This window comes from Eleutherodactylus coqui, chromosome 1 (genome assembly GCF_035609145.1).
Source record: "Eleutherodactylus coqui strain aEleCoq1 chromosome 1, aEleCoq1.hap1, whole genome shotgun sequence".
Taxonomy (NCBI): domain Eukaryota; kingdom Metazoa; phylum Chordata; class Amphibia; order Anura; family Eleutherodactylidae; genus Eleutherodactylus; species Eleutherodactylus coqui.
In genome coordinates, this window is record NC_089837.1 from 425,564,852 (window position 1) to 425,636,940 (window position 72,089).

Sequence of the window (72,089 nt, forward strand, 5' to 3'; positions counted from 1 at the left end):
AGACTATAGCGGGTCCTGGTCATGGTGTCTTGGCCTTGTAATGCCACCTCCTCCTCCTTTGGGGTCAGGGGATCAGCAATGCGCATCATGTATTTTCTCTCGTGTTACCACAGTCATCGGAGAAACTTGTTTGGGCCAAAGGAGAGGAGCGTAACTGCATTAATGTTACAGGGGTCTGCCTATACTTCAGCTGCAGAAATGTTACAGGGGTCTGCCAATACTGCTGCTACATAAATGTTTCTGGGGTCTGCGTATACTTCTGCAACTAAAATGTTACTGGGGTCTGTCTATACTGTTACTACTAAAATGTTACTAATACTGGGCTCTGCCTTTACTGCTGCTACTGAAATGTTACTGGGGTCTGTCTATACTGTTACTACTGAAATGTTTCTAATACAGTGCTATGTCTATACTGCTGCAACTGAAATGTTACTGGGGTCTGTCTATACTGTTACTACTGAAATGTGACTGGGCTCTACCTTTACTGCTACAACTGAAATGTTACTGGGGTCGGTCTATACTGTTACTACTGAAATGTTGCTAATACTGGGCTCTGCCTATACTGCTGCTACTAAAATGTTACAGGGCTCTGCCTATACTGCAGCTGCAGAAATGTTACTGGGGTTTGTCTATACTGTAACTACAGAAATGTTACTGGGGTCTCCCTAGACTTCTGCAACAGAACTGTAAGTGGGGTCAGCTTATACCTTTGCTACAGGAATATTACAGGGGTCTGTGCATAGTAAGGGTGCACTAAGAATTCCCATCGCAGTGTTCCACGTATATCGTCTAAAAAAAACCCCAGACTGACTAAGGCATGCGGTGTGGGCCGAAGCCCACCTGTATTTTGTCTGACGTTAGCTCAGCTGTCCGGGGCACTGCAATGGGATTTATTTATGTACCGCCGGTGGGTTCCAAGGAGCCACCCATGCTGTGGGTGCACACAGACTTCCCATCAGGGGGTTGTACCTGCCTGTGACTATGAAAAAAGGCCAGACTGACTAGGGCATGCAGTGTGGGCCGAAGCCAGCCGGTGTTTTATCTCACGTTAGCTCAGCTATCCGGGGCACTGCAATGGGATTTATTAATGTACTGTCGGTGGCTTCCTGGGACCCACCTATGCTGTGGGTCCACACAGACTTCCCAGAGCGGAGTTGTACCTGCCTGTGACTATTAATATAAAAAAAACAGTCTGATTAGGGCATGCAGTGTTGGCCGAAGCCAACCGGTGTTTTATCTCACGTTACCTCAGCTGTCCGAGGCACAGCAATGGGATTTATTATTGTACCGTCGGTGGCTTCCTGAGACCCACCCATGCTGTGGGTCCACACAGACTTCCAAGAGCGGAGATGTACCTGCCTGTGACTATTAATGAAAAAAACCCAGTCGGACTCAGGCATGCAGTGTGGGCCGAAGCCCACCTGTATTTTATCTGACGTTAGCTCAGCTGTCCGGGGCACTGCAATGGGATTTATTATAGTACTGCCGGTGGGTTCCAGGGACCCACCCATGCTGTGGGTGCACACCGACTTCCCATTGCAGAGTTGTACCTGCCTGTGACTATGAAAAAAGGCCAGACTGACTGGCATGCAGTGTGGGCCGAAGCCAACCTGTATTTTATCTAACGTTACCTCAGCTGTCCGGGGCACTGCAATGGGATTTATTAATGTACCGTCGGTGGCATCCTGGGACCCACCCATGCTGTGGGTCCACACAGACTTCCCAGAGCGGAGTTGTATCTGCCTGTGACTATTAATTAAAAAAACCCAGTCTGACTCGGGCATGCAGTGTGGGCCGAAGCCCACTTGTGTTTTATCTGACGTTAGCTCAGCTGTCCGCGGCACTGCAATGGGATTTATTAATGTACCGTCGGTGGGTTTCAGGGAGCCACCCATGCTATGGGTGCACACAGACTTCCCAGAGCGGAGTTGTGCCTGCCTGTGACTATTAATAAAAAAAAAACAGTCTGACTAGGGAATGCAGTGTTGGCCGAAGCCCACCTGTACTTTATCTCACGTTAGCTCAGCTATCCGGGGGACTGCAATGGGATTTATTATAGTACTGCCGGTGGGTTCCAGGGACCCACCCATGCTGTGGGTGCACACCGACTTCCCATTGCAGAGTTGTACCTGCCTGTGACTATGAAAAAAGGCCAGACTGACTGGCATGCAGTGTGGGCCGAAGCCAACCTGTACTTTATCTCATGTTAGCTCAGCTATCCGGGGGACTGCAATGGGATTTATTAATGTACCGTCGGTTGCTTCCTGGGACCCACCCATGCTGTGGTTCCACACAGACTTCCCAGAGCGGAGTTGTACCTGCCTGTGACTATTAATTAAAAAACCCCAGTCTGACTTGGGCATGCAGTGTGGGCCGAAGCCCACCTGTATTTTATCTGACGTTAGCTCAGCTATCCGGGGCACTGCAATGGGATTTATTTATGTACCGCCGGTAGGTTCCAGGGAGCCACCCATGCTGTGGGTGCACACAGACTTCCCATTGCAGAGTTGTACCTGCCTGTGACTATGAAAAAAGGCCAGACTGAATCTGGCATGCAGTGTGGGCCGAAGCCAACCGGTGTTTTATTTCACGTTACCTCAGCTGTCCGGGGCACTGCAATGGGATTTATTAATGTACCGTCAGTGGGTTCCAGGGAGCCACCCATGCTGTGGGTGCACACAGACTTCCCAGAGCAGGGTTGTACCTGCCTGTGACTATTAATTAAAAAAACCCTGTCTGACTCTGGCATGCAGTGTGGGCCAAAGCCCACCTGTATTTTCTCTGACGTTAGCTCAGCTATCCGGGGCACTGCAATGGGATTTATTAATGTACTGTCGGTGGCGTCCTGGGAGCCACCCATGCTGTGGGTCCACACAGACTTCCCAGAGAGGAGTTGTACCTGCCTGTGACTATTAATTAAAAAATCCCAGTCTGACTCGGACATGCAGTGTGGGCCGAAGCCCACCTGTATTTTATCTGACGTTAGCTCAGCTGTCCGGGGCACTGCAATGGCATTTATTTATGTACCGCCGGTAGGTTCCAGGGAGCCACCCATGCTGTGGGTGCACACAGACTTCCCAGAGCGGAGTTATACCTGCCTGTGACTATTAATAAAAAAAGTACAGTCTGACTTGGGCATACAGTGTGGGCCGAAGCCCACTTGTGTTATATCTGACGTTAGCTCAGCTGTCCGCGGCACTGCAATGGGATTTATTAATGTACCGTCGGTGGGTTTCAGGGAGCCACCCATGCTATGGGTGCACACAGACTTCCCTGAGCGGAATTGTGCCTGCCTGTGACTATTAATTTAAAAAAAACAGTCTGACTAGGGAATGCAGTGTTGGCCGAAGCCCACCTGTACTTTATCTCACATTAGCTCAGCTATCCGGGGGACTGCAATGGGATTTATTAATGTACCGTCGGTTGCTTCCTGGGACCCACCCATGCTGTGGTTCCACACAGACTTCCCGGAGCAGAGTTGTACTTGCCTGTGACTATTAATTAAAAAACCCCAGTCTGACTCGGGCATGCAGTGTGGGCCGAAGCCCACTTGTGTTTTATCTGACGTTAGCTCAGCTGTCCGCGGCACTGCAATGGGATTTATTAATGTACCGTCGGTGGGTTTCAGGGAGCCACCCATGCTATGGGTGCAGACAGACTTCCCAGATCGGAGTTGTGCCTGCCTGTGACTATTAATAAAAAAAAAAAACAGTCTGACTAGGGAATGCAGTGTTGGCCGAAGCCCACCTGTACTTAATCTCACGTTAGCTCAGCTATCCGGGGGACTGCAATGGGATTTATTAATGTACCGTCGGTTGCTTCCTGGGACCCACTCATGCTGTGGTTCCACACAGACTTCCCAGAGCGGAGTTGTACCTGCCTGTGACTATTAATTAAAAAACCCCAGTCTGACTCGGGCATGCAGTGTGGGCCGAAGCCCACCTGTATTTTATCTGACGTTAGCTCAGCTGTCCGGGGCACTGCAATGGGATTTATTTATGTACCGCCGGTAGGTTCCAGGGAGCCACCCACGCTGTGGGTGCACACAGACTTCCCATTGCAGAGTTGTACCTGCCTGTGACTATGAAAAAAGGTCAGACTGACTCTGGCATGCAGTGTGGGCCGAAGCCAACCTGTATTTTATCTGACGTTACCTCAGCTGTCCGGGGCACTGCAATGGGATTTATTAATGTACCGTCAGTGGGTTCCAGGGAGCCACCCATGCTGTGGGTGCACACAGACTTCCCAGAGCAGGGTTGTACCTGCCTGTGACTATTAATTAAAAAATCCCAGTCTGACTCGGGCATGCAGTGTGGGCCGAAGCCCACCTGTATTTTATCTGACGTTAGCTCAGCTGTCCGGGGCACTGCAATGGCATTTAGTTATGTACCTCCGGTAGGTTCCAGGGAGCCACCCATGCTGTGGGTGCACACAGACTTCCCAGAGCGGAGTTATACCTGCCTGTGACTATTAATAAAAAAAGTACAGTCTGACTTGGGCATACAGTGTGGGCTGAAGCCCACTTGTGTTATATCTGACGTTAGCTCAGCTGTCCGCGGCACTGCAATGGGATTTATTAATGTACCGTCGGTGGGTTTCAGAGAGCCACCCATGCTATGGGTGCACACAGACTTCCCTGAGCGGAGTTGTGCCTGCCTGTGACTATTAATTAAAAAAAAACAGTCTGACTCGGGCATGCAGTGTGGGCCGAAGCCCACCTGTATTTTATCTGACGTTAGCTCAGCTGTCCGGGGCACTGCAATGGGATTTATTTATGTACCGCCGGTAGTTTCCAGGGAGCCACCCATGCTGTGGGTGCACACAGACTTCCCATTGCAGAGTTGTACCTGCCTGTGACTATGAAAAAAGGCCAGACTGACTCTGGCATGCAGTGTGGGCCGAAGCCAACCTGTATTTTATCTAACGTTACCTCAGCTGTCCGGGGCACTGCAATGGGATTTATTAATGTACCGTCGGTGGCTTCCTGGGACCCACCCATGCTGTGGGTCCACACAGACTTCCCAGAGCGGAGTTGTACCTGCCTGTGACTATTAATGAAAAAAACCCAGTCTGACTCGGGCATGCAGTGTGGGCCGAAGCCCACTTGTGTTTTATCTGACGTTAGCTCAGCTGTCCGCGGCACTGCAATGGGATTTATTAATGTACCGTCGGTGGGTTTCAGGGAGCCACCCATGCTATGGGTGCAGACAGACTTCCCAGAGCGGAGTTGTGCCTGCCTGTGACTATTAATAAAAAAAAAAAAACAGTCTGACTAGGGAATGCAGTGTTGGCCGAAGCCCACCTGTACTTTATCTCACGTTAGCTCAGCTATCCGGGGGACTGCAATGGGATTTATTAATGTACCGTCGGTTGCTTCCTGGGACCCACCCATGCTGTGGCTCCAAACAGACTTCCCAGAGCGGAGTTGTACCTGCCTGTGACTATTAATTAAAAAACCCCAGTCTGACTCGGGCATGCAGTGTGGGCCGAAGCCCACCTGTATTTTATCTGACGTTAGCTCAGCTGTCCGGGGCACTGCAATGGGATTTATTTATGTACCGCCGGTAGGTTCCAGGGAGCCACCCACGCTGTGGGTGCACACAGACTTCCCATTGCAGAGTTGTACCTGCCTGTGACTATGAAAAAAGGCCAGACTGACTCTGGCATGCAGTGTGGGCCGAAGCCAACCTGTATTTTATCTGACGTTACCTCAGCTGTCCGGGGCACTGCAATGGGATTTATTAATGTACCGTCAGTGGGTTCCAGGGAGCCACCCATGCTGTGGGTGCACACAGACTTCCCAGAGCAGGGTTGTACCTGCCTGTGACTATTAATTAAAAAATCCCAGTCTGACTCGGGCATGCAGTGTGGGCCGAAGCCCACCTGTATTTTATCTGACGTTAGCTCAGCTGTCCGGGGCACTGCAATGGCATTTATTTATGTACCGCCGGTAGGTTCCAGGGAGCCACCCATGCTGTGGGTGCACACAGACTTCCCAGAGCGGAGTTATACCTGCCTGTGACTATTAATAAAAAAAGCACAGTCTGACTTAGGCATACAGTGTGGGTCTAAGCCCACTTGTGTTATATCTGACGTTAGCTCAGCTGTCCGCGGCACTGCAATGGGATTTATTAATGTACCGTCGGTGGGTTTCAGGGAGCCACCCATGCTATTGGTGCACACAGACTTCCCTGAGCGGAGTTGTGCCTGCCTGTGACTATTAATTAAAAAAAAACAGTCTGACTAGGGAATGCAGTGTTGGCCGAAGCCCACCTGTACTTTATCTCACATTAGCTCAGCTATCCGGGGGACTGCAATGGGATTTATTAATGTACCGTCGGTTGCTTCCTGGGACCCACCCATGCTGTGGTTCCACACAGACTTCCCAGAGCGGAGTTGTACTTGCCTGTGACTATTAATTAAAAAACCCCAGTCTGACTCGGGCATGCAGTGTGGGCCGAAGCCCACCTGTATTTTATCTGACGTTAGCTCAGCTGTCCGGGGCACTGCAATGGGATTTATTTATGTACCGCCGGTAGGTTCCAGGGAGCCACCCACGCTGTGGGTGCACACAGACTTCCCATTGCAGAGTTGTACCTGCCTGTGACTATGAAAAAAGGCCAGACTGACTCTGGCATGCAGTGTGGGCCGAAGCCAACCTGTATTTTATCTGACGTTACCTCAGCTGTCCGGGGCACTGCAATGGGATTTATTAATGTACCGTCAGTGGGTTCCAGGGAGCCACCCATGCTGTGGGTGCACACAGACTTCCCAGAGCAGGGTTGTACCTGCCTGTGACTATTAATTAAAAAATCCCAGTCTGACTCGGGCATGCAGTGTGGGCCGAAGCCCACCTGTATTTTATCTGACGTTAGCTCAGCTATCCGGGGCACTGCAATGGCATTTATTTATATACCGCCGGTAGGTTCCAGGGAGCCACCCATGCTGTGGGTACACACAGACTTCCCAGAGCGGAGTTATACCTACCTGTGACTATTAATAAAAAAAGCACAGTCTGACTAAGGCATACAGTGTGGGCCTAAGCCCACTTGTGTTATATCTGACGTTAGCTCAGCTGTCCGCGGCACTGCAATGGGATTTATTAATGTACCGTCGGTGGGTTTCAGGGAGCCACCCATGCTATTGGTGCACACAGACTTCCCTGAGCGGAGTTGTGCCTGCCTGTGACTATTAATTAAAAAAAAACAGTCTGACTAGGGAATGCAGTGTTGGCCGAAGCCCACCTGTACTTTATCTCACATTAGCTCAGCTATCCGGGGGACTGCAATGGGATTTATTAATGTACCGTCGGTTGCTTCCTGGGACCCACCCATGCTGTGGTTCCACACAGACTTCCCAGAGCGGAGTTGTACTTGCCTGTGACTATTAATTAAAAAACCCCAGTCTGACTCGGGCATGCAGTGTGGGCCGAAGCCCACCTGTATTTTATCTGACGTTAGCTCAGCTGTCCGGGGCACTGCAATGGGATTTATTTATGTACCGCCGGTAGGTTCCAGGGAGCCACCCATGCTGTGGGTGCACACAGACTTCCCATTGCAGAGTTGTACCTGCCTGTGACTATGAAAAAAGGCCAGACTGACTCTGGCATGCAGTGTGGGCCGAAGCCAACCTGTATTTTATCTAACGTTACCTCAGCTGTCCGGGGCACTGCAATGGGATTTATTAATGTACCGGCGGTGGCTTCCTGGGACCCACCCATGCTGTGGGTCCACACAGACTTCCCAGAGCGGAGTTGTACCTGCCTGTGACTATTAATGAAAAAGACCCAGTCTGACTCGGGCATGCAGTGTGGGCCGAAGCCCACTTGTGTTTTATCTGACGTTAGCTCAGCTGTCCGGGGCACTGCAATGGGATTTATTAATGTACCGTCGGTGAGTTTTAGGGAGCCACCCATGCTATGGGTGCACACAGACTTCCCTGAGCGGAGTTGTGCCTGCCTATTAATTTAAAAAAAACAGTCTGACTAGGGAATGCAGTGTTGGCCGAAGCCCACCTGTACTTTATCTCACGTTAGCTCAGCTATCCGGGGGACTGCAATGGGATTTATTAATGTACCGTCAGTTGCTTCCTGGGACCCACCCATGCTGTGGTTCCACACAGACTTCCCAGAGCGGAGTTGTACCTGCCTGTGACTATTAATTAAAAAACCCCAGTCTGACTCGGGCATGCAGTGTGGGCCGAAGCCCACCTGTATTTTATCTGACGTTAGCTCAGCTGTCCGGGGCACTGCAATGGGATTTATTTATGTACCGCCGGTAGGTTCCAGGGAGCCACCCATGCTGTGGGTGCACACAGACTTCCCATTGCAGAGTTGTACCTGCCTGTGACTATGAAAAAAGCCTAGACTGACTCTGGCATGCAGTGTGGGCCGAAGCCAACCTGTATTTTATCTGACGTTACCTCAGCTGTCCGGGGCACTGCAATGGGATTTATTAATGTACCGTCAGTGGGTTCCAGGGAGCCACCCATGCTGTGGGTGCACACAGACTTCCCAGAGCAGGGTTGTACCTGCCTGTGACTATTAATTAAAAAAACCCTGTCTGACTCAGGCATGCAGTGTGGGCCAAAGCCCACCTGTATTTTCTCTGACGTTAGCTCAGCTATCCGGGGCACTGCAATGGGATTTATTAATGTACTGTCGGTGGCTTCCTGGGACCCACCCATGCTGTCGGTCCACACAGACTTCCCTGAGCGGAGTTGTACCTGCCTGTGACTATTAATTAAAAAATCCCAGTCTGACTCGGGCATGCAGTGTGGGCCGAAGCCCACCTGTATTTTATCTGACGTTAGCTCAGCTGTCCGGGGCACTGCAATGGCATTTATTTATGTACCGCCGGTAGGTTCCAGGGAGCCACCCATGCTGTGGGTGCACACAGACTTCCCAGAGCGGAGTTATACCTGCCTGTGACTATTAATAAAAAAAGCACAGTCTGACTTGGGCATGCAGTGTGGGCCGAAGCCAACCTGTATTTTATCTGTTGTTAGCTCAGCTGTCCGGGGCACTGCAATGGGATTTATTTATGTACCGTCGGTGGCTTCCTGGGACCCACCCATGCTGTGGGTCCACACAGACTTCCCAGAGCGGAGTTGTACCTGCCTGTGACTATTAATGAAAAAAACCCAGTCTGACTAGGGCATGCAGTGTGGGCCGAAGCCCACCTGTATTTTATCTGACGTTAGCTCAGCTGTCCGCGGCACTGCGATTGGATTTATTTATGTACCGCCGGTGGGTTCCAGGGAGCCACCCATGCTATAGGTGCACACAGACTTCCCATAGCGGAGTTGTACCTGCCTGTGACTATTAATAAAAAAAAAACAGTCTGACTAGCGCATGCAGTGTTGGCTGAAGCCCACCTGTACTTTATCTCACGTTAGCTCAGCTATCCGGGGGACTGCAATGGGATTTATTAATGTACCGTCGTTGCCTTCCTGGGATCCACCCATGCTGTGGGTCCACACAGACTTCCCAGAGCGGAGTTGTACCTGCCTGTGACTATGAAAAAAGGCCAGACTGACTAGGGCATGGAGTGTGGGCCGAAGCCAACCTGTATTTTTTCTCACGTTAGCTCAGCTGTCCGGGGCACTGCATTGGGACAAACAAGAGGAGCGATACAGCGCTAATGAGACGTTCACAGCTACGCTAGCATTGGAGTCCGCCTATGTCGTCGGCGCGGTGCAAGTCTGCCATGTTTGGCCGCTCTGATTTATTTATTGTTCATGTCTTGGGTTGCCTAGGATCCACCTATGCTGTTGGTGCACACTTAGTTCCCATCGCAGTGTTTGACCTGTCTGGCACAAAGACACTGACTGACTTGGGTAGGGGGCAGAGTGCAGATGGCTTTCCCCTTGCGGTGTTGATTGAGCTATGCGACACCTAGACAGAATGAATACTGTGTGGGCACATGGATTCCCCATAGCTATGTAACTCATGCCCACGTTTGCAGCTCCTGGCGGAGGTGGCACAGGATTGGAATGAAGATCGAATGCAGTGTGTGCCTCCGGTTCCTCCTCATCGCAGACGCACTTATAAATAGACATGAGGGTGGTGTGGCTATGAAGTGAGCGTGTGGCATGTGGGCAGCTGAAGGCTGCGCAGGGACACTTTTGTGTGCGCTGCGGACGCAGGGTCACGTGGGGGGGGGGGGGTTGGGCAGCATGTAACCCAGGAGAAGAGGCAGCGGTGTGTCCCGCAGGCAGTGCTTGTGCTTGGTTGGAGGTAGTGTGGTGCTTAGCTAAGGTGTGCCTTGCTAATGAGGGTTTGTCCGAAGTAAAAATTGTTGGGGGGGGCTCACTTTTGCCGCTATAGTGGCTTAATAGTGGGACCTGGAAGCCTGAGATGCAGCCCAGCATGTTGCCCCTCGCCTGCCCTATCCGTTTCTGTGTCGTTTCCATCACTTTCGTAGGTTTTGACGATTTGCACAAATGAAAACCTTAGCGAGCATCGGCGATATACAAAAATGCTCAGGTCGCCCATTGACTTCAATGGGGTTCGTTATTTGAAACAAACCCTCGAGCATCGCGGAAAGCTCGACTCGAGCAACGAGCACCCGAGCATTTTGGTGCTCGCTCATCTCTAATGTCTGTGAATATGTCTCTTGGGGGAAGGGATGTAGCCACAGCATGGATAAGATATATAAGGAGTTAATGAAACATGTGTTGAAACATGTGTTTTTAATTAGTTTTAATGAGTTCACTATTTAAATGAACAGGAAATAAGGATACGTTGAGAAGTGATCAAGATTCTGTGAATCGAAACGCGTCTTTTCTTGCTGTTTAAAGGGCACAACAATTTAATAAAGCAGTCAAAGTTTATACTCATTATACGTCCTTTTTCCTCCACATCAATTTCTCACACCAATCAACCATTGATGATTCTAAAGGTCATCAATTTTGAACAACCCCTTAAAAAATGTATTTTTACTTTTGCATAATTGTAAGGACCTCTCCTCTTTTGGTGGATGGTGAATATTTAGTTAATGAGTTTTATGGTTAAATTGGGTAAATTTATGTAAATTGCTTGTAATAAAATGGTTGCTGTGGCCAGATTATCCAAAATTATTAAGTGTATATCATTATTTAAGATGTAGTGGATGTGGGGTTAATAATTGGAAGAATTTGGTCAGCTGTTATTTCCTCTGTTTACGTTATCTGCCTAAAACTAAAACTTACACATTACGCATTACAATATTCAGTATCTCTGATCCTAGAAATATATATAAATTGTGCTTTAGTTAAAAGAAAAAATAGTGCATAGCATTGGAAGAAATTTATCTTCATTATCTTTCTTGTTTTGTCAACTTTCATTTGTTTAAAATGTGCACATTAACCAAAATGCCTCTTGCAGAAATCCCAGTCTGATATAATTATTGTGAATTATTGCGAAGGTTAATGTGTAACTGATCTTTAGCATGCTAAGTACTTTCTGAACTTGAGTATTATGCAGGGTTATATGAGTTCAGTTAAAAGCCAACTGGATACATAGAAATTTGTATGTACCTATATTTTTCATTAAATTTGACAATGATTTAGACAAATACAGGAATATGCATAGATAAAATAGGAAGTAAATATCCTTCTTTAAAAATTGAGGTAGCAAAGCATAATGCAAAAATTAAGACCATGCAAAACAACTATACGATATAAGTCAAACTTTTGGACACATAGGGATATTTTGGTCGGCATTTTAAATCATTATTTGTAATCCAAAATCATATTTTGGTCGGAGAAAATTGAATAGATGCAAATATTTCTATTATACTTTTTTCTGATGTTATTCAACTCTGGGTTTTGGCTTACAGATACTAAAATAATGAGGAAATATGACTACGAAAAATGCGCACAAACAAATGTAACAAGAAAAATGTTCAGTGTAGATCAATAGTAAAATCAAAACCATACAATACCAATAGAATTCTGTAGTTACTAAGAACTATTGAACAAAATAAATCAATCCTGTAAAGTGTCTTCCCATTGCACTGATAGCAACTTCCAACACTCTTGACATTCTCTGTACACCAGGAACTAGTTTCTGACAGTTTAGGAGGAGTTTACATATGTGTGTGTTCCCAAATGTGCTGATCACTTATTGGCAGCTTTTCCTTTGCTTTCTGATTCAACTCACACCAGTCTAGATTAAGACAGTTTAGACAGGGATCCAACTCACAAGTGAGAGGGATCCATGGGTCAGCATGTGTAGCACTTCATCACCCTTTTTTCTTTTAAATATTGGTTGATAATATACAAATATGTTATTTGAAACTGCTGAGTCACAATGCAAAAGCTAATAAGGGAGGTGGAACAATACCTCTGCAGCATCACCGATTGAAAAGCAGCATTCCTGCCAGTCAATGTTAGACTCTTTATACAAGTCTTGTAATAATGACTGGGAATTAAAAGCCAAGCCAGAATCCATACACAGACAACTGTTTTGGAGTGTTTGCCCCTCATCAGTGTACAGTAGGTTTCTGGCTTGGCTAGCCAGAGGCCTGTGATGTTAGTCAGAAACACAATCTTTTCTCCTTAGGGAGAGCACCAAGAAAGTGAGTGAGTGACGAGACTTATTACCCAGAGGAGCATGAATGGCCTTATTAGTCTCCTCACTCCCCTTCTAGGTGTACTCCCTAAGGAGAAAAGATTTCTGAGCAAAAGCTGTAACAGGGCTTCCCAGCTACCATGTGCTGTTTATAATGCTACTGTCTTCAAATGTCACAGGGAAACCAAGAAAAAAAAATTGGGATATTGGGAGAGAGTGGGCCCTATAACTAGGATGAAATTTGGCTTGGTATTTGATTATCTCAATGGTCTTTCCATTACCATTAGGCCAGTTCTTCTAAATAGTGAGTTCTATATATAGTTAGTTGCCATCCCATAGTAAAGTAGATAAGACCAGACAGGACTCAACCTCCTCTCCCTAATGTTCCTATAACGGGTGCAAAATGTGCCTCTACAGTATGTGCCTCCTTGTAGACAAATATTAGCATGTTACAATTATTTTAAAACTTTTCTTGCATCATTTAAACCTATTGACTTCTACATAGATGCTCAATCTGTATGACTAGTAATGGTAGAAGATGTAATTTCCTTCCTGATTCCATATCAACATATACTGCTATTTTTGAAAATATACAAATATTTTAAATTATATCCTCTCACTTTGCCTCTTCAAACATTTCAAATGTCTTCTCATATAAATATCTTATTACATTCAAATGTAATATTGCTTGGATTTAGCATTTCAAGTTGATTATTTGTCCCAAGGTCAGGAAGGGTATAGTTTCTTTTTAGGGTGAGCACCTAGAAGGTATAATGAGACTTAACTAGAGATGAGCGAACGTACTCGTCCGAGCTTGATGCTCGGGCGAATATTAGGGTGTTCGGGATGTTCGTTATTCGTAACGAACACCACACGATGTTCGGATGTTCGGGTTACTTTAACTTTCTTCCCTGAGAAATCATTTCTATATGCGCTCAATGGGGCCGGCGGCAGCAGCGCCAACCCCATTGAGAACATATAGAAGACAAATCCTTCTTCTCTGCCACAGCTGTAACAGCTGTGACAGAGAAGAACGATGTTTGCCCATTGAATTCAATGGAACCGGCAATACAGCCGACTCCACTGAATGCAATGGGCTGCCGGCGATCGCGGGATGAATTGTCGGAAAGGGGTTAAATATATAAGCCCTTTCCTGCAATTCATCCAGAAATGTGTAAAAATAAAAAATATATATATACTCACCTGGTGCCGACAGACGGAGTTCAGCGCGGCAGGCTGCAGTTCTCCTGAACTGCTCTGAACAGCTGTTAGTAGTATTCAGCAGCCGGGGATTTAAAATCCCCGCCTGCTGAATAAGATGCCTCTGAATGGTCACAGCCTGACCAATCAGAGGCCAGCCCTCACTCACACCCATTCATGAATTCATGAATGGGTGAGTGAGGGCTGCCTCTGATTGGCTCAGGGGCAGCTCTCCTGCCCCTGAGCCAATCAGAGGCAGCCCTCACTCACCCATTCATGAATTCATGAATGGGTGTGAGTGAGGGCTGGCCTCTGATTGGTCAGGCTGTGACCATTCAGAGGCATCTTATTCAGCAGGCGGGGATTTTAAATCCCCGGCTGCTGAATACTACTAACAGCTGTTCAGAGCAGTTCAGGAGAACTGCAGCCTGCCGCGCTGAACTCCGTCTGTCGGCACCAGGTGAGTATATATATATTTTTTATTTTTACACATTTCTGGATGAATTGCAGGAAAGGGCTTATATATTTAACCCCTTTCCGACAATTCATCCCGCGATCGCCGGCAGCCCATTGCATTCAGTGGAGTCGGCTGTATTGACGGCTCCATTGAATTCAATGGGCTAACATCGTTCTTCTCTGCCACAGCTGTTACAGCTGTGGCAGAGGAGAACTTGCTGTGTCGTTCCCATCATTTTCTTGAATTGCCAAGATTTTCACACATGAAAACCTTAGCGAGCATCGGCGAAATACAAAAATGTTCCGGTCGCCCATTGACTTCAATGGGGTTCGTTATTCGAAACGAACACCCGAACATCGCGGGAAGTTCGTTTCGAATAACGCGAACCCGAACATTTTGGTGTTCGCTCATCTTTAGACTTAACCCTTTCCAATCTACTGTTAGACGTCTTCCTATATAGTCACTGAAGCCTGTACGGTTCCAGTGTTGGAATATACTTGCACTATTCTACCGGCCACTCCACTGCTCATGCTGTTTGGACACATTCCATCATGAAGTTACTGGCTTTAGCCAGCAGATGTCACAGTTGTATAACGGCAGAAACAGTAAGCCATCTGGGAAGCTCTCAATCCAAAAATGGATTGAAAGAGTTAAAAGGCCATGTATACTCTGGGAAATATGCACACGGGAAGATGGAACAATGCCTGTAAATCACTACATGCTTTGTAAGTGAGACTGTGAATTTAAGCCAAAGCCAAAGTCTTAAAGTTACACCGATATAGAATTATAAAAAGTTCTGGCTCTTGGAATGTGCAAATGCAAAAAAAATTTAAGCTTAAGGGCTCCCACACACTTGCGTTTTTTTTAATGCTGCGTTTTTTTTTTTAATGTAAATGTCAATGGGACTTTCTAATGTTAGAAAAACATTGCATTTTTAGCATTAGAAAGCTCCATTGACATTAGTGTTAAACAAACGCAACGGTAACACAGCATCAAAAAAACACAAGTGTGTGTGAGCCCTTAAAGGGTTATTCACATCTTAGCCAATGATTGCTGAGATGGGAATACCCCATCTTTTTTCTGCAGCCACAGATGGCTGAAGCTGGATGTTCTTTGCTGTTTAAGCGTGAAGAAGAACATTGTGTTGGTTCGGAAGCTTGCATTAACACCATGCATTTTTGTCAACCATTAAAAGGTACCATTTCTACAAGATTATGTGGTTTCTCTTGCTGGGAACATTCACGTTTTGCTCTACTGGCTAACATGTTTTCATTATGCTGTTTCTGTAACTTCAACTCACTGCTATGGGAGTTACAGAAATAGCATAGCACAAGTTTAAGATGCTAAAATAAATAAATTTAGATGACATATCTGATACAGTTTAAAATCATTACAAAATTTATATGTGAACACAATTTTTTCTATGCTAATAATTTGCATTTCTAGAGTTTAATGTACTGTATTGATAATAGTTTAACCCCTTTTTTCCACTTTTGTTTTTTCCTACTCCCTTTAAAAAAAATCTTAATCTTTTTTATTTAACAAACGACCTGGGTGTCTAAGGGCTTGTTTTTTTGCAGGACAAGTTGTATTTTTCAATGGTACTATTTAATCTACCATATAATGCACTGAATACTTTTAAAAAAGTAGAGTAAAATTGGAAAAAAACTAAATACCGCCATCTTTGGATGCGCCTTGTTTCTACGGCTTACACACTACGACAAAAATTACTTTATTCAATGGTTCAGTATGATTACTTCAATACCAGATGTATACAGTTTTTGCTATACTAGTTTTATTTTTTCCAAAAATATTCAATTTTGAAATTTTTTTTATTACTTTCTGCTGCCATCTTCTGACTGCCATAACTTCTTTATATTTCTGTCAACATAGTTGTGCAGGACATCCTGCAGTTTCAATTGGTATCAATTTGAAGTACATATAACTTTTTGATTGCTTTTTATTACATTTTTTCTTGGGTAAACAAAAAAAATGCAATTCTGGTATTCTTTTTTTTTTTTTTTGACCATGTTCATTGTGCAGGGCAAATGTGTTACTTTGATAGATCGGACTTTTACGGATGCAGCAATATCAAATATGTTTGGGGGTTTTATCATCTAAATTCGTTTATTATAAATATGACAAATGATTTTTTTTTAACTTTTATTAACTATTATTTTTTAAATAATTAATAAAAAATGTTAATACATTTTTTACATTTATTTTGTTTCCATAGGGGACAGTAATTTTCTGGTGGTTTAATTGCTCCTAGCGTATGGTGAGGGTCGAAGGTAATATTCTAAGATAGCTCTTCCTTTGATTCTGAAGACAGAATGGTACATCAGACAAAAATAACTGGTTGTTGACATGATAAAGCTCAGTCATTTATTAGTATTCATCATTGACATCAAAATTGGAAATAAAATTGAAAATTATATCAATTTTATTTGATCAGATCGCAATGAGTGCCAATTTTTCTCTTAACCTTTGGGTCTTGACTAGAGATGAGCGACTGCTGCCTCTGATTGGCTCAGCGGGACCAATCAGATGAGAGGCAGCAGTCACTCACCCATTCATAAATACATGAATGGGCGTGTGAGTGGAATCTGCCTCTAATTGGTCAGGCTGTGACCAATTAGAGGCAGCTCATTTAGCAGGCGGGGATTTTAAATCCCCGGCTGCTGAATACTACTCACAGCTGTTCAGAGCAGTTCAGGAGGACTGCCGCTGGCCGCGCTGAACTCCGTCTGCCGGGACCAGGTGAGTATATATATATATTTTATTTTTACACATTTCTGGATGAATTGCAGGGAAAGGCTTATATATTTAACCCCTTCCCGACAATTCATCCCGCGATCGCCGGCAGCCCATTGCTTCCAATGGAGCCAGCCATCCAATGGGCTAACATCATTCTTCTCTGCCACAGCTGTTACAGCTGTGGCAGAGGAGAACGATCTTTATGCTGACAGTGCGGGGGGGGGGGGTCTCACTCTTGCCACTATTGTGGCTTAATAGTGGGACCTGGGAACTTGAGATGCAGCCCAACATGTAGCCCCTCGCCTGCCCTATCCGTTTTTGTGTCGTTCCCATCACTTTCTTGAATTTCCCAGGTTTTCACAAATGAAAACCTTAGCGAGCATCGGCGATATGCAAAAATGCTCGAGTCGCCCATTAACTTCAATGGGGTTCGTTACTCGAAACGAACTCTCGAGCGTCACTGAAAGTTCGACTCGAGTAACGAGCACCCGAGCATTTTGGTGCTCGCTCATTTCTAGTCTTGACATAAAAAATGTAAAATGAATCAACATCTGATATGTTAAGTGACATTTTTATAAATGCTTGATTTCCATCTCATATTATCTCTCCTTAGCCTACATTTTTGCTATATATTTCACAAAAAGTAATAAGATTAAATATTTATTGTATCAATATGACAGTGAAATTAAAAACTAACCCTGTGTTTGTGTGTACATAACAACTAAAATTTAAAAATGACTCAAAAAGTGTTTAAAGGGCTTTATTTGAAAATATATTATTTAATTGATTAACATTTTGATATACATTTGATAATTCATGTCAAATGTAGAATTCTTAAAATTCACAAAGTAAGGGATAAGTGTCTGATTGGTGAGGTCATTTTCTTTGTACCGCTAGAGATAACTGAGTACAAGCGCCTATCTATGTCAGTCCCATTAAAATGTATATTGCAGCAGTGCTCTTGCTTCACCTCCAACTAGAGATGAGTGAGCATACTTGCTAAGGACAATTGCTCGATCGAGCATTGACCTTGGCGAGTATCTCCCCGCTCGGGAGCAAAGGTTCGGCTGCTGGCGCGGGTGACAGGTGAGTTGCGGCCCTGAGCAGGGGGGAGAGAGCGATCTCCTCTCCGTTCCTCCCCGCTCTCCCCCGCCACTGCCCACCCGCCGCCGGCAGCCGAATCTTTGCTCCCGATCGAGCAATTGCCCTTAGCGAGTATGCTCGCTCATCTCTACCTCCAACCCATTCATTCAGTGTGGCTACATAGCACCCCCATTCTTAAAATTCATGGTGGTCTCAGTGATTGAACCCTAGCCATTCACTTGTCCCTTATTCTGTGAATAGGATATAATTGCAAGGGCCCATTCATACAGGGTGAGTATTAAATGTGAGTTTTGCCCAAGTTGGTAACTTAGCAAACGCAAATGGACAAAGACCTGTTAAAGTCAAAGGGTCTTTTCAGACAAGCTTTTTTCACAGATCAATGGTCTGTGTAAAAAAAAAAACACAATTCATGCATGAGAGTAGGACATGGAATGTCCACTCTCAAGCACAAGCACAGAGATGAGATCAAATTGTGTATTAGTATTATTTTTTTTAGATAGTTTGTCAAAAATGTACTGGGGCACTGCACTAAGCCTTTGTCCCAGGTTAAGTAAAGCCTAGCTCCACCTATGTTCAGATATGTGTGTCATGAGATGACCAAACACTTTATGGATCAGCCCTCTCCACACAGGTCTGTTTTATACTGCTTCTTTCAGTTCAAACATTTACATGTTGGTGTCAGCTTTCATAGCATCAGGACAGGGAGTTCTTTGGCAGCCAGGTCTTCTTATGCCGCTAACCACTCCAAGCATTGTTGATGTTTCTAATGAATTAGCTCACATTACGTGGCCAAAGTATGAAAGTTTGTGTTTCATAATTTTGCCCTCCAGTGAAAACTGTTTTGGCGGTCCAAGACCAACTCCAGCACCAAAGTTCAATCTTCCTCTGGTCCATTTTCTTCAATGCCCAACTTTTGCAGCCGTAAGTTATAATTGGTAAAATGATTGTGTTGACTATCTGGAATTTCATTGCAATGCTTATGTCTTTGTTTTTTTAGATTTTATCCATGGATAAGATGTCTATCCTACATAGATCTATTGTGGCCACATAGTCATTGTGATGTGAGTTGCAATTCAAGGGCTTTGCTAACATATTACAGTATTGAATTGAACTGGTTTTATGACAAATTGTAGTCCTTAATACTATCTATCTATCTATCTATCTATCTATCTATCTATCTATCTATCTATCTATCTATCTATGCACCATTAGTTGTTCTTTAATTGTATTAACTTATGAAATTTGTTATACCAATTCAACACAATCTCACACTACCCAGTAAAAAAAAGTATAGGATATATGTATGATATTCTGTTGCTACTTGGAATCTGTCAACAAGTAGACTAGCTGCTGCTTACTTATTCTAGCTTTATTCTTAATTATGATCTCTGTTCCTATGAAGGACAGACCAGGTCACTAATAAATGCATAGCTGATTAAATGATCATCCACACAGTGTAATTAATGTACAGATACCCCATACTTGCATTTGTTATTCATGTGTAAATAAGCTCAGTTTCTGCTGTATTAATGAACCAATTAGTCCCACAGCCAGTCAAAGCTGTAAATCTTTGTGCGTTAAAAGTAATAGAGACTAGATATCTGCAAATCTTTAAAAAATTTGATTTTCCAAAATAAAAATTACTATAATTTGCTACAAATCTCAAACGAAGTGAATTAATTCTACCACTACTAATAGAAACACATAATAGTATTAACAGACACGTCAACAGCAGCTTGTGGACAGTTTTCAGGTAAGAACAGGATATTGTGTTTTATCATTTTTACTGAAGTTTTGAAACTGCAGGAAAACCTTTTCAGAACAATATATTATAACAAGAGAAAACAATTTCAACCAAAACCCTTAAAAATAGAGATAAAAGCCCAGAATATACACATAACTGTTTTAGAGAGTTGTACAATGCTGTGATGATTACAAGGTGTAATATTCTACATTAAAGGAGATGTCTCGAGGAAGCAGTGAATTTTTTTTTTTGCCCAGTCCCCCTAATTAAACATACATTACTAATTACCCCTGTAAATAACTTTCCTAGCTGGTTTCTACTTACCGTTCCAGCAAAATTTTCCCAAGATGGCCGCCGGCTCTTTTCCCATCGCTTGCTGTAGCCCGACGTGCGCGCTCCCGAGACGCTACCAGCTGTGTCTCCATGGCAACCAGATGCCCCGCAGCCGCCGACCGGACCCCTGGAGTGAACACGGCCGACCAGTCACCCACCGCCAGGCAGAAGGTAACCGGCGCAGCCCCCCCCATCACAGCGGCAGCCCCCCCCCGGCCCAGCGACAGCCCCCCCCCCCGGCCCAGCGCTAGTTCCCCCGGCCTAGCGACAGCCCCCCCCGGCCTAGCGACAGTTCCCCCGGCCTAGCGACAGCCCCCCCGGCCCAGCGCTAGTTCCCCCGGCCTAGCGACAGCCCCCCCCCCCCGGCCCAGCGACAGTTCCCCCGGCCTAGCGACAGCCCCCCCGGCCCAGCGCTAGTTCCCCCGGCCTAGCGACAGCCCCCCCCCGGCCCAGCGACAGCCCCCCCCCCCCCCGGCCCAGCGACAGTTCCCCCGGCCCATCACTTACCTGGACGGCTGGGCGGCTTCTCTGCTGGGCTGCTGGGCTGGGCTGGGCTTCTCGGCTGGGCGGCTCTGCACCTTCCTCTAACAGAGGATGGTACAGAATGGCCGCTCCAGCGCGCTCCCGAGCAGTGACAGCTCGTCTGCGCATGCGCAGAAGAGCTGTAGCGGGGAGCACACTGAAGCGGCTCGTGCTGAAAGGAGAAGACCGGACTACGCAAGCGCGTCTAAAAAAGCAAGCTGCCAGCGAATTTAGACGGAACCATGGAGACGAGGACGCTAGCAACGGAACAGGTAAGTGGAATAACTTCTGTATGGCTCATATTTAATGCACGATGTATATTACAAAGTGCATTAATATGGCCATACAGAAGTGTATAACCCCACTTGATTTCGCGAGACAACCCCTTTAAGCAACAGTAAACAATAATAGATTATTATTACCGTTCACCATGATCGGCTGGGTAGTAAAATTGTGCTGATGTTTGCAAAATCGCATTGGGACATCACGACCTGATTTTTATAGTTCTAAATGTTTATATTAAGGTTGCATATCCAGTAAACATAAATGTACAATGCAGGTTTGTTATTTAAAGCATTAATTTAACCAAGCTACTGCATTCATGCAGTAACGATAACAATAGTCAGCATGTTGGACTTCCTGTGGTACTGCACATGAGTCTCCTGCTTCTACCAAACAGTTGGTATACTGACTTTAACAACCGTTATAAAAATTAATGATCAGGGTAATAGGGAGAAAGGGGGAGGGCAAAGAAGAGTAGCAGGATGAAAGTAAGAAGACTTTAAGAAAAAAACAGAGAAAGAAAAAAAAGAGAGAACGAGAATGTCTGTATGATAAGTGTGGAGGGAGAGAGAGTCCCAGCAAAGTTTTGAGGCTCTAAGGAGCCATGTGTTCAGGCTTGGGGAAGCACAGAATGATATCCAGGGAGCCCAAATAGACCTAAAGCTGGAGAATTTATTGTCATTCGCACTGAGTTTTTCCATGTATAATATATGACCCAGGGCCTCCAACCACATTAATTTCATGGGTGGCAATGGGGACCTCCATATTCTGGGGATAATCTGATGCATAGCTAAAAATAAGAATCTAAATATACCCTTTTAACTTTAGAGCAGTGTTTCCCAAACTCCAGTCATCATGGTCCCCCACAGGTCATGTTTTCAAAATATTCTATAGTAAGAACACCTGTAGCAATGTCTGAGACACGGACAATAATGACATCACCTGTGCAATACTAAGAAAATCCAGAAAACATAACCTGTAGGGATGCATGATGACTGGAGTTTGGGAAACACTGAATTAGAGATAGATCCTGCTACCATATTTAAAAGGGCTGATTTTGGTGAGAGAGAGAGAGACTGTCCCCCTGTATAATGAACTTTTATATAGCATATTAACCTCTTGCCAAAGGGTGGAGACCAAGGGACAGGACCACCAAATACAGAGGAGGGTACCACCATTTGAGAAACATCTCCAGCACTTGTTTGGCATCCGGGGATGTATTTTAGCAAACCACAAAGGCATTCTGCACCATCGGGATAGTAGCTTATAATTGAGCTCTTGACATTTGTTTGAGATTGAGGACTTGTGTGTTAAAGCAATAGATTTGTCCCATGTGTCTTTTCGGAAAGGTCTTCTAGCTTTTTGTTCCATCCTCTTATGAAGGGCAGTGCAATGTCCTGAGTTGCCTCTGCCAACAAAATATGGTAAACCTTTGAGATCCCTGCCAACGTAGGTGCAGAAGAGATGCAGAGCTCTGCAAACTGGTATACTCGGGTGATTAATTGTGATTTATGCCCAAGGGATGGATTGTAGTGACAGATTTGTAAGTACTGGAACCATGCCCTGTGAAATTGGCCCCCGTCCCCCAGTATCTCCTACATATACCTGAACTGGTTAGAAGGTCTCTTACATGTGATAATGGTGACTCTAGTCTAGACAGAAGTGGAGAGACATTGAACACATTTGGCGGACGAGGGTGTTATCAGACCCATATGTGTTGCAAATCCATCTCAAATATGAAGTCTGTTCATGAAAGGCGAAAATTCTAGTCCCATCGTCCTACCTCACCGTAGGAGCAAAAAAATTCCTCTCATAACTTGGAAGACTAGTTGGGGAAATAATGTAATATACATCTACACAGCCGCTTTGTAGTATAGGGAGAAGTTTGGGAGACCCATTCGCCCACTCTCTTTATGACGTATTAGTGTATTGAATTTTAAACGTGATTTGGACTGTTTCCAGACAAAGTCCACCAAAATTCTATGAAAACAAGACAGGTAGGCCCTAGGTAATATGATAAGGAGAGTTTGGAAGAGGTAGAGGAATTTAGGGAGGGGGTCCATTTTCAAGATGTTAATTCTGCCAAACCAGGAGAGGATAAGAGGTCACCATCTCTTTAAGGCCTTAGTCAGACGGGCGTTTTTTGCAGCGATTTGCGGATCGCATGACGGATGCGCATCCGCAAATCGCGTGACCGGTGCGCGCAAGTCGCCCGCAAATCGCCCGAAAATCTGCTCCTAGCCGCGTTTCATTAGAAACGGGCCGGAGCTGTCCAGCGCATTGCATTCAATGGAGACGGCAATACAGCCGTCTCCATTGAAAGCAATGCGCTGCGGGCAAGCCCGGGATGAATTTTCGGTAAGGGCTTAAATATATAAGCCCTTACCTGCAATCCATCCTAAAATGTGTTAAAATAAAAAAAAATTGCATTCTCACCTTCTGCCTGCAGCTCCGGGCAGCCGTCCTGCAGTGGGTGTGAAGGGGGTGTGAGTCAGACCTGCCCCCTGATTGGCTCAGCGCTGAGCCAATCAGAGGCATGCCTCACTCACACCCATTCATGAATTCATGAATGGATGTGAGTCAGACCTGCCCCTGATTGGCTCAGCGCTGAGAGGCAGCAGTCACTCACCCATTCATGAATTCATGAATGGGTGTGTGAGTGAAACCGGCCTCTGATTGGTCAGGCTGTGACCAATCAGAGCAGATCATTCAGCAGGCGGGGATTTTAAAGCCCCGCCGGCTGAATAGTGCCGAGAAGCAGTTCAGGAGAACTGACAGCGGCCGCGACTGGACTCCGGCTGCAGCGGAAAGGTGAGTATACAATTTTTTTTTATTTTAACACATTTTAGCATGAATTGCAGGGAAGGGTTTATATATTTAACCCCTTCCCGACAATTAACCCCGCGCACGCCGGCAGCCCATTGCTTTCAATGGAGCGGCTGTATTGCCGCTCCATTGAATTCAATGGGCAAACATCATTCTTCTCTGCCACAGCTGTTACAGCTGTGGCAGAGAAGAATGATTTGTCTTCTTTATGTTCTCAATGGGGTCGGCGCTGCTGCCGCCGGCCCCATTGAGCGCATATACAGAAGCGAACAGGAATCGCAGATCGCAGATAGGTGCGATCTGCGATTTTTTGTTCTATAATTTTTCGGACGAGCGCATAAAAAGCGCTCATGTGTCCGATACCATTGCGAAGCAATGGTTTTAAAAAATCGCCGGACGCATGCGCATGCGCAAATCGCGGCAAAAAACGCCCGTCTGACTAAGCCCTAAATCTGCTTCAAGCAAGGACAGCATGGGTTTGCAGTTTAAGTCAAATAGTTGGTCTGGGTTGGCTGTCAGGAGAACCCCCAAATATCTGATATGGTCATCTCTCCAACAAATTGCAAAAGAAATGTTCAGATTTGAAACCTCAGTTGTTGGGATGTTTATATTGAGGATCTCGGAATTATGATCATTGATCTTAAAGTTACTAACTCTTCTGAATTTTTTGAATTCTTTTAAGATAACAAGTAAGGCTATTTTAGGATTCTTTATATAGATTAAAAGATCATCTGCAAATAATGTTAATGTGTGCTCATATGACCCCAACTCAAATCCTTGAATATCTGAGTTTTTGCTGAAGGAATTTGCCAAGGACTCCAGGACATACAAGAAATGTTATAGGGGGCAGCTGTGTCTTATGCCATTTCTGATTATTATGGGTGAGGAGATTACTCCATTCACCTGAAGGCACACCGTTGGCTTATGGTAGAGGACCAATATCCAACCCAGGATACCGGAACCCAGACCAATCTTTTGCAAGGTCGTCTCGAGAAACCACAGTGCACAAATCCATTTTTAGAAGTGTGGAATCATTTTTTTAAACTGAGTTAAGGCATAGGGGTTGTTTAATAGGTTGTCATTTAACCACCAACTATAGTTTCCTTCCCTTTTTGAGAGGTTCTGGAGAACTCCACACATGATACAACCATAGGAAGGCATCTATTGAACAGGTGGGGCAAAGTCTTTCCTATTGTGGGATATGAATAAATAATCTAGATGCTGTAGCTATTGTGAGCCAGGGAATGATGAATAAAGTCTTTGATCTCAGGATGCAAGACTCTCCAGAGGTCAACAAGTTTTGGGTATATGAGAGATCTATCCAGTTTGTGCACTGCGGCTAAGGACACCCTAGACCTACCAATAGAAGAATCCATCAACAGATCAAAGCAGAGGTTGAAATCTCCTCCAAGTATAATGCTCAAGCTTGCAGCAAATCTTGATAGCCTCCCCAACATCCTGCATCCAAAAGGCACCTGTGGCTTATTCAGAAAGTAGGCATTAGCTAAGATTATAAAGTTGGAACCTTTAGCTATTTAAAGAAATATATATTGCCCCCGGGGTCTATTTCAGAGGATATAGTTTGGTGTTTGAATTGTTTGCGGATGGTAATGGAGACTCCATTGTTTTTGTTTTTTTTACTGACGTAAGGGCTTTGATGCCATGTTGTATAGAAACATGAGGTTCATTTAGGTACTTTATTGACTTGAAAGTCAGTCTCTTGCAATAGGGCCATTGTTACCCCCTTTTTATTAAGGTGGGTTAAAATCTGCTTTCTCTTTGCTCGGTTGTTTAGGCCCCTGGCGTTGTACATACAAAAAGTTAGGTTGGCCATATCATCAGTCCTGACCACTGAGCCTATGCTACCACACATAGAAGAATAAGAAGAGGGGGAGAAAGATAGGGGAAAAGGGTAATTAGGGTATATGTAGCCTGGATAAATCTCATTGTATTTACATTCGCTACTAACCGTCAGCTAATTCTCAGACAACCCATGATGTTGTCAAACCCAAACTGGGAGGAAGAGGAGGGAAACGGTAAATGAGCATCCCATACAGCCCCAATCTATGAACTGAAACCTATAGGGTTATGATTTAAACATCAGGCAATATTGAGAAGTAATAGCATTAACTGAATGGCTCAAAATTACTAATGGTAGAGAAACTGGCAGAATGGAAACTATAAATTACAGATTTTACTCAAGTTAGTGATATTTTTAATTGAATTATGATATGTGACAGTATGGCCATATGTTATACTGAGATCTTAGGTAGAGCATTCCCAGAGCCACCTCCGGCTCAGTCAGTGGCTGGCATAATGGAGATCTTCATTTAGGCTGGTTGATTTTAAGGGCGCCGATGTTCTATTTTGATGTCCTGGGCCATAAAAATGCCAGAGTTCACTAGGAGCGTGGACTGGAAGTGATGGGAGAGTTGGCCAATCTAGCAGAGAGATCAGAGATAGTTCAAAAGTCACTAGGAAGTTCTGTAGATTGTCCAAGGAACAAAAGACAGCTGACTTTCCTTCCTTTCACACTGGAAGCTGGAAAGGGTACCTAGTCTGTAGGGGATGTCCCTCTCATGCAGAGTGTCCAGCAGGGGCTTTTGGGCTCTGCAAAGTTGAAGGGTATCTCTGGCTAGGTCAGGCATGATTGCAATTGGGGTGTCTCAAGTCAGATTATCCGAATCCCTGGCACCTTTTAGGATGGGTTCCTTTTCTTTATAAAAAGGAATGCAACATATTACATCTCTAGGTTGCTTTGGATCAGACAATATAGGGCCTATGGCTCTATGGATATGGTCTATGATAATGGGTTTCTAGACTGATTGTTGTGTGGGGGAACTATAGAAGTCTTGGGCCCAAGATTCCAGTTGTATATTTGGGATATTAACAGGACACTCTCGTATATGAAGGTTGTTCCTCCGATGTCTATTTTCCAAGTCGTCAATGTGGTTTAAAATGTTGGTAATTTGAACAGACTGAGCTTAATTTACTTGCCTATGTAGAGTTCACTATGTTTCCCATCTGCCAAACAAAGCAGGGACATGGAGGGTCTCCTATCAAGGAAATCTTCAGTTGCACCCTGAGTCTGACTAGTACGTTGGTCCACCGGCCCTCCTTGCCACCAGGCAATACACAGAAACTGAGGAGCCACGTGGCAATGCCATTTTGGATTTCTGGCTCACAGAGGAAATAGCGCCGAGAAACCTATCCATGCTGCGGGGATTCCCTTACATCACTACCTAGGGTCTGGACTGTCCCTTCCTTTTTCCATTGATGCTAAGGTGGGTGTAGGTACTAAAATGTCACCTGAAAGCATTTAGTTACAATGGAGATGTTAGAAACTCGGTCAGTGAGCCACACCCCACTATCTGATTTTTAGCGAAAATCATTTTACAAATAAAACGTGCGTGCATGGATATTGTGTGTTGATTGGGTGATCTAATCAAATTTTTTCCTTCCATGGATGGGCATCTCCTTTGAACTGAGTGTGTGATTTCTATTGATCTCTGTGATTTCAGATGCTATTATTGGCTGTAGGGACATTGATCCCAGTAATGTGCCTTATATTGCCTGTCTATCCGTCGGCTCCTCACATATAGCCCTAATTCTCCCCTGAAGATGTCTATGAAGGCAAAACATGTCAGGGAACTATTGTGTCTTGTTTTTTAGCTTTAGGTTGGGCATTGACTCCTATACTTTACCTAGGGATCCTGTCTGCACCTCGTTCCCCTAGTGCTGAATGTGCGCTGTGCATTTAGGGACATTCTGAGACCTTTGTCTAAAACACATATGCCTGTGTGGCTCTAATTTATGGTACTTTTGACGAGCATCCCTACTGTATGTTTTAAACAAGTATTGGTGCTTTAGGTAATTTGAAATAAAGATATTTTTTTTACTACACCTTCTCATAGGATTATGATCATAGGCTAATTTATAGGGCAACAGCTATATGCCTTTGTATGTTCTTTGTGTTTATTTTTGTTTTTTCCTCCTCTGGGGTAGATCAGCCAAGTGTGGTGGCTCAGTTGTTAGCACTGCTGCTTTGCAGTCCTATAGTTGTATGTTCAAATCTGACTAAGAGCAGCATCTAGATGGAGTTTTTCAAAATCCATGCAAATGTTATTTTTGATAGGACTTGAAGCAATAAAAGGCAACAATGTTAATAAACGAGACCCACTTTGAAGAATATGTTAGTAAAGCTGATTTTTTCTCTCATTGATTTCAATGGGAGTTGGAATTGGCTGTTTTGATTTACAATAATTTTATTAAAAATGAGTTGGGCAGTCATGACCTCAATACTTTACTAATCATTCAACACTGTTGATAAGAAACTTGTCTGTGTAAACTTGAATTCAATGTATTGCTGAGCACTGCCTCTGATTGGCTGAGCGATGTGACCAATCACAGGCAGCACTTAGCTGTCATTCAATGAATTGCTGAGAGCTGCCTGTGACTGGCTGAGCGCTCAGCCAATCAGACCAGCACTTTCAAGAAGCGGGGATTTTTAAATCCCCGCTTCTTGAAATGACTTTAGATTAGTGCCGGGATTGCAGAGAAAAGACGCCCTGGACAGAACTGCTAGGTGAGTAATGTTTTTTTTTTTCTACACCTAGGTATGATTTTCAGGGAAGAGCGTAAATTTAAAGCCCTTCCCCAAAAATCTTTATTTTTTACGCGCAGCATGGACTTTCTCTGCGCACAGACGTCCTATCTTTTGCAGGTGCGAGTATTTTGCACCTGTAAAAGACAGACATATGAACACACCATAGGAGACCAATGGTTCTATCAGACACGCTTTTTTGTGGGCTCATAGGTGCGCACAAAAAACTGCTCATCTGACTTCGCCCTCAAAGGGCCTTTATACAAACTTGTAAACATTTCCCCTGTTTTTTACTGGCAGTATGGGTGTATTTGCCTCTAACTTATGGTAAATAATGATTCCTGAAGTTAGAAATGCCAGAATTAGTGGCCTAATTCCATCTTCATGCATTAGCAGCCTGATTCCCTTTTCCTGCTGTCTCGATAGCAGGTATTGGGGGATTTTGAGGAGTTTCTAACTTAGGTTTGAGAAGTTAATTCACAACATCAATACTAACAGTGGCCAAAAGTCCAGTCAGTAAGATCTTCAGGTACTGTGTCTGGTATTACGTCAAAGGTGTTGACTGTCATTAGGAGTAAGGAAACAGCTGACTGGTTGAAATCCTCAAACTCCTCTGCATGTTACTGGGGAATTTTAATCTGCATATGCTCCGGTGTGAAGATATCTGATAATTAAGTATGCAAAGGAGATATCTTCCTAGTAAAGTGTTTGGAACAGAATCACTAGTATCACTAAGGAGAAAGGCTATCTGTGTGCTTATGAGACCATTTTGTACAGGCACCGTCTTTATTTCTGCAAAAAAATTTACCCTGCCATCAAAGTCAACCTGAAGCAATTGTGTATATGTTATTGGCAGAATGGAGGCTAGGCTACTTTACAAAGTCTATTCACCCATGCTCTGCCCTGGAAAGAGATGTCTTGGTTTAGAGGATGCTGCAAGTCACTGGGCGGTGCCTACAGCTGAAGTGTTACTAGCACTCCCCAGGTCATTCCCTCCTTTCTGCTGTCTGGGTTTCTTAGGGGTTTTACAGTAATGTCAAAATGGCCAGGACAACAACATCTAAAGCAGCCCTTTCCCTTCCCTTCCCTTCCTTCTTATTCAGATGTTTGTATTACCAGTGCCCTTTTACTTACAGGTTCTGTGGCATTGGTAATAAATTATAGTGTTATTTGGTCCCATCCTTTTCCTCTTTGGTATCACTATCTGCTTTTTTCTTGCCTATTTTTTCTGTATGAACAGATAAAGTCTACAGCTACCTCCCTCATGTTGGCATCTGAGATAGTAGTTCAGGATTTAATCTCAGACTCACTCTATTCATTTTGTTTGACATAAGTTTTCAATGCAGTCTTTTCATGTGCACACAACCAAGAATGAGGCAAGGATTTCTCCACTGCTTGTTGAGTCCCATCCCTTGCATGATTAAAACCAAATAGATGAGGGATTATTTGCAAAGAGAACCAACGTGGCTGTATATGCCTACCATTCAACAGCTAATATGGAAATTTATCTAACAAAGTCTCTTGCCTCACAATGAAGAATATAAACAAAAACAATTATTTAGTATGATATTTACAAATAAATGTATTAAAGAGAGAAAAAGTAAGTAGTAAGAAGAATACGTGGCCACAAAGATTTCTGCAGAGGTTACAAGAAATATTTCTGTCACCACATATCAGAGGGAGGCTGGGTTAAAATTCTAGTCACCAACATGAGTCAATATATTATTTTTTTGGTAAGAATTGGACATGCAGACTTTTGACAAAAACCTTGAATCGTGCATGCAAAGACAGAAAAATATTCAAAGCTGAGTGTTCCAGCACAATGCATTTGCATATTTGACATGAAATTTAAGGGGTTTTGCCACTACTTAAAATTGCTTCTCAATTACTATTTCCTTTCTGGTTTGCTGCTGACCATAACCTTTGACCTAGGATTGCTGCAGCTAATCACTGGCTACAGCAGTGACAGTCTATAACCAGTGATTGTCTGCAGCAGTCAATTTTGTTAACATAATATTGTTTTAGTTAGACTTGGACACTCTTACTTTCATGCTGGGCAAAAATCTTGGGTTGTGCACATAGAGAAAGAACATTTCTCAAGCCCATGATTCAAGAGAAATTTCATTTCATTAAAATTACTCAAATAACATTTTTTTTTACTATAAGTAGTACAGAAATGGCATATACAGTACATATTAGTGATACTGGTAATCTATTGCCAACAAAAGCTATGAAAATGATAATTTCCCTATCATATGTATACTTAAATCCCGGTAGAATAGTTTTTCTAATCTATATCTGGTTTCCTTTCTTGTGTCATTGCAATAAAAGTTAAATCATGCAGTGGGATCGTGTTAGTAGCAATATTCTAAGTGTGATTGGCTGTTATAATCAACACATCAAGCTCTTGTATCTTTCATATGTCAGAGTCATTAGGATTTTAAGAAAATAAGTACAGTATACTTTAGTAGAGAGTTATTTGATAATTTCATACCACTATTAGAATTTCACTGATTTTCCTGACTGACAACAAAACAACTAATACATTATATACTGTGCAAAGAAAAATAAGTACTGCATTTTTCTTTCCTAATTTGATTGACTCGGTATAGTTATAGGATTAAATAGACTTTTGATTTGTGGGAAAATCAGCATGAAATTACAGTTTATTTTAAATCAAATATATGTCTTTTAAAAATAATACAGGAAACCATATTCTGTCAATCAGCACAAGCTTATAAAGTAAGTCTGAGAACATTCATACTGTTATTGGTATAGAATAAATATAACAGAATATAGTAAGAAGTAAGAGAGATCTGAAAAAATCCAAATACAAAAAAATTATTATTATTAAGTTTATATTTATTACTGTATGCCAACTACCCCATGAGTAATAGATCCTACATAAAGTGCCCGTAGCTCTATTAATTAAAACTATATTACCTTCTCAAACTATATTTGGAGGCAACCTATTACATCCAAATTGAAGTTTCCTAAACACAATAGGATGTAATAGTACATCCTTATGATTCTGGGCTGCTGTTTTAACCCCTTAGTAACCAAGCCTCCTTGTGCCTTTAGTTTTTTTATGATTTTTTTTTTTAATTGAGGAGGGAAAAAGAAAAAAAAGAAAAATAGGGATGCGTCCTTAATGACCAAGCCAAATTTTGGAAATCTAACATGTGTCAATCAAACATTAAATAACTCTGTAAAGGTTTTGCATATCTAAGTAATTCTGACATTGTTTTTTTCACCACATATTGTAGTTCATTTAGGTGGGAAAAATAGACCAATATAATTTGCGCCAAGATTGGGAAAGATTTGAAAACATGGTCATTTTTTCACATTTTCAACTGCAATGTCTCAAGTATGTGCAAACATACTGTACAAATTTTTGATGAGGTATATTTCCATCTGTTTACTTTATTCTGGAAGCACATTGAAAAAGCTTTAGTGGTTTTTTTTAATGATTTTGATGACATACAAATTTAACATTAATATTAATATTTTGAGGAACATTTTGTTTTCCTACACCAAGCCAAGAATGCAAAGGCTCATGGGTCTCAAAATGATAGATACCGCCACAAGTGGTCCCAACTTAAAAAACACACATCTTAAAATATTCACTGAGGGGTACAATGAGTATTTTGACCCCACAGTTTCAGGAGTTAATGCAATTTAGAGGAGAAAAAATAAAATTTCATAATCTTGCAAACATGTCATTTTAAAGACAGTTTTTTTCTATAGTACACCTGAAAATGAGGATTTACACCCCAAAATGAATACCCCTATTTTTCCTGTGTTCAGAAACATACCCATTATAGCTATTATCTTCTGTCTGTATGCACAACGAGACATAAACTGAAAGGAGGGGCTGGTGACTTTCAGAATAGATATTATGCTTGAGGCCTTAGTCACACGGGCGTAAATACGCGCGTGTATACGCACATAAAAACCCACGGGCGTTTTTACGCGCGTATATACGAGCGTAAAAACGCACCTACAAAAGATAGAACATATTGGTGGCAATGGACATGGTCACACGTTTTTTTACGTGCGTATATACGCGCGCATTTACGCCCGTGTGACTAAGGCCTGAAGGTGATTTAGGCACCATTGCCCACTTGAAGAGCCCTTGAGTGGTCAAATTGATAGAGAACCCCCACAAATGACCCCATTTAAAAAAACTAGACCCCTTAATGAATTCATCTATTGGTGTACTGCATATTTTGCCCTATAGTTTTTGAATGAATCTAAGCAAAGCAGAAGGAATAAATTACGATTTTCATTTTTTGGCAATTGTGTCATTTTAAAAATAGTTTTTTTTTTGTGCAACACACATATGAATGAAGACTTTTACCCCAAAATGGATACACCTGTTTGTCCTGTGTTCAGAAACATATCCATTTTGGCCCAAATCTTCAGTCTTTATGTACAATGGGACCCAAACTGAAAGGAGCAGCCGGTGGCATTCAGAACAGAAATTTTGCTTGACTGTACTTTAGGCCCCATAGCACACTTGTAGAGGCCTTGAGCAGCCAAAACGATGGATAACCCCCCACAAATGACCCTATTTTGAAAACTAGACCCTTTAATGAATTCATCTGGGGGGGGGGGGGGGGTAGGAGTGAATTTAAGCAAAGCACTTGTCAGGCCTCACATGGAATACTGCGTACAATTCTGGACACCGGTGCTCAGGAGGGATGTTGCGGTACTGGAGGGGGTTCAAAGAAGGGCAACTAAACTAATACATGGAATGACGGGACTGGAATACCCAGAGAGGCTATCAAAATTGGGTCTATTTACTCTAGAAAAAAGAAGGTTAAGAGGGGACCAAATAACTATGTATAAGTACATGAGGGGACAACACATGGATCTCTCCCGCGATCTGTTTACACCCAGGACCACGACGGTAACAAGAGGACATCCGCTACGATTAGAGGAAAGTAGGTTTCATCACCAACATAGAAGGGGATTCTTTACTGTAAGAGCAGTGAGACTATGGAACTCTCTACCGGAGGAAGTGGTGATGGCAAAATCCACAGAGGCGTTTAAAAGGGGACTTGATGTCTTTCTGGAGAAGAAGGATATTACAGGATATAAATATTAGGTGAAGTGTCAATAGGCAGGTAGGAACTATTAGGGGTTGATCCAGGGAACAGTCTGATTGCCATTAGGGAGTCGGGAAGGAATTTTTTCCCCGAAAGGGCTAATTGGTTTCTGGCCTCGGGGTTTTTTGCCTTCCTCTGGATCAACAAAATATGATAGACAGGCTGGACTAGATGGACAATGTCTTCATTCAGCCTTACATACTATGTTACTATGTATGTTACAAGGAAAAATTGCGATTTTCATTTTTTTGGCAATTGTGTCCTTTTAAAAACTTTTTTTGTGCAACACACATATGAATGAAGATGTTCACCCAAAAATGGATATCCCTGTTTGTCTTGTGTTCAGAAACAAACTTATTTTACACTTTATTTTACTTTACATGATTGCCGTTATCCATTGGATAACGGCAATCATGTGACCGGGGACTGCATACCCGATGACAATTCCCTGCTCTTAGTTTCTCTTGCTAGCCGGGAGCTGGCAAGTGTGCCCTGTGGATTAAAGCCCAGCAAGCCAGAACATAAAAACACTATAGGCCGGTCACTATGGGGTTAAAGGCTACAATCAGATAAGCCTCTGATCCTGGCTATATAATAAGTGAAATGATCAGTAGTGACCTCAGCATATAACGGAATTGATAGAGGATGTTAAGTGGTCAAAACAGTTTAACTTTATTTTGGGTCAAACTTTGACAATAGTTTGGTTCAGCACAAACCTAAACCTCAGGTAGTTTTTTTCCCCAAAACTAATTAAAAGAGAGGCAAAATTGGCTTATTATCGAGAGAAACTATGCAGCCAGCTTGCCATGATTTTCAAATAGTAGATACCGGCCACTCTCGACCCCACACTAAGTTAACACTCCATTTTATATGCCAGAGTTACTGCTCTAACATATAGCAGTAGTCAATTCAATTTGAAGAACATGATGGCAAAGTTTTTACATGCAATATGCTGATCTGACACATCATTACCAAAGGGATGTTCACCACCATCATCTGAGCAACCAGGATCAGTCAATAATGTCTTCCAAAATCTTGAAAAATGTTTGGAAAAATTAATCAGGGTGGATCAGTGAGGTTTTTAAAACCCTTGTGCCTAATGCCACTGATTAGATCAGTCATTGCTGCTGTCAACTCACTACTACTACCATCATCACCCCTGCTGTCTAATCACTACTATTACCAGCCCACCAAACCTGTAGCCACCGACTACTACTACGTCCACACAACTACAAATCTCCTGTTCTGTTTCTTGTTTATTTCTGTGCCGCTATTGATGCAGCTACTTCTAGCACCATCACAGCTGCTGGTACTTCCAGGCCTACACAATCACAAATCAACCAGATGATCTCTCCTGTTATCCCATCAGTACTGTGCCACTGATGATGCAGCTACGTCTTCCACCAGCCCTGTTCTGCTACTACTAGACTTGCACAAGCACAGATCAACCAGGTGATCCCAGTGAAAACTTGAAAATACTTTTACTCTCCGGAATACAGCATTGAGGCTCTCATTCTAGTGATCAACATTAAAGACAGCAGCAATTATATGTTTATCACCTACATTGTAGAAAGGTAAGACATATATTTTCAAGAAAAATTCCTTAAAATACATTAGTTTGTATGTAACATCCATTTATAATCTTAAAGGGTCTCTGTCCGCAGTTTCAGAGCATCTTGCGCAGTGGCTGCAATTGAGTCAATCAAAGTACTTGTTTTGACTGCTGATTATAAAATAATGGCTAAAACTAACTTTATATTCCTCTACCCTGCCCCCTGTAGCACTGCTCCCAAACGACGGGATTTCTTTGAAAAATGAGAACTTGGGTTTTCTCTCTCTTCCTTGACTTAAAAAGCTGGTCCTCTATACAACACTACATGGCTTCTTCTCTTTAATGTTTTTAGACTATAGTTAAAGAGATTCTGTAGCTATGGTTAAAGCTATCCCTGCTTCTTTGAACAAAGTAACATGTAAAAAGGTTTTGGAGAGACGTTTGTTATTTACTGTAAACAAATGTCACAGTATATGCATTTAGGATCCCTGAACCTTCACAGTATACATGGCAAAGAATAGGTAACTAATATGTTCATTTAAATGTTGTTGTTTTTTACCGAGATCCTTTAAAGGTAAACTTCCATGTATGTAATTAAAACTGTTTAGACCTGAAAAACGTAACGTTGCATCAGATTTGCTTTTTTACTGTGCACTACGTTCAAGACCTGCAGACTACAGAGAGACATTGTAGAGGTACAATCAATGGTATTAGCTCAGAGAAGTCATGGAAAGGCAAGTAGAGTTAGTTGTATTTGGATACAGGAAATTAGCTGACAACCCCTTATTGAGCTGCAGTGGCTGGTCGTCAGGTTTGAATATATTGTCTTTATGAATAGTAAGACAAAACTATAAAAAAAAGAAGAAATAGTACAAAAAAGTTGAAGACAAGCTGCTATCAGCATTTTTCTTGTTGAATTTAAATCTTTAAAAGTTTATTTTATTCTCCCAGGAATACAATCAGTACAGAGTAACATAATTTATAAAAATAAACCATTAATAGCCTTCAATTTTATTAACCCCTTCCCCCTTCTTAATAACATGAGGGGTTGTTTTTTGCATTTTTTATGGTTCAAAAGTATTTTTATTGAAAAGCTACATGTTCAAAGCAGAACAACTAGTTGTTATGAAATGCAATCTACAGAGAACATCCTGCAATATTTTACATCGGTATGATTAGGGTTATTTACTAGAGATGAGCGAGCACCAAAATGCTCGGGTGCTCGTTACTCGGGACGAAAATTTTGCGATGCTTGAGGGTTCGTTTCGAGTAACGAACCCCATTGAAGTCAATGGGCGACTCGAGCATTTTTGTATTTCGCCGATGCTCGCTAAGGTTTTCATTTGTGAAAATCTGGGCAATTCAAGAAAGTGATGGGAACGACACAGCAACAGATAGGGCAGGCGAGGGGCTACATGTTGGGCTACATCTCAAGTTCCCAGGTCCCACTATTAAGCCACAATAGTGGCAAGAGTGCCCCCCCCCCTCCCAACAATTTTTACTTCTAAAAAGCCCTCATTAGCAATGCATACCTTAGCTAAGCACCACACTACCTCCAACACAGCACAATCACTGCCTGCATGACACTCCGCTGCCACTTCTCCTGGGTTACATGCTGCCCAACCCCCCCCCCCCCCCCTGCACGACCCAGTGTCCACAGCGCACACCAAATTGTCCCTGCGCAGCCTTCAGCTGCCCTCATGCCACACCACCCTCATGTCTATTTATAAGTGCGTCTGCCATGAGGAGGAACTGCAGGCACACACTGCAGAGGGTTGGCAAGGCTAGGCAGCGACCCTCTTTAAAAGGGGCGGGGCGATAGCCCACAATGCTGTACAGAAGCAATGAGAAATCCAATCCTGTGCCACCTCCATCAGGAGCTGCACACGTGGGCATAGCAATGGGGAACCTATGTGCCACACACTATTCATTCTGTCAAGGTGTCTGCATGCCCCAGTCAGACCGCGTTTTTTTATAAATAGTCACAGGCAGGTACAACTCCGCAATGGGAATTCCGTGTGCACCCACAGCATGGGTGGCTCCCTGGAACCCACTGGCTGTACATAAATATATCCCATTGCAGTGCCCATCACAGCTGAGGTAACGTCCGATCAAATGCAGGTGGGCTTCGGCCCACACTGCATGCCCCAGTCAGATTGGGGTTCTTTAGAAGTGGACACATGCAGTTACAACTCCGTGTGGACCGACAGCATGGGTGGGTGCCAGGAAGCCACCGGCGGTACATAAATATATCCCATTGCAGTGCCCATCACAGCTGAGGTAATGTCATGTTTAATGCAGGTGGGCTTCGGCCCACACTGCATGCCCCAGTCAGACTGGGGTTCTTTAGAAGTGGACACATGCAGTTACAACTCCGTGTGGACCGACAGCATGGGTGGGTGCCAGAAAGCCACCGGCGGTACATAAATATATCCCATTGCAGTGCCCATCACAGCTGTGGTAATGTCATGTTTAATGCAGGTGGGCTTCGGCCCACACTGCATGCCCCAGTCAGACTGGGGTTCTTTAGAAGTGGACACATGCAGTTACAACTCCGTGTGGACCGACAGCATGGGTGGGTGCCAGGAAGCCACCGGCGGTACATAAATATATCCCATTGCAGTGCCCATCACAGCTGAGGTAATGTCATGTTTAATGCAGGTGGGCTTCGGCCCACACTGCATGCCCCAGTCAGACTGGGGTTCTTTATAAGTTGACACATGCAGTTACAACTCCGTGTGGACCGACAGCATGGGTGGGTGCCAGGAAGCTACCGGCGGTACATAAATATATCCCATTGCAGTGCCCAACACAGCTGAGGTAATGTCATGTTTAATGCAGGTGGGCTTCGGCCCACACTGCATGCCCCAGTCAGACTAGGGTTCTTTAGAAGTGGACACATGCAGTTACAACTCCGTGTGGACCGACAGCATGGGTGGCTCCCTGGAACCCACCGGCGGTACATAAATATATCCCATTGCAGTGCCCAGCGCAGCTGATGTAACGTCAGCTTCAATGCAGGTGGGCAAAAAATTAATTGGATTACACTGTAGGCGAGGGCCCCAAAAAATTGGTGTACCAACAGTACTAATGTACCTCAGAAAAATTGCCCATGCCCAACCAAGAGGGCAGGTGAAACCCATTAATGTGGCTTAATTTGCAACTAGGCCTGGAGGCAGCCCAGTTAAAATAAAAATTGGTTCAGGTGCAAGTTTCAACGCTTTAATGAGCATTGAAACGTATAAATATTGTTTACAAAAATTATATGACTGAGCCTTGTGGGCCTAAGAAAAATTGCCCGTTCGGCGTGATTACGGGAGGTTTCAGGAGGAGGAGCAGGAGGAGGAGGATGAATAGAATACACAGATTGATGAAGCTAAAAGGTCCCCGTTTTTTTATGGTGATAGAGACCGATTCTTCCATCCGCGGGTGCAGCCTACGTATTGTTTAGGTACCGCTGCTGTCCGCTGGTGGAGAAGAGAAGTCTTGGGAAATCCGGGCTTTGTTCATCTTTATGAGTGTAAGCCTGTCGGCACTGTCGGTTGACAGGCGGGTATGCTTATCTGTGATGATTCCCCCAGCCGCACTAAACACCCTCTCTGACAAGACGCTAGCTGCAAGACAAGCAAGCACCTCCAGGGCATACAGCGTGAGTTCAGGCCACGTGTCCAGCTTCGACACCCAGTAGTTGTAGTGGGCAGAGGCGTCACGGAGGACGGTCGTGCGATCGGCTACGTACTCCCTCACCATCCTTTTACAGTGCTCCCACGACTCAGCCTTGACTGGGGAGCGGTGACACAGTCTTGCTGGGGAGCCAGAAAGCTGTCAAAGGCCTTAGAGAGCGTTCCCCTGCCTGTGCTGTACATGCTGCCTGATCTCCGCACCTCCCCTGCTACCTGGCCCTCAGAACTGCGCCTTCTGCCACTAGTGCTGTCGGATGGGAATTTTACCATCAACTTGTCCGCCAGGGTCCTGTGGTATAGCATCACTCTCGAACCCCTTTCCTCTTCGGGTATGAGATTGGAAAGGTTCTCCTTATACCGTGGGTCGAGCAGTGTGTACACCCAGTAATCCGTAGTGGCCAGAATGTGTGTAACGCGAGGGTCACGAGAAAGGCATCCTAACATGAAGTCCGACATGTGTGCCAGGGTACCTGTACGCAAAACATGGCTGTCCTCACTAGGAAGATCACTTTCAGGATCCTCCTCCTCCTCAGGCCATACAAGCTGAAAGGATGACAGGCAAGCAGCATGGGTACCCTCAGCAGTGGGCCAAGATGTCTCTTCCCCCTCCTCCTCATGCTCCTCCTCCTCCTCCTCCTCCTCCTCAACGCGCTGAGATATAGACAGGAGGGTGCTCTGACTATCCAGCGACATACTGTCTTCCCCCGCCTCCGTTTCCGAGCGCAAAGCGTCTGCCCTTATGCTTTGCAGGGAACTTCTCAAGAGGCATAGCAGAGGAATGGTGACGCTAATGATTGCAGCATCGCCGCTCACCATCTGGGTAGACTCCTCAAAGTTTCCAAGGACCTGGCAGATGTCTGCCAACCAGGCCCACTCTTCTGTAAAGAATTGAGGAGGCTGACTCCCACTACGCCGCTCATGTTGGAGTTGGTATTCCACTATAGCTCTACGCTGCTCATAGGGCCTGGCCAACATGTGGAGCGTAGAGTTCCACCGTGTGGGCACGTCGCACAGCAATCGGTGCACTGGCAGATTAAACCGATGTTGCAGGGTGCGCAGGGTGGCAGAAGATGCATATCACAATATCATTTTAAGAATGCATTTGATGTTTGCACCTCCCACATCAAGACACAGGTGGACTTTCTCCCATTCTGCAAGCAATCTATGTCTGTATATGATTGTGCCACATCATCTACTCATACTGCCTTCTTGAATTTTTGATTCAGTTTTGTAATACATTCATTTGTATGTTGCATGTTATGTGTTGAATTCGATGATTAGGCCACCTAACGCGGGGACCCTGACCCTGCCAGCTGTATCACATTGATACATTCCTCCTTTGTAAGCAGTATAGCTCAAGACACACTTAGGGCGCCCACCCACTGGCGTTTGCGATTTTCGTGCGTGAAAAACGCAGCGTTTTCGGCGCGTTTTTGGCGCGTTTTTTGCGGCATTTTCGCGGCTTTTTCCGTTAATTTACATTGACATTCATGGGTGCATTAAGAGAAAAATAAGGACACATATGCAACTGACTGAAAACGGACTGAAAAAAAAAAACGCCAGTGGACAGGAGTACATTCAAAACTAATTGCTCTTGAGAAAAAACGCAAAACGCAAAGGAAAAAAAATCGCCAGTGGGTGGGCGCCCTTATATAGAAATTTTTGTATAGATTTGTAGTGGTCAGAGTAAAAAAAGTCAGAAAATAGGTGAATAGGAAAATCACTTAGACTTTGAAACAATATTTCAAGAATTAATCAGTTCAGACACTAAAGCTACTGGTTGTTACGTCTTTTCAAAAGTCTTTTTTTGCTTCCATAAATGAGGCACTGAATTTATACATTGCAGGCTTTAAAGAAAATATATGTAATTGTCAATAAACAAAGGAATATTTAGTTTTGAAGACAGACTTTAATAGATATTCTAATATAAATACGCTGATTAATCTAAATATGCAAAGTCTATGACAGTTTAAATAAATTACTACCCAAAGTTTATTCAATCTATATATATAAAGACTAGAGATGAGCGAGCGTACTCGGATTAGCGGTACTCGCTCGAGTAATTGGCTTTATCCGAGTATCGCTGTGCTCGGGGCTAAAGATTCGGGTGCCGCTGCGGCTGACAGGTGAGTCGCAGCGGGGAGCAGGGGAGAGCGGGCGGGAGAGAAGGAGAGAAAGATCTTACCTCCGTTCCTCCCCGCTCTCCCCTGCAGCTCCCCGCTCTGTGCCGGCACCCGAATCTTTAGCCCCGAGCACAGCGGTACTCGGATACAGCCAATTACTCGAGCGAGTACCGCTTATCCGAGTACGCTCGCTCATCTCTAATAAAGACGAAAGCCCTGACTGACTCCCTGACTCACTGACTCACTCACTGACTGACTGACTGACTCGCCAAAAGTTCTCCAACTTCCCGATGTCGTAGAAACATGAAATTTGGCACAAGCATAGATTATCTCCAAAATAGGAAAAGTAATTGGGTCCCAACTCGATTATTCAATTTTAGCGCAAAAGAATTGGCGTCGAAATTTTACGTACATAATCTAAATCTGTCACTTCTCAATGCCATAGAAACTTAAAATTCGGCACGGGCATTGATTATGACATAAATAGGAAAAGCTAATGGGTCCCAACTCGATTATTCAATACTATGCACAAAAGAATTAGCGTCCAAATTTTACGTACGGAATCTAATTCTCTCACTTCCCGGTGTTATAGAAACTCGAAATTTGGCATGAGCATTGATTATGTCATAAATAGTAAAAGCTAATGGGTCCCAACTTGATTATTCAATTCTATGCGCAAAAGAATTAGCGTCCAAATTTTACGTACGGAATCTAATTTTCTCACTTTCCGGTGTCATAGAAACGTGAAATTTGGCACGAGCATTGATTATGTCATAAATAAGAAAAGTTCATAGGTCCTAACTCGATTATTCAATTCTAGCGCAAAAGAATTGGTGTCGAAATTTTACGTGCGGAATGTAATTTTTTCACTTTCCGGTGTCATAGAAACAGGAAATTTGGCACGAGCATTGATTATGTCATAAATAGGAAAAGCTAATGGGTCCCAACTCGATTATTCAATACTAGCACAAAAGAATTGGCGTCGAAATTTTACGTGCGGAATATAATTTTTTCACTTTCCGGTGTCATAGAAACAGGAAATTTGGCACGAGCATTGATTATGTCATAAATAGGAAAAGCTAATGGGTCCCAACTCGATTATTCAATTCTAGCGTAAAATAATTGGCGTCAAAATTTTACGTGCGGAATGTAATTTTTTCACTTTCCGGTGTCATAGAAACGGGAAATTTGGCACGAGCATAGATTATGTCATAAATAGGAAAAGCTAATGGGTCCCAACTCCATTATTCAATTCTATGCGCAAAACAATTAGCGTCCAAATTTTACGTACATAATCTAAATCTCTCACTTCCCAATGTGATAGAAACATGAAATTTGGCACGGGCATTGAATATGTCATAAATAGGAAAAGTTAATAGGTCCCAACTTGATTATTCAATTCTATGCGCAAAAGAATTAGCGTCGAAATTTTACGTGCGGAATCTAATTTTCTCACTTTCCGGTGTCATAGAAACGTGAAATTTGGCACGAGCATTGATTTTGTCATAAATAGGAAAAGTTCTTAGGTCCCAACTCGATTATACAATTCTAGCGCAAAAGAATCGGCGTCGAAATTTTACGTGCGGAATGTACTTTTTCCACTTTCCGGTGTCATAGAAACGGGAAATTTGGCACGAGCATTGATTATGTCATAAATAGGAAAAGCTAATGGGTCCCAACTCCATTATTCAATTCTATGCGCAAAAGAATTAGTGTCCAAATGTTATGTACGTAATCAAATTCTCTCACTTCCTGATGTCATTTTATATAAAGGAAACGTCGCATGGTTACCTCCCGTGGTGTTTCCTGGGTAACGCAGAGAACTATGCAAAATGGTGAACATATTTTTTTCCTCAGTATCTCTAAAGTAAGCACGACTTCATAAGATTTTCCGTGTGAACACCAGATAAACACCAGTACCAAATTAACTCGGGCGAAGCCGGGTATATCAGCTACTGAATAAATAAGTTTAGAAAGGAATGTCTTAAATGTTTCTTCTTAGAACATGTGAAAACCTGTCTTCATCAGGGCGGAGCCTGACCGCTGAAGAAGATGGAGTGCTGAGCCCAGAGCTCTGTCTCATCGGCACCCGCGGGGACCTCTAACAGCCGCTCCAGGAGGCTTATTGATGGGGAAAATCGGCAAGGAAAGAGGGAGAGAAGTCCAGAGTACTCCCAAAGCACAGAAGGGACAAGCAGACATGCAGCGGTACCTAAAAGACCGGAGCACCCGCTCTCCCCGTGCTCCCTCCAAGATGGCACCGGCAGCAGCAAGAGCTTGCAGTAACAGTAAGGAGAGAGAAGATGGGGACTCTTCTGATGAACAGGAGGGGGGAAATGTATCGAGGAGCTTCATGAGGGAGCTCCTTTCACAGGCACTGCACCCAGTTAAAGCAGATCTGGCTGACATCAAAGAGGATCTGAGGCAGCTGGGGCGCAGGGTGGAAGAGTTAGAGTCCACTGCAGCTGCTATCATCTCTCACTCACATGGGGTAGAAGACACCCTAAAAGAGCACAGAACACAAATTAACAAAGTCCTCTTGATGCAAGAGGACATTGAAAACAGGAACAGGCGTAATAATGTCCGCATTAAAGGACTGCCTGAGTCCTGGGCTGCAGAGTGCCTACATAAAGTCACCAAGGAAGTGTTCTGCCAGCTTGTGGGAGAGGAGAGAGCTGCCTCCATTTGCATTGAAAGAGTACACAGAGCACTTAAACCCCCTCCCCCCCCCCCCCCCCCTCAGACCCACCGAGAGACATTATATGTAAAATCCTTGCATTTCCAGATACACTGGAAATATTGAAAGCAGCGAGGCAAGTAAAGGACATTCGTTATGGGGACGCTTCTTTACTCATCTTCCAGGACTTGTCTCCAACTACCCTGGCTAAGCGCAGGATGATGCGCCCTCTCCTAGAAGTCCTGAGGAACAGGGGGATCAGATATGCTTGGCTGTTCCCCTTCGGCCTGGGGCTGACCCACAAGGGCCGCAGGCTAAATATAAGATCCCCAGACGATTTGCTGCCTTGTTGGCAACTTCTGGACATGGAACCCATCGAAATACCCAGCTGGCTCCCACTGTCTGACCAGATGCGATTCCCTGCCTTAGCAGAAGCAGGGAGCTGGCAACCGGTTACCAACCATAAATCCCCAAAGGGGAGGAAAAAGAAGCCCAGGGAAGAAACGGCAGTGGTGAACACTTGAAAGACCGGCTGCAGCAAGCCTGACAAGTCAACTTGTTTGGCGTGAGTCACGGATCACGCCAACCCCCATAGCCCTTGGTGGCGGCTTGTTGTTCATTCCGGTTTAAAGGTTATTGTTGGCAACAGCAGGAGAATTGGGAGTAAGGACGCAGGACTTCACTGCAGCGTGGCCTGCTGCGCTTGCAGGGCCAGACATACTGCCCTTTCTGCCACTCCTCCTCCTGACTTTCTCTCTGCTTCTTTTTCCTCCTTCTCGCATATAATGTTGTTTTAAATATGCCTCATCTGCTTTAAACAATCATTCCCCCATAGTTGTTGTTATAATGTGTAACTTTATTTGTTATCTTCTGGATTATCACCAGTAATTTCCAGAGGTCCCCGACCGTGCCTGTCAGGTCAGGCTGACTTGGTTATATAGTTAACTGAGTACTGCGCTTCAAATTTGGAAGCAGGCCGTCCTCTACTTAGTGTGAAGTTTTAAACGTTTTAAATTACATTTCTTGAGGGGCTACCCCGGTGGTTCTCTCAAGAAGCACCTAACGGTGCTCTCAACTTCCCCCCAATTTTTCCTGCCCCTTCTCCCCCTCCCCCACCCTACCCTATTCCCAAGCACATTGACTCGGGTAATTGTTTACCTCAAGTGAACGCTCTGGTTATTTGTTACTTATTGTTTCTCTTGTGTCTCCGCATCAAGTGACCCAATGAACGAGATTAAGGTTACGTCTTTTAATGTCCGGGGCCTCAACACGCCAGCGAAACGCCACAACACCGCCTGTCTGATCAAGAAGTATGGGACGAAAATCCTACTCCTACAGGAAACCCATTATAAGGGGTTCAGGTGTTTCTCTCTGCCTGGTAAGCAATTTTTACAACACTTTCACAGCACGCACGCGACCTCCGCCTCCAGGGGAGTCTCAACTCTTCTCCACAAATCTATTAATTTTACCTGCGATTCGCAGTATACAGATGGTGAGGGAAGAGTTCTGCTCCTGAAGGGGAAGTTGGACAATACACAGATCACCATTGCTAACTTGTATGCACCCAACTCTGATCAGGTTCCATGGCTGATAGCCCAACTGGAGATTCTAAAGAATTTTGCTGTGGGACAGATTATCCTGGGCGGGGATTTGAATCTAACCCTTAATCCCCTTTTAGACGCATCCACTGGTAGATCTCAAATACCTCAAAAGAGATTGAGGAAACTCAATAAAAGTTTACAGGAGTTGGGCCTGGTGGATGTATGGCGCCTGTTCCACCCAGCAGACAGGGACTATACCTTCTTTTCACAGGTCCACTGAACACATCAAAGGTTGGACTATATCCTAGTCTCCCCGGGGCTCTTAAAGGCTCTTCAGGGGGCTCACATAGATGTGAAGACTGTTTCCGACCACGCTCCAGTTCATGCGGTACTACATCCCTTCAGACAATCTCCCAGAGAGTGGCGATGGAGATTGAACGCTTCATTGTTCGATTCAATAGAAAATGTAACCACACTCTCAGCTCAAATAGAGGAGTTTTTTCAGTTAAATGCAGGTGGGGAAGTGAGCGAACCCACGGTTTGGGAGGCACACAAGGCCTATGTTAGAGGCTTACTGATTGCAATGGGCTCCAGGGCCAAGAAGAAATACCAAAAGGAAATTGATGACAAACTAAATCAAATTGCCAGGCTAGAACAAAGAGTTAAACTTTCCCAATCAGAGACCGAGCTAGGCAAGTTGACGGAAATAAGAAAGGAGCTGTTGCTCTGCCTCAATGCCAAGTTTAATAAGAAACATTTGTTCTGGAAGCACATATTTTACATCCAAGGTAATAAGGGAAGCAAACTAACAACTTCCTTAATCAAAAAAGCAAGGATTAGAAACACAATCACCGCGATCAAAACAAAAACGGGCATAGTATCTTCAGACACTAATGTTATTGCCAAGGAGTTCCAACAATATTATGAAGGCCTCTACAACCTGCAAAACCAACCTTCCCCTGAGGAGGCGTTATTAGCCAAATCCAGGATTGACGCTTTTCTCAAAAAAATCCCCCTTCCGAGACTAAGTGAAGAAGACACAAATTCTTTATTAGTTCCGATTACACAAAACGAAATCAAAGAAATAATAACTTCCTCCCCCCCAAACAAAAGCCCGGGCCCAGATGGCCTCTCCATGTCGTACTATAAAACCTTCCAAGACATCCTGATACCCAGAATTACAGACCTATTTAATTCCCTGCTTGAGGGTGCCCCACTTCCCAGACAGACACAAGAGGCGCATATTACGCTTATCCCCAAAGATAAAAAAGATGAGGCCCTCTGTAGCAGCTACAGACCTATTTCTCTTATTGACTTGGATGTTAAACTCTGGGCTAAACTCCTGGCCAAGAGGCTTGGCAGATACATACCAGACCTCATTAACGAAGAGCAGACGGGGTTCGTGAGGAGAAGGGAGGGAAAGGACAACTGTAGAAGACTATTGCATGCTTCACGCATAGCGCGCTTAAACAAGATCCCCTTAGCATTTGTTGGAACCGACGCGGAAAAGGCGTTTGATCGGGTGGACTGGCAGTATATGAAAAGTACCCTTCTTAATTATAATATCCCATTCAGCTTCGTATCAGCGATCTTTTCCCTTTACGACGCCCCTCACGCCAGGATTAGGGTGAATGACATTTTGTCACCCCCCTTCGAAATTAAGAATGGCACTCGTCAGGGGTGCCCCCTCTCTCCCTCCTTATTCGTCTTGGCCCTGGAGCCCCTACTGACGCAGATCAGACAAGACCCAGGTATAGCGGGGTTATCTGTGGGTGATACCTCCATATCCACTGCGGCCTTCGCGGACGACATTGTCTTCGTTATAACCAACCCGGAGGAAGGACTTTGTAGACTTGTCGAGATTCTGAAAGCATACGGCGAGATTTCAAATTTCAAAATTAATTTTGACAAGTCCACGGTCTTGAACGTTTCTATCCCGCCTGCGCTTGGCAAAAGACTCTCTAGCTCTTCACTGTTCGCGTGGTCGGAAACAGCTTTGGACTACCAGGGAGTTAAAATCCCCAAAAATTTAGATGATTTATTTGCAACTAATTTTGCCCCACTACTGGATAAGGTGAAAAAACTGGTTAAGGACTACGATTTAACAAGCATCTCCTGGTTCGGGAGACGCAATATACTTAAATCCTATATATTACCAATCATCCTCTACAAGATCAGGATGTTGCCAATATATCTTCCCCCGAGCTTTTTCAAGACGCTCCGTACGTTATTTGCAGCCTACGTGTGGAGGCAAAGAAGACCTAGACTAGCATACAGTCTAATGATCAGGAGGAAATCGGAAGGAGGTATAGGTCTACCTAATATTGTAGATTATTACCGGGCGGCCCAGTTAAATTACTGGATGGATTTGACACACCCCTTAGGAGACAAGCTCCTTCCAAAATTAGCACTGGACCACTCTAAGAGCGGTTCACTAGGTGACTTGTGGTTCCCGGAGAGGAAAAGATATCGTGCAAAAGATTTTTCCCTACTGCTGAAGGGCCCATGTGAAGTAGTAGATAAACTAAGGGAGAGTTTGACTCCGAGACCATCTCCGGTGATCCCGTTAAATTTATTACCTAGATATCTGACTCTACAAGGAGAACCGGTTTCTTCCTCCATTTGGAAAAAATTTAATCGTTTTACGGTGGGGGATCTCCAAGGGATGGCTCATAAGCTGGTGGCAGAGATCATTCAAACACTTCTGCCGGACTTGTGCCCTTCATTCCTGGTGAGAGCCTCGGTGACAAGAGTCCTTGAGGATTTCCTTGGTACAAGTAGATCCACCAGGCCCAAAACACCATTCGAACGCTCCTTAATAGATCCTGACCCCAGGGCGCGCAGAATTTCGCGGCTTAGAGGTCAATTTATAGTTCCACAGGTGATAAATAAGCCCGCATTCTTGACCTCATGGGAAAGGGAATTGCGTATCCAGCTGACATTAGCGGACACTAAGTCAATCCTGGCCTCCGCGTATGGCCTCTCTCCATGCATCCTCGCCCAGGAATCTCACTATAAATTATTGGTTCGATGGTATAAAACTCCACAATGGTTGCATGCATACAAGTTGGCTCCAGATGACAGATGTTGGAGATGTGGAGTGGAGACTGGCTCCTATCTGCATATATGGTGGTCATGCGGGAAACTTGAGACCTTCTGGAGAGGAGTGGACGTGGTACTGGGTAAGATAAAACAGAACTTTGCTTTAACACCAGAGATGATCTTTCTATGGAGACCGTCCCAAACGTTCCATCCGTTGAGAGACAGATTGGTAGCTCAACTGATCGACGCAGCTAAAGCTCTGATTCCGTTGCATTGGAGGGAAGAGTCTCCTCCCCTTCTCTCACATTGGAAGGAGAAGGTGGATTGGATTTACAACTTAGAAGAGCTCGCTAGCTGGCAAAACAATACACAAGAGAAATTCATTACAACGTGGCACCCCTGGCGTGATCTGAGGCTCTTAGACATACTAGCCCAGTAGTCAATGTGCTATCCTATACACCCCCCCCCATACCCTCACCCCACCCCTCTCTACCACCCCCGGCTTCCCCCACAAGTTGTTATACAGGTACGGAATACAAGCACTTACCCCCGGGGCCAATAGGTCCATTCGGGGGGTGGATATACTGCGGCTGCAGTACCCTGAATTGGTGTAATACGCGTTTGTTGTGAATTATCTCGTCAGGGCAGTAGATACCTGTGTATAGGTTGATGTTTATATGACAAGTAACTTTTCTTGTATGTATCGAAAAATCTTGAATAAAATTTGATTTGGGAAAAAGAAAAAAAAAAACAAACAAAAAAAAAACCTGTCTTCATACGTAATCAATAGCATTAAAGATGAGAAAAATCGGTAGTGGCTTGGAGAGACACCGAGACGGCCATATTGCCTAGGCTACGCTCGGTAAGACACTCAGCGACTTGACACAGCGACCAGCGGACCCTTCCTGCCTGATAAACAGCTGGGGGAAACATCCAGGACCATAACAATGTCCAGAAGGAGAGCCTCCAGAGCGAACCCAACGAGGTTGGATTAGTTCTTTGTGCCGCGCGGCCCCCTCTCTGTAATGGCGGAGGAGGACGCGCCTGCAGCTGAGCTCCCGGTAAGGGAACCTCGGGATTCCCCTGATCTCATGCCCTTAGACGAAGAAGATAAGCATAGCGATCGGGGAACACTTACCAGGGATGAGCAAGAGGAGGAGGGAGCAGAGGGGGAGAAGATGTAGGTGTCTGGAGGCTCCACAGCACAGCACCTAGAGAAAAAGATGGCACCGACCACGAGGCAGGGAAGCTCCTCCATTGTCAACAGCCCAGCCAAACAGAGGCAGAGGCTGTCTCCAGATGCAGAGGTGGAGGACTCTGACCTGCTAGATCTTAATAATGAGAGTGAGGGAAGTTTGGCTGGCCTCTCTGCGTCTAATAAGCCAGCCTCAGCGTTCTACATTAAAGAGGCAATAATGGCTCTGAGAAACACCATCCAGAAGGATTTAAAGAGCCTTACACATCATGGAAATTCTTCTGTTTTGGAGGTTAACAACAGATTAAACAACACAGAAAACAAAATTGAAGAACTTGTCAAGTCACATAACAAACTTATAGACGCGCACTATGAGTTGGAGTGGACAGTCACCAAACTTCAAAGCAAGCTAACAGATCTTGAGGACAGGAACAGGCGTAATAATATTAAAATCCGTGGTGTACCCAAGAAAGTCTCCAACTCAGAAATCTCCGACTATGTCACCCACCTAATCCTACCGAACCTTCCTGACCAGGAACTTAAAATTGACAGGGCTCATAGACTTCCTCTCCCACGATTCCTTAAAGAAAATAGCCCTAGAGACATTATAGTGCGTATCCATCATTACAGCACAAAGGAAGCCCTCATGAACACAGCAAGGAAGCTGAAAACGCTCCCGAACACTGACATTCGCCTATTTATTGATCTGTCTCAAGCCACCCTTGAGGCGAGACGCGGCTTTGCTGGCGTAACCTCAGTGCTGAGAGAGGCGAACATACCCTACAGATGGGGTTTCCCAACTAAAATCATTGCTACGAAAGAAAATGCAGTCCACTTTTCTCGCAATCCTGCTTCGGCAATGGACATTCTAAAAACCTGGGGAGTTAAGATACGAGACTCTCCCCCGGCTCGTGCTGGAGTTAGCCCCAAGGGCTCCCAAGAGAGAAAGACCTAAGAGAAAGAAAAAAAAAAAGAAATCCAAATAAGAAAGAAGAAATAAGTTTACCCCGAATAGACGCTGACGACCATAACATTCTGGTACTGCTGTATTAGATACTGCTTGATAGAGTGTCTACACACTCCAGCGAACTTGCATACCCCAAACGAGAGCACAAGCACTAGCTTGTCCTGCTTACCCCTAGAGTCTTGCTATCTTTCCTGTAGCGAGATTCCTTCAACCGGTCTACTTTACTACTTGTTTGAGACACTTAGCATGTCTTTTGCTTGTTTTTGTTGCAGTTTTGTTTTATTTGGCATCGTCTACTACTTCTTCTCTCCTGCTCACTGGGTCCGATCTTTGTCACCACCGAAATGGCTACAAAACTACTGTCTCTGAACGCCAATGGTCTGAACTCTCCATGCAAGAGAAGATCCGTTTGGAAGGAAGCAGCACACAGTAACCCCGACATAGTATGTATCCAGGAGACACATTTGCTAGACAAAGATAGCACCCGAATGTTACATAAAAAATATCCACAGGTTGTATTTGCTTGCGCACCCAAAAAACAAGCAGGGGTCATGGTAGCATTTAAAGACACTATGCCATTTACTGTAGAGGTACAAATTTGCGACCCTAATGGCCGTTATATTGTTTTGGTAGGCTTCCTGAGAGATATGCCGATTACAATGTTTAATGCCTAACAAATTAAATTCTTGAACAAAGTTACCAAAAAAATAACCCAGGTAGCAAAGGGTTCAACGATTTTTTGTGGGGACTTTAACTTAGTGCCAGAAAGACCTATAGACACCACACAGCAAACCGTAAAGAAAGGAGCTACAATGGGCAGTTGGTTACGTAGGGTGGCGTTATATGACACCTTCCGGTGTCTCAACGCATCTGCAAGGGAGTATTCATTTTATTCTCAACGTCCAGAACATTCTCCCGCGTAGATCTATGTCTGGTAGACAAACATCTGATAACTTCAGTAATTAAAGCTGAGGTTGGGGTGGCTACATGATTGGACCACGCTCCGACTCTGACAACAATCGCATTGGGCAGCCACCGTCAAAAAATTAGACCTTGGAGAAACAATACGTATTTAATGAAAATTCCCGAGTACAAAAAAGAAATACAAAAAAATTTAGATGAGTTTTTTGCTTTAAATGACACCCCAGATATAGATCCCGCAAAACTCTGGAATGCCCACAAGGCTTACATGAGAGGAGTTCTCATGAAACTAGGTGCCAGGTACAAAAAAACAAACTTAACAAAACTGAAAGCCTCACAGCTAATATTCAGCTCCTAGAAAAGGAATTACAAAAAACTCCCTCCCCGACCACCCACGACAAACTATTTAAGGCTAGACTAGAGCTCCGAAAAGTACTTCAGAGCGACTTTGATAGAGAAATTAATGCACACCGTGCTACTATATACTCTTCACAGAATAAACCATGGAAGTGGATGGCCAACTTGGTAAAAAAGAAGATAACTAAGGCCAGCATCCCCTTTGTGTGGAATTCAAGAGTTTAAAATTACTGACCCAGTACAAATCGCAAACGCATTCTGCTCTTACTACAGTAAACTGTATATCTAAAATATGACCCCCTTTTGGAACAGCCAAATAGCGCCAAAATAGAAGAATTTTTAAATAAAATAAACCTTCCAAAAATAAAAGCCACACAGATAGAAGCACTAGACAAAGAAATGATTATCCCCGAAATTACTGATACAATTTCGGATATGAAAAGCCAAAAAGCCCCAGGCCCTGACGGGTTTTCAACCGAATACTACAAATTATTCATAACGTCACTATCTCCGTATCTATTAAAAAATTTCAATGCAGCTATGCAGAGAGGCTCCTTTCCTGAGGAAGTGCTCCAGGCCACTATCGTGGTCTTTCCCAAGCATGGAAAAGAACCAAACGACCCAGCGAATTTTAGGCCGATCTCTCTACTTAATATGGATGTAAAAATATACTCAAAAACATTGGTGCATAGATTACTTAAGATTCTTCCTGAAATAATCCATTTGGATCAGGTTGGCTTTGTCAACGGGAGGCACGCCTCGGATGGCACGAGAAAAATCATGAACCTCCTTCATTCCCTGAAACTGTCCCAAACACCGTCAGTCATGCTGGCATTCGATGCTGAAAAAGCTTTTAACCGTGTCCACTGGGACTATGCATTCAGAACCTTAACCAAATATGGTCTGGGAGAGGGGATGCTGCATGCCATTTGGGCCCTGTATTCATCACCCTCAGCTAAAATATTGGTCGATGGAGTTCTCTCAGAGCCCTTTAAAATAACAAATGGCACGAGGCAGGGCTGCCCGCTTTCTCCCATTCTATATGTCCTCATAATAGAACCATTAGTGGAGGCAATTAGGTCATCTCTTGAAATAAAAGGAATACCCCTTAACTTCCGCCAACACAAAATCGGTCTTTTTGCCGATGATATAATCCTTACTCTAACACGCCCACTACATTCATTGCGAGAAGCCCAGCGAACTATGTTACATTTTAGCAGCATATCACTATACAAACTTAATATAGAAAAATCAACGATTTTGGGAGTGAATATCCCAAAGGATCTAAAGAGAGCAATACAGCGGGAATTTCCTTTTGAGTGGAATGAAAAACACCCACCTTATCTAGGAGTCTGTATGACATCCGATATAAAGGACATAGAAAGATACAATTACACAGCATTGCTGGCTTCCACTTAGAGGGAAATAGAACATTTATCTAAATTGAGTCTCACGTGGCTTAGAAGAATAATGACTTATAAAATGAAGATCTTGCCCAAAGTCCTATATTTCTTTAGAGTTCTGCCTGTATTAATTTCAAGGTCCACCCTGTCAAAATTTCAAAAACAATTATCAGACTTTGGGGGGGGGGGGGGGCGGGAAACCCCTGCCTAGTGTTGTCAATTCTAGCTTTGCGTTGTGGCAAAGGAGGAGCGGACATACCCACTATATAGAGAAATATTTTAAGGCCACCCTCCTGAACCAAATTAGAAGTTGGACCCACCAAGGAGAGAAACTGGGCTGGGTAGGCATGGAAAACAGTTTTTCCGGATGCCCCTCGAACAAACCGCTCCTATACGCGGCTTCCTTAGAAGCTCTGTCGGGTTGCCCGAATCTAAAAATGAAAAATTGGAACCCTGCCCCCCCCCCCCACATTAGCCTCTCTCGAGGTTTGGAAAGAACTGACTCAGAAAGCAGCCACGTTGACACCTTTATGACTCCTGTGTTGCCTCTTGAAATCTTAAATGTGTATTTACCCGACTTGGGGTTAAAAGAATGGAAAAAAGAGGTATAGGTGAATTAAATGCCCTAATGTCGGGAAATGTAATCAAACCTTTTGATGACCTACGCAGCACTTATAACCTACCGCGACAAGATATATTTAAGTACGCCAGGGTCAAACATTTTCTAGAAAAGTCTCGAATACATAAAATCGAAATTCCAACAGAAATTGTTAATAGAATTATAGTACAACCTAACCTAGGGAAATCCGACACCAGAGCCTTTTAAGACACTTTAACAGGTAACAATATCTTGACGAAGAAATCACATATGTTAAATTGGGAGAAAGAACTGGGGACAGATATCCCAGTCGAAGCTTGGGAAAAGGCTTACAGGCTAACAGGAAAATCTACTAAAGGCCTAGGCATAATGGAGGTACAAGTGAAAATTAATATGAGATGGTACTTTACCCCCACATTGCTAGCTAGCAGATTACACAAAGGGGACGGTGGGTGTTGGAGGAACTGTGGCCATAAGGGCTCTCTCTCGCATATATTTTGGTCATGCCCCAAATTAAGTACATACTGGCAAAAATTATTAGACCTACTAGAGAAAACCTTGCGAATTTATATACGTAGAGATGCAAAACTGATCTTGCTACTGGTGGACTTAGACAAGTATCCTCCAGCATCTAGATACCTAATCAGACATGCTGTGATGACGGCAAAGACCATAATTGCAAAGCATTAGAGAGGCGCTGACCCCCCACTTTATGGAGAGTTTAAAGACCGTATGGCCGAGCAAAATGTGTTTGAGAGATGGCTGGCACTCAGAGAAAATACTATAGGGAGACATGAGGAGTCTTGGGGCGCATGGAGGGAATTTACAAAATCTTGCAAAAATCAATAAAGAACATTTTGCGATGCCAAATTTGATGTTCATTTTGGTTAAGTTGTATATACATGTTGAAGACTATTCTCAGAATGTCGATTAGACAGTTAGAAAGTATGTTCTTACTAATAAAATAGTTATGTCTCATTGTTGAATTGTAAAATCTATAGAAAATACCGAGGATGTAAAGTTATACTCCGCGAATAATACCTAACAACTTAATATGACAATGTATGGAATGTTTGTCAAACAACGTATTGTAATAGTTTCTTAACCTCAATAAAAAAATTTAATGATTAAAAAAATTTTAAAAAAAGAGAAAAATCATCATTAAAGATGAAAAAAAATCATATGATCATTTATTAATCTTTTGATAGAATCTCAATGATTTATAAATCACAATTGCATGAAAGAATAAACATTTTGTTAACTTAAACAGTGGAGTACCTTAAGCAATTTCTGTATTAAGTTTTGGAAATGTAATTCAATGGAATAAGGATAATTGCCTAACCTTGTGAAGTGAATGGCAGAATGATACTGAAGTGTTGTAATTCTCATGCACTACAGGAGGCACAGGGTTATCCAAATCCCACTGGCGCTCAAATGAATTGATGAAATGACTGGGAAGGCCTAATTAAAGCTGTTCAGCTCAAATGTATTGATGTATTACATCTATTATGGCTTGGTTCAATAGGTCTCCCTGTGAATAGTGCCACAGCCTGTAAAGCAAACTAAACAGACTAAATAAATAATGCACAAAATAAGAAAGAATCCAACAGAAAAAGGATGGATGAGATTTCTATACTTAAGCGCCTTTACTGGTAAATATATACACATATGCAAGAACATACTGTACATTTGCAAATGAGTTAGACATTACATAGTATGCAATCATAATAGAGGAATAAATGTGTACGTAATTTACAAAAATCTGTGTTTTTGGCATTAATAAGGCATTTATTAACATGCACAGAAATAGCTGGCATCAGTTGAAGGGAAAGTGTCATCAGAAAATGACCTATTGTATGAAACAAATCTTTATGTTATGCGAATTTAATAAAAAATTATGATTTATTTTAATTCTTGAGGCTATAGCTGATATTTAAAAAAAAATCCAAAAGTCCTCTCATTTTCACATTAACTACTAAGTCTAATAATAAGATAACACTTCATATTCTTTAGAGAATATTTTCAGTAGTCACCTCATTATCATCACAGCATTACAATGAAAGGTAATACCTATGTTTACTGCACATATCACAAGATATCACCTTTCACAATACATGATGGTCACAGCTTGCCTCCATCCCTATCTGTACAATTACCTCTGCACAATTCACAGATCATTTTTGGACACTCCCCTATAAGAATCAATGAGCCCCATTCTGTCCACTGAGTCTACTGTAACGGATATCTCTAAATGCACTCAGAAAACATGGCAGCCATCATAGTCATGTACAAAAAAAAATTTCTACAATCAGAAAATAAAAATATGAGAATAAAAAAAAAATGATATATGTTTTACCATCTGGATTTAATTATTACAAATAAAAACCGTAATGCATTCCTTTAAAAATTTAAATATGTTTCTTTATTATGTTATGTAGATTTACTCAAGATGTATCTGTACATCTGTTTATTTTTTATGCAGCTACACAATTAAACTTTAGTTTGAAAAGAAACAAACTTTGGTTATTATCATTAGTATTAATAACATTTTGCTTGCAATTTTTTATAAACTTAATATGTCTTGTGCTCTACCAGTGGCACAAAGTAAAGAGCTTGAATCTAAATGTGTTGGTCTTGGTGTTCTAAATCCATTTACGATTTGCTACTAAAGCTCTCTGCAATTTTTTTTTGTAGATACAATTGCAGGTAGATAATATTTTATAATGTCTGTAAATCAATTTTTGGTTTATATCTATATATATAAAGCTGAAAGCCCTCACTGACTCACTGACTGACTCACTGACTCACTGACTGACTGACTGACTCGCCAAAAGTTCTCCAACTTCCCGATATCGTAGAAACATGAATTTTGGCACAAGCATAGATTATCTGCAAAATAGGAAAAGTAATTGGGTCCCAACTTGATTATTCAATTCTAACGCAAAAGAATTGGCGTCGAAATTTTACGTACGGAATCTAATTTTCTCACTTTCCGGTGTCATAGAAACTTGAAATTTGGCACGAGCATTGATTATGTCATAAATAGGAAAAGTTCATAGGTCCCAACTCAATTATTCAATTCTATGCGCAAAAGAATTGGCGTCAAAACTTTACGTGCGGAATGTAGTTTTTTCACTTTCCGGTGTCATAGAAACGGGAAATTTGGCACGAGCATTGATTATGTCATAAATAGGAAAAGCTAATGGGTCCCAACTCCATTATTCAATTCTATGCGCAAAAGAATTAGCGTCCAAATTTTACGTACGGAATGTAATTTCTTCCCTTTCCGGTGTCATAGAAACAGGAAATTTGGCACAAGCATTGATTATGTCAAAAATAGGAAAAGCTAATGGGTCCCAACTCGATTATTCAATTCTAGCGCCAAAGAATTGGCGTCGAAATTTTACGTGCGGAAGGTAATTTTTTCACTTTCCGGTGTCATAGAAACAGGAAGTTTGGCACGAGCATTGATTATGTCATAAATAGGAAAAGCTAATGGGTCCCAACTCCATTATTCAATTTTATGCGCAAAAGAATTAGCGTCCAAATTTTACGTGCGGAATGTAATTTTTGCACTTTCCGGTGTCATAGAAACGTGAAATTTGGCATGAGCATTGATTATGTCATATATAGGAAAAGCTAATGGGTCCGAACTCGAATATTTAATTCTATGCGCAAAAGAATTAGCGTCAAAATTTTACGTACGGAATGTAATTTTTTCACTTTCCGGTGTCATAGAAACGGGAAATTTGGCACGAGCATTGATTATGTCATATATAGGAAAAGCTAATGGGTCCGAACTCGAATATTTAATTCTATGCGCAAAAGAATTGGCGTCAAAATTTTACGTACGGAATGTAATTTTCTCACTTTCCGGGGGCATAGAAACAGGAAATTTGGCACGAGCATTGATTATGTCATAAATAGGAAAAGCTAATGGGTCCCAACTCCATTATTCAATTCTACGCGCAAAAGAATTGGCGTCAAAATATTACGTGCGGAATGTAATTTTTTCACTTTCCGGTGTCATAGAAACGGGAAATTTGGCACGAGCATTGATTATGTCATAAATAGGAAAAGCTAATGGGTCCCAACTCCATTATTCAATTCTAAGCGCAAAAGAATTAGTGTCCAAATTTTACGTATGTAATCTAATTCTCTCACTTCCTGATGTCATTTTATATAAAGGAAACGTCGCATGGTTACCTCCCCGTGGTGTTTCCTGGGTAACGCAGAGAACTATGCAAAATGGTGAACATATTTTTTTTCCTCAGTATCTGTAAAGTAACCACGACTTCATAAGATTTTCCGTGTGAACACCAGATAAACACCAGTACCAAATTAACTCGGGCGAAGCCGGGTATATCAGCTAGTCTAAAATATGTTCCTACATAGACATTATAACAATGGAATGTTGATTCATATGCACACACAATCATACAATTAGGCAGACTATCTATTATGATGATTGTTTTTTTAATTATGGAAAATAATTTTAAATTGGGTTTTTAATGCGTAAAACATGTGGATGAATTAGGTAAATAGCAGAATAAGATAAAAGTGTTAAAAAAAACAATGAATCAAAGCATTTGCAAAGTTCTCCTATTTTTAAAAACAGATTCCTGGATACAAAAACTGTCAATGTAAGCAGCTGAATGGACACATTACACACCAAACCTTCATGTAGCATGCCAACGCAATGACTATCAGGTATGTAAATAAAACATGGACTTCACCATGGGCACCACCATTTGAATATTGACCATGGGAATCTAATGTTGTATTAGTATAAGGGTGCGTTCACACGAGCGTAGGCGTATTTACGTTCGCACGAGCGCAACGTATATTCGCCGGAGAGAACGTTTTTCGCCGATCACGACCAGAGCTAGAAAGCGTATTTTCGTTTGTTCCTACTTTGCAAACTATCTTTTCGGCCATCGAATATGCGTTGGCGCATATTTCGGTCGCATATGTTCCGGGTTTTTTTCGGGTTGCCGTTTTTACGCGCCGTAAAATCGCCCATGTGAACGAATACATTCGAAACCATTGCCTCAGATGGTCACGTATATACGTTTGGTCGCAAAAACGCGCCGTTTATGCGCTCGTGTGAACGCACCCTTAGATTGTACTCACTTATTTCAGGCTTATTTAAAGAATCCTTTAAAATGTATTGAAATATTTTTGTTATTATTATTATTACTACTAAGACTAATATTAGTATTACTAATAATAATCTAGAAACTTTAAATCTAAAGAAAAACATATTCATGTTGCTGCAGAAAGCAGCCATACTAAATACATGTCACATTTCAGGAAGTTTCTAGACATGGACACACATGCAAACAACATTTTTGTATTGCTTTGGTCATAATTTGTTCCTGGGAAAGACTTTCCTTCCTTACTTTAATGCAGTTTTATATTTGCCCCCACTTTTAAATGAAGTACCTGTTTGTGCTTCTCCGATCAGGCGAAGTTAATTTTTATTTACTACTATTGTTCTTTGCTTGCCTCTTACTTCTGAACCAGTTCAAGAATTTACAGTGAACCTTTCCGTATCTCTTATCTTGTTAGTTAATATTTTGTACTAATTGTATTATTTTCTTTCCTCCTTTTACTTTCTGCCCCTCCCTGTCCTTCCTTTTTTTTTTTCCATTCTTCTTCAGCCATACTAAATACATGTCACATTTCAGGAAGTTTCTAGACATGGACACCATGCAAACAACATACAGTTTTCATTTTTGCATTGCTTTAGTCGCTCTGCCTTGACCATTGTCCGGCTTAGCACTTGGTACCAGTATTAGCAGAGTTAAACACTTAATACACAAAAATAAGAATAATCAAAGTAAAAGAGTTAAAAGGAATAGTTCTTTTATATGCTGACTAGGGATGAGCGAGCATACTCGGAAAAGCACTACTCACTCGAGTAATGTGCTTTATCCGAGTATCGCAGTGCTCGTCCCTGAAGATTCGGGTGCCAGCACGGAGCGGGGAGCTGCAGGGGAGAGCGGGGAGGAACGGAGGGGAGATCTCTCTCTCCCGTCCGCTCTCCCCTGCTCCTCGCTGCGACTCACCTGTCAGACGCAGCGGCACCCTAATCTTCAGGGATGAGCACTGCGATACTCGGATAAAGCACATTACTCGAGCGAGTAGTGCTTTTCCGAGTATGCTCGCTCATCCCTAATGCTGACACATAGTAGATTGATGGCAGAAGAAGCCTGCATGGTCCATCCTGGTTACCCTTACATTATTTCCTTTTTATTAAAATTCAATAACTAATTTTTATTCTTTTTTCACTAATTACAGAGTAATTTTTTTATACAACTTTTTACACTTTTAATGTTTTTTTTCCATTATGTACTTGAGCTTCCAATATTTTAATCATTAGTAGAATACACAGTAATTCTTCAGTATTCTAAAAGGGTATTAGACCCTAGCAGGGCTTGATAGACCACCATAGATGGCTGACACAAAGGCCTTTGTTACGCTTCCAAATGCAATTGGAGATTTATGATTAAGGCCTTAGTCAGACGGGCGTTTTTTCGCGCGATTTGCGGATCGCATGACGGATGCGCATCCGCAAATCGCGTGACTGGTGCCCGAAAATCTGCTCCTAGCCGCGTTTCATTAGAAACGGGCCGGAGCTGTCCAGCGCATTGCATTCAATGGAGCCGGCAATACAGCCAGCTCCATTGAAAGCAATGCGCTGCGGGCGAGTGTGGGATGAATTGTTGGGAAGGGCTTAAATATATAAGCCCTTCCCTGCAATTCATCCAGAAAAGTGTTAAAATAAAATAGGTGAGTATATATATATTTTTTATTTTAACACTTTTTTGGATGAATTGCAGGTAAGGGCTTATATATTTAAGCCCTTCCCGACAATTCATCCCGCGCACTCCGGCAGCGCATTGCTTTCAATGGAGCCGGCTGTATTGCCGGCTCCATTGAATTCAATGGGCAATCATCGTTCTTCTCTGCCACAGCTGTTACAGCTGTGGCAGAGAAGAATGATTTGTCTTCTATATGTTCTCAATGGGGTCGGCGCTGCTGCCGCCGGCCCCATTGAGCGCATATAGAGAGGAGAACAGGAATCGCAGATCGCAGATAGGTGCGATCTGCGATTTCTGTTCTATAATTTATCGGACGAGCGCATAAAAAGCGCTCATGTGTCCGATACCATTGCAAAGCAATGGTTTTAAAAAATCGCCGGACGCATGCGCAAATCGCGCAAAAAAACGCCTGTCTGACTAAGGCCTAACTCCAATCCCGAACAATTAGTACGGGAGCCCAGATGACTTTTGAAAGCCAATGCAGCACCACAAAATGTTGCATGCATCTGAAAAAAGACATTAAAAAAGTCTAGGTGCTCACTAATGGGTCAAGCAAACATGCAAAAAATGGATATATATTGCACTAGATAATGGAATCCATCACTAGTAAACTCTTGTGTTGCAAAAATTTATATGCTGAATGTATATATATATTTTTTAACAAATACAAATTAATCCAAGTAGGAAAAAGCAAATTGCATTCACCAATGAATCAATCATTCCAGACCAATCATTGGTTCAGTGTATTGATCAATGGTGCTCAGTTCAAAAATAGACTGAACCCATCCGTATCTCTTATCTTGTTAGTTAACATTTTGTACTAATTTTATTATTTTCTTTCCTCCCTTTACTTTCCGACCCTCCTTTTCCTCTCCTGCCCTTCCTTTTCTTTTCTTCCAGTGTTCTTCCATATCCCTTCCCATATAGAAGAAATAGGTGGGTGTCTAGATTGTTATCTACCTTCTAACTTATAATATATATCACTGCAAAAAGTTCTATACACTTATTGTGTTTTTCCTTAATTTAGGAGTGTTCATTCTTTCTTGACCAGCAACTGAACCCACCTACGTTACTTTGTCCATAAAGGCGATACGTTTCATGTCCTTCAATGTCCGAGGTCTCAATGTTTCTCAACTGTTAAAAAAAACAACACAGAGGTAAGAAGGAAAACAAAAGCATATTTCACTGAAAAAGAGCCAAAATGCAGTACCTAATGAGGTGTAGAGCAGGCACAATCGTCACTGAGCAGGCACAATCACCACAGGCACAATTGCCATAAGGCCGGCACAATCGCCATAGGGTAGGCACAATGGCCGTAGAATGGATGGAAAGCACATCCCCCTGTCCGCGAGCAGAGAATCATAGCATGCTGCGAATTGCTGCGATTCTCCGTGGGCAGCCTATCTGACAGATAGGCTGACCGCGGAGATCCGTCTGCAGGCCCCTGCTCTCGAGCGGTGGCTCCCGCAGTGGAGATCCACCGCAGGATACCGCAACGCTCGTGGACAAGCAGCCTTATATGCAGCCACTCACTCAACCCAGCCCAGATTGGGGAGGAGTGACTGCAGACAAACCTAGTCTGCAATGTGAACGATACCATAGAAGCCAGCCAATAGATGGGAGAGTCCCACAATACAGGATTACAACTCACACTGACATAGCAGTGGGTCGCCCTGTATCTCAACAGTGGGCCACACTGGCTGACATCTTGGGCTCCCCCAGAAGTCTATAGCAAACTACATAAAAGGAAATATTGATACGCACTAATAAAATGCGGGTGTTAGTTCAGCATTTTGGCCAAGACACATAAGCTGACGGGCCGACGGCAAGGCCACTACGCGTTCGTCAGAATCTACACTGTCTAACAGTAAACTAAATTAAAATCACAGAGGTGAGAGGAAAAACAAAATCATATTTCACTGGAAAAGAGCCAAAAATGTAGTACCTGATAAGCTGCAGAGGAGGCACAATCACTGCTGAGCAGGCACAATCACCATAAGGCCGGCACAATCGCCGTAGGATAGGCACAATAGCCATAGACCCTAACAAAAAGCAGCAAGCCCAACTATAAACTAGAGGAGCTAAATTGTTCACTGCAGACTTATATGCAGCCACACTCTCAACCCAGCCCAAATTGGGCAGAAGTGACTGCAGACAACCCAAGTCTGCAATGTGAATGATACCATAGAAGCCAGCCAATAGATGGGTGCAACCCACAATACAGGATTACAACTCACACTGACATAGCAGTGGGTTGCTCTGTATCTCAACAGTGGGCCACACTGGCTGACATCTTGAGCTCCCCCAGAAGTCTATGGCAAACTGCATAAAGGAAATATTGATACACACTAATAAAATGCGTGTGTTAGTTCAGCATTTTGGCCAAGATGTGTCAGTGGACGAGCCGACAGCAAGGCCCCCACATGTCCGTCAGAACCTACACTGTCTCACTGTAAGCTAAATTAAAATCACAGAGGTGAGAGGGAAAACAAAAGCATATTTCACTGGAAAAGAGCCAAAAATGCAGTACCTGATAAGCTGCAGAGCAGGCACAATCGCCACTGAGCAGGCACAATCACCATAAGGCTGGCACAATCGCCGTAGGGTAGGCACAATGGCCGTAAACCCTAACAAAAAGCAGCAAGCCAGACTATAAACTGGAGGAGGTAAATTGTTCACTGCAGACTTATATGCAGCCACACAATCAACCCAGTCCAGATTTGGGAGGAGTGACTGCAGACAAACCCTGCTCTGCACCTTATCAGCTACTGCATTTTTGGCTCTTTCCAGTGAAATCAACTGTTAAAAAGGTACAGTACCAAAGTGTCACTTAAAAAAAAACACATTTTTAAGGAAGTAAGCACATGACTTTGCTGGAAAGGAAGGTTCTCCCCACAGAGTTTTCACAATTTGCATCCTTTCTCTGCATCCAAAGGGGTATCTATTCTGTTCCATAAGTCCATTCATTTTACTCACACTGCAAAATATTCAGATGAGATGGAAAGAGTCCTCTGAAAGGCTCAATTAATAATATTTAAGTAACCATAGCTAATTTGTGCGCTACAAACTCAAACCTAGTGGGGTGGCTTGTCAAGCAGCTAGGAATTTTAAGGGAATTTGCAGAGAGTTCCATTATTATTGGTGGCAATTGGAATGTCACCTTGAATCCATTGTTTGATTCTTCAATGGGTAGATCCTGGGTCTCACAGGGGCAAATACGAAAATTTAACAGAACTCTCCAGGAATTGGGTGTCGTGGATGCCTGGCATCTCTTAAATGCTTCCACTAAAGACTGCACCTGGGGGGGCGTGGCTAGCCAGCAACAGGAGCGCACGCACGGACCGGGGCTCCTGGTTGCAGAGACATACCGGCGTGTTTCTGCCGCGTTTGGAGGCCTCCACGGGGCCGAAACAGCTACCGCGGGCACTGCCGGACCGAGACGAAGAGAAAGAGACCCCCCGCGGGTCTCTAGCGAATACCGCGATTTTGCGGCCTACGGAACCGGGCGCATCCCCGGCCTGGAGTTACGGACGCGGCCGACCGGAAGTGAGGGCCGGCCGCGGTAAACGCCTGCCGAGGAGCACCGGAGGCGGGGGAGACAGCTGCTGGGATCTGCAGAGAGCCCGGGAGTGGGCAGAAGAACCAGGAAAGAGAGCGGCAGATCCACAGGACTGCAGACTGGGTGAGTGACGCCGCGGCTCCCCCTAAGCTCACCTACCCCTGTAGGACTGTGATAATACCCTTGGGGCACTGGAAACCCCCGGCAGCGCAACAGACACCCCAGGCCAGCAGACACACTGAGGGGCCCCCTCCACCCCTCCCCCCAGCCGGACATCACCTAGGCAGAGGGAGACAAGGGGTGCAGAGGAAGAGAATTGGGGGCAGTGCGGGGGAGGAAGTAGAGAGGGGACGCTGCGGAGAATAACGCGGGGCCCCCCCCCCCTTTTTTTTTTTTCCCTAAGGGAGCACTCTACTCCGAACCGAGGGGTGCAGGTGCAACTGACTGCCCCCCCCACATTCCCGTGTGTCTCGCCCCCTGACAACGTGGCACCCCAGGACTGTAACTCACTGCCGTATGCGCACCCAGAGGCTAGGATCTGAGCTTCCGCCCGAAAGAGCCGCGTTAAAGGTGCGCATAAACTACTACACTATGATTGCACCCCAACAGCCATGCAGTAAAGCTTAAACTGCGCATGAATCCCCCCCTGTGACATCTTATAAGTTCGAGCCCGCGGACATTCCCTACTACTATCCTCCAACAAGATGGCGCCTACCAAGCAAGCCAAAATAACCAGCAGGCTGCAGCAATATTCTCGGCCCAGCACCTCAACGGACCCCCGAACTAATGCGCCCTCCAGCCCGCAGAGCGCGTCCCCTGAGGCAACAGCACCAGTTTCGCCCTCCGCATCTGGCCCAACTATCGCCGATGTATTGAAAGCGATTACAGAGTCGCGCTCTGCCCTCACAGAAAAAATAGATGCACTACAGTCGGACTTTGGTCTGCTGCGAGCGGACGTCCAAACGCTGAGAGAGCGTACAACAGAAGTCGAGACGCGAGTCTCCAACTTGGAGGACACTGTTACTCCACTCTCAGACCAGGTGCGCACCCTCAACTCCAACCTCACGGCGCAGGGGAAAAAACTGGATGATATGGAGAACCGCCTGCGCAGATGCAATCTCAGATTTATAGGATTGCCGGAGGGCGCTGAGGGCAGAGATCCTTGCAACTATCTGGAATCGCTCCTCAAACAGGAGTATGGCTCCAACTCTCTGTCACCCCTATTCTGCGTTGAGAGAGCACACCGTATCCCATCAAGAGCCCCGCCGCCCGGAGGCCCTCCACGCACCTTCATTGCAAAACTACTTAATTATAGGGACAGAGACAAAATTCTGGCACTCAACCGCGAGAGAGACCCGATAAGGGTTGACGGACAAACAATCCGTATCTTTCCGGACTTTTCCTTGGAGGTGCAGCAAAAGCGCCAAAAATTTGTAGAGGCTAAGAAGATGCTGCGCTCAAAACAACTGGTCTACGCCATGCTATATCCTGCCAGACTAAAGGTGATCAAGGATAACCGTTCCCATTTCTTTGAAAACCCGGAGGATGTCCTAAACTGGCTCGAACAAAATTAACCCGCACCGTGAGACTTTCATAGATGCATATTTGATGCGGCTGGCCGGTCATCATTTTCCTAGGATCATTGCAGCATAATAGTGGAGGGTGCCTCCACCCCCCCTCCTTTTTTTTTTTTTTTTCCCCCCCTTCTCTCTCTTTTCTTTCACTGCCTCCCCCCCCTTTTTTTTTTTCTCTCCTCATTCTCACCCCCCCTCCCCCTCCACTTTAGGTAAGAAGGCCGGCAGCCGAAGATAATGAAGATGAAAAACGGCGTGGGCTGCAATAAAGCTACTTTTTTTTTTGTTTTCCCTACGTGGACTGTGGGGGCCGGACTGGACTGGGGGCCTACGCAGCGCCCGCGGCCCATACCGGGCACCTATAGCCTACACTGACGGAGCCCGCGCCCACATAACCTTGTCTCTGTTTCTTCACAGGGGGACTTTTTTCTCATGCCTATAACTGCTGTTATTGTTCTGCATTTTTCTATTATAGTCTGTTGGTGACTTTTTCCTGGGGCTAGGCCTTACGCCCCCTACAAAGTCGTGAGTTATGGGATCGAAACCTGTCCAAAGTTTGGGGGGATGGGTAGGGTGGGAGGGGAGGGATTTGTTTGAGGTTGGTAAATGGGAACTGATTTTGGTTCATTTTGTAATTTCTATTTGTGGTCGTTGGCGCGACTCTTTTTCAGATGCTTTAACCTGCGGGAATAATGGCCAGTCCCCTGAAAATGGCTAGCACGTACTTAAAGCTGGTCTCCTGGAATGTCAGGGGCCTAAACTCTAAAATTAAAAGAGCATTGGTTTTTGACTTCCTTAAAACTCACTCCCCCCACATGATACTACTCCAAGAAACACACCTTAGGGGCTCGAAGACGCTGTCGCTTAAGCGAGCAACAATAGGCTCAGCATATCACGCGACTTACTCCAACTACGCTCGCGGAGTTAGTATACTGGTGGCCAAATCGGCCCAGTTTGCCCTCCGCCAAATACACATAGACCCGGGGGGGCGCTACCTGATCCTACAGGGAACCTTCCATGGCCGCCTCCTCACGATAATAACTGTTTATCTACCACCACCTGCTAACATTGAAATACTTCACGAGGTGATGGCACAGGTGGTCCTCCTGGAGGCGGCCCCGATAGTAATCATGGGAGACTTTAACCTGATCTTGGACCCGGCGCGGGACCGCCTCACTCCAGCCGCCTCCGCACAGACTCGGCTCCCTGGTTGGGCCGACTCCTACTCACTGCAGGAAATTTGGCGTGCGAGACACCCACATGACAGAGCTTACTCGTGTCATACCCCGACCTACAATGCCTTCTCGCGCATAGATCTCTGTTTCGGCTCCCCGGACTGTCTCCGCATGGTTTGTGATATATCCTATCTGCCCAGGGGCATTTCAGATCACTCCCCACTCCAACTGGTGCTTGACCTGGGAGTCGAGGGAAGCCGCCCTGCGTGGAGACTGAGCCCGCTGTGGTTGGAACAGAGAGAAGTACACGAGTACGCAGAACAAGAGGCTGAACTGTACTGGGAGGTCAACGAGGGGACAGCCTCGGAGCTGGTGGTATGGGACGCATTTAAAGCCTTTACCAGGGGATCCTTTACCTCGGCTATTGCCGAGCATAGAAGATCCCTAGGGGCCCGCCGCTTGGATCTGGAACGGCGCCTTGATTTAGCAGAGACTAGACACATAGCAGACCCCTCCCCGGAAACTACTGCAACTCTGGGTGCCCTGCGACGGGAATATAGACTACTGCTCATTGAATACACCAAGAAGAAACTTCTGTATTCCCGTCACCGGATCTTTGATCAGGGAGACAAGAATGGCCACTTACTGGCCTACCTGACTAGAGAGGACCAGACACTGCCACCGATTACGGTGGTGTGTGATGGCACGGGTACCCTAGTAAGCGATCCCAAATTAATTAACCAAACGTTCGCCCAATTCTATGGTGATTTATATACCTCCAGGTTGAGCTGTACTGAAACACAGCTCCTGGCGTACCTAGAGGACATTCCCTTCCCCACACTGAGTGGAGACAGCGCGGCCCACCTGGATAGCGACCTAAGTATAGAAGAAATAACGGAAGCCATTAAGGCACTTCCCAATAGGAAATCACCAGGTGTGGACGGGCTCCCTGGGGAATGGTACAAAAAGAATGTGGAAACCCTGGCCCCGCGACTCCTCACATTATATAATTCTATCATGCGAGAGGGGACATTACCGGACACAATGCGTAAGGCCCTTATAATAATGATCCCCAAAACCGGGAAGGACCCCACGGACTGCGGCTCTTACCGCCCCATTTCTCTTCTTAACAACGACGTAAAAATAATTGCAAAAATTCTGGCGACGCGTATAAACTCAGTGCTGAAAGAGATTATACACGCGGACCAGTCCGGCTTTATGCCTGGCAAGAGCACGGACATGAACCTAAGAAGACTTTTTGATCACTTATCATACAAGCACACTAACTGCGGGAAGCGTACTCTGGTATTTATAGACCAGGCAAAGGCCTTCGACTCAGTAGAGTGGAAGTACCTATGGGCGGTGATGCGGCGGTTCGGATTCGGGCCAACCTTCATTAAATGGATCGAGATTCTATACGACTCCCCGGTGGCCAACATTAAAACTAATATACATGTTTCTGCTCAGTTTTCCTTAAGCAGAGGCACAAGACAAGGCTGCCCTCTGTCCCCCGCCCTTATTTGCCCTCGCCATAGAGCCCCTGGCAATCCAAATTCGAACGTCACCAATAGTGAAAGGATTTAAACTAAACAATTACGAAGAGCGCATAGCACTCTATGCAGATGACACCCTCCTCTTCCTTCAAGACCCGGGGGCGTCTCTAGACGCGGCTCTGGCTATATTTAGCACATTCGGCGCACACTCTGGCATCAGGGTCAACTGGGACAAAACCCATTTGTTGGCGGTGGATCCTGGGGCCGCCGAGCTCCCTCTGCCCGCCCCGCTGAGTTGGACAACCCAGACCACCTACTTGGGAGTAAAGGTCTCAGCGGAATTATCCGCCTTTTACAACTCCAACCTGGTTCCCCTCCTGGCCTGGGCCGAAGAGGTGGCGATACGCTGGGCTTCTCTCCCGCTTACCCTGGGGGGCAGAATAAACCTGCTAAAAATGAAACTGCTACCAAAATTCCTGTACATATTGCATAATTCCCCTATGCTAGTCCCAAAAAAATTCTTTACCAGGCTTCGTGGGATTGTGCTGCGCATACTGTGGAGGGACACTACACCCAGGATTAAGTTGGAGACCCTGTGTCTCCCGTCGAACGGAGGGGGACTGGCCCTACCGCACTTTTATTACTATTACCTGGCTAGCCAACTGGTATACGCGGGATGGTGGATATGCTCGTCAAACTACAACCCAGCGGTGGGCCTGGAACGTAGAATGGTGGACCCTACGCAGAACCTTCGGGGGCTGCTACTGAGCGGCCCCTCATCCTCAGTCGGTCCCCTGCCCACGCCCATGCTGGTGACGCTGGAGATCTGGCAGCGGGTCACGAGACTGTCCGCTGCAGAGGAGACAGCGCGATCCCCACACACTCCCCTCTGGAATAACCCCAAATTGCCACACTTCCAGCGCTTCCCGGAGTCTGCCTTCTGGAGACGCCGGGGCGTCAACGTCCTCTCTGACATAGTCAGCGAGGGCAAGCTTTGCACCTTTATGCAGTTACGGGTTGCCCACGGTCTGCCCGAAAATTCTTACTTTAGATATTACCAATTGCGAGATGCGGCCAGGGCTCAGTTTGGGGGCTCGTCTGTCCCACTATCCATGACGCGACTGGAGGGCCTGGCGCAGATGTGCAGCCATGTCAGGCCGCTGTCGAGTTTCTATGCTCATACAGCGCGACACCTGGCCCCACTGGGCGAGAGGGCCGTACAGAGATGGGAGGTGGACATTCCTGATCTGACTTCAGGGGAGGATGAGGATATATTGGATGGATCTGGTCCCCCCCTGGTTAGCGCTAGAGACAAGCTCATCCAAGTCAAGTTTCTACACCGCATATACTACACCCCCTCCAGGTTGTGCACAATGGGCCTACTCCCTACTGCAGCGTGCCCACGATGTATGGTGGCGGATGGGACGGTCATGCATATGTTTTGGGAGTGCGCGGTCTTACAGGAATACTGGCGAGAAGTGCTTGTCTTTATGGAAACTCACCTAGGGGCACCAAGGATCATGCATCCTGGAACGTGCCTTTTTGGGCTCGTGGGAGACCTGCCGGTGTCCGCGGCAACACGTACACTGTACAAGCTGCTTCTCTATTATGCAAAAAAAGTGATTCTACTTAATTGGAGACACCCCGGGAAGCCGACTAGGAGCGCATGGGTCGGGGTCGTTAACGCCGAAATCCCAATGTACAAGCTGACGTATATGGCCAGGGGGTGCCCTGAAAAATTCGACAAGATCTGGGGTGGCTGGGTGAGTTGCTCAGCGACGGCGTCGGGAGAGCCAAACCAGGTGGCAGGGGGGGAGTGAGAGAGAGTGAAGGACAAAAAGAGAGACATCTGCTCAATTTACGTTAAAACCCAGTGCTCAGAAAACTATTTCTTTTTTCTCCACTATTCCCACACAAAAAAAAAAAAATCTTATTTTCTCTTTTCTTCTTTTTAAGAGAGTCGCGCCAGGGGGTTGGGGGGGTCTAAGTTTAAGTCTTTTTTTGGGGGTTTTTTTTTTTGGGTTTTTTTTTTTTTTTTCTGATTGATTACAATTGATCTATCCAAAGGTTAAACTGTTGTTCAGTAATAATCAATAAAGTTAGAGTTTAAAGGGGGGGGGGGGGGATAAAAGAAATAAAAAAGTACTAGCCAGATATAGCATACTAAGAAGAAATATATCTATGTGCGCAGGCGAAGATTGCCTCTACCCTGTTTTCATGCAATGGATTGTCTGCTGAATCTGACACCTGTGGTGCCAATTATTTGTATTTATATTTATATGCTTGTTTATTCCTGGCTAAATAAAATTCCTTTAAAAAAAAAAAAAGACTGCACCTACTTTTCCCAGATCAACTCCTCTTTTCAGAGGCTGGATTATATAATTATGTCTTCTCTGGCATCTTAACAAGGGTGAAAGGAGCTAATATTGACTCAATTACCATTTCTGACCATGCCTCTCTTCATGTTGACATCCGACTCAAATGTGAAAGCCCCAGAGAATGGAGATGACGACTAAATGCTTCTTTGTTAGACTGTGAGATGGAGAGAATCCATTTGTCTAAACTGCTAACAGAGTACTTCCAGTTAAAAGTAATGGAGGTCTGGAATTTTCCATAGTTTGGGAAGCCCACAAGGCTTTTGTAAAATATCTATTCATCTCTCTAAGTTCTTGAGTTAAAAAAACAGCAACAACAGGAGATAGACGACTTCCTATCACAGATAGCAAAACTGGAAGAATTAGCTAAATTATCCCAATTAAAAAATAGGCTAGAGGAATTGATCGACATGAGATGTGTGCTTAAACACCTTCTTGAATCCTGATTTAAGAAGAAACACATCTTTCTAAAACACGCAGTCTATACTCATGGGAATAGAGGGAGTGAGTTTATGTCTGCGCTGATCAAAAAGTCCCATACCAAAAACTTTATTGAGTTCATTAAAGATCATTCAGGGAGATCGGCCTCCTCATCCCAGGAAATAGCAGAGACATTCCATCGGTTCTATGCGCACTTGTATAACCTAAGAGCTCAGGATGCATCTGCTGACCAGATCAGAACTAAAGAGCAAATACATTAATTTCCGAGCACTTTACAACTCCCATTAGTTAGAAGATAATAAAGCTTATTCTTTGTTGAATCTAGTGTCTAACCAGGAGGTTGAGGACATAATAGCATCCTGCCCCTCAGGAAAAAGTACGGGACCAGATGGTCTGTCTATTTCTTACTAAAAAGCCTTAAATGCGGTTTTGTCCCCGAGATTAAAAGATCTCTTCAACGCTTTTACAAGGTAGATCTTTTCCCAAGACAAGCTCAGGAAGCCCATATATCACGCTGAGGGTGCGTTCACAAGAGCGTATATTGGCTCGGTTTTCACGCCGAGCCGATATACGTCCTCCTCATCTGCAGGGGGGTGGAGCGTGGAAGAGCCAGAAGCAGGAACTGAGGGTCCCGCCCCCTCTCTGCCTCCTCTCCGCCCCTCTGCACTATTTTCAATGAGAGGAGGCGGAACGGGGCGGGGCTAAGGTCCGCGAATTAGCCCCGCCCCCGCCCCGCCTCTCTTCATTGCAAATAGTGCAGAGGGGTGGAGAGGAGGCAGAGAGGGGGCGGGAGCTCTGTTCCTGCTCCTGGGCTCTTCCAGCCTCCCCCCCCCTGCACATGAGGACAACGTATATCGGCTCGGCGTAAAAACCGAGCCGATATACGTTCGTGTGACTTCACTCTTATATATACAGAGAATAAGGATCCTGAGCCATGTGGCAGTTTTAGATCAATTTTCCTTATTAATTTTATGGTTCATAGAAAAGTAATACTTAAAGTCCACAGAAATACTACGAATATGAGACAGGTAGGACCTTGGCAATTTTACAGGAAGAGTTTCAAAGAGGTATAGGAATTTAGGGAGGAAGTCCAT